General features: G+C 37.5%; 4 protein-coding genes, 1 long non-coding RNA gene and 1 pseudogene across 6 annotated transcripts; 4 read left to right on the top strand and 2 right to left on the bottom strand.

The window, feature by feature from the left end:
- Positions 1–1,173: 1,173 nt before the first annotated feature.
- Positions 1,174–18,383, bottom strand: LOC122638263. Its single transcript, XR_006329392.1, has 3 exons — positions 17,952–18,383; positions 12,336–12,340; positions 1,174–1,184 (listed from the first exon to the last, which is right to left on the bottom strand). It is a non-coding gene; the product is annotated as an uncharacterized LOC122638263 (long non-coding RNA).
- Positions 14,096–20,981, top strand: LOC122638262 (probable prolyl 4-hydroxylase 7). The gene is made up of 8 exons (XM_043831138.1): positions 14,096–14,217; positions 14,307–14,393; positions 14,495–14,552; positions 14,673–14,777; positions 19,233–19,290; positions 19,386–19,561; positions 19,728–19,788; positions 20,499–20,981. Exons 1-8 carry the CDS (start codon positions 14,111–14,113, stop codon positions 20,795–20,797), a joined length of 951 nt encoding a protein of 316 aa, XP_043687073.1. The 5' UTR covers positions 14,096–14,110; the 3' UTR covers positions 20,798–20,981.
- A 1,272-nt stretch (positions 20,982–22,253) lies between these two features.
- Positions 22,254–24,278, top strand: LOC122671393 (leucine-rich repeat receptor-like serine/threonine-protein kinase RGI4). Its single transcript, XM_043868582.1, has one exon. The coding sequence runs from the start codon at positions 22,314–22,316 to the stop codon at positions 24,246–24,248; it is 1,935 nt and encodes a 644-aa protein (XP_043724517.1). The 5' UTR covers positions 22,254–22,313; the 3' UTR covers positions 24,249–24,278.
- Positions 24,279–25,018: 740 nt separating this feature from the next.
- LOC122671395 lies at positions 25,019–27,021 on the top strand (annotated as a pseudogene).
- A 1,062-nt stretch (positions 27,022–28,083) lies between these two features.
- LOC122671396 (transcription factor MYB35-like) lies at positions 28,084–31,031 on the top strand. The gene is made up of 3 exons (XM_043868586.1): positions 28,084–28,577; positions 28,680–28,809; positions 29,781–31,031. The coding sequence occupies exons 1-3, from the start codon at positions 28,445–28,447 to the stop codon at positions 30,691–30,693; spliced, it is 1,176 nt and encodes a 391-aa protein (XP_043724521.1). The 5' UTR covers positions 28,084–28,444; the 3' UTR covers positions 30,694–31,031.
- A 5,840-nt stretch (positions 31,032–36,871) lies between these two features.
- LOC122671394 lies at positions 36,872–58,736 on the bottom strand. Of its 2 annotated transcripts, XM_043868584.1 has the most exons (10): positions 58,525–58,736; positions 41,729–41,812; positions 40,791–41,285; positions 40,244–40,379; positions 39,946–40,111; positions 39,630–39,758; positions 39,126–39,320; positions 37,366–37,488; positions 37,142–37,266; positions 36,872–37,078 (listed from the first exon to the last, which is right to left on the bottom strand). In XM_043868584.1, the coding sequence occupies exons 1-9, from the start codon at positions 58,700–58,702 to the stop codon at positions 37,150–37,152; spliced, it is 1,623 nt and encodes a 540-aa protein (XP_043724519.1). In that variant the 5' UTR covers positions 58,703–58,736; the 3' UTR covers positions 36,872–37,078; positions 37,142–37,149. The 2 variants fall into 2 exon arrangements, with proteins under 2 accessions (XP_043724519.1, XP_043724520.1); XM_043868585.1 differs by lacking the exons at positions 36,872–37,078; positions 58,525–58,736 and adding an exon at positions 44,205–44,391 and having other exon boundaries at positions 37,087–37,266.
- Between the last annotated feature and the right edge of the window lie 261 nt (positions 58,737–58,997).

A 58,997-nucleotide genomic window follows, 5' to 3' on the forward strand; every position in this document is an offset into this window, starting at 1 on the left:
GTACCTGTGCCAAGCATAATCGTGCACAAAATGTCTGGTACATCCCTGCTCTTTTTCATCTTTCCATGGTGTGTCGGTCATTTCGCACACAGCTGTGTCTGACTAAGGTACATGTCGAGACACAACATCGATTAGTGTTTTTTTTCCCTTGTTATTATTATGATTTAAGGATAAAGAAATGCCTCTTGGTCACGCCATACATGCCACCCCTGTTGCGCTCTAACACAGGGACACACAAAATGATCACTGCACCCCTAGTCATTTTTAGGGTTCCAAGAGGTATGGCGATCATTTTATGCATCCTTGTATCAAGGCATAGAGATAATGTGTGTTGTGCAATCGGATGGCGTTCTTTCTTTTGATTAGGGAAATAGAACGCCACCCACCCCTTTGCTAGACGTAGGTTTGCATAAAATGATTGCCACAACTAAAATAACCGCCACACCCCTAGTCATTTTCATCTTTCCAAGGGTATGACAGTCATTATCCGTGCCCTAGACATGCTGGTTGGCGTTCTTTCGTCTTTTTAGTTACTCAAAAAAAATGTTAAAAAAAAATATAAAGAGAAAAATCAAATTTGAGAAGATTTGAAAATTTCAGTTTTACACGGCGACAGGCTGGAATTGACACGTGGAAACTATCAGGTCAGACTGTCAGTAACGTAATAGACTCAAAGTCTACAGCTGTGGCTATAGACCGCCTAATAAAGAAACAGTTGGATCAGAATCTCCTCCCGTCCCGTTCATTATATAACAACCACACGATATGAATGAACCATCATTGCTTTCAACTTTGTTACCACTAGAATGCCAATCCAACGGCTATGGATCAGTTCAATACGAGTAGGTGTATTATTGATGATGTGTGTTTTTGTTTTTTCTTATTATCTGATTTAATTAAGCTAATATATATTATCTTAAGAAAGATAACCTAATTAAGAAAGAAAGATTAGAAGATTAGAGAACCGTTGGAAGTGGCTGTCTTTCAAAAAAAAGACGGGCCCTAGACTGTAATGAGTCATGACTCATGAGCCATGACTTATATTACTCATGAAGAGGTAAGTTGGGACTTAGGAGGTATTATTTATTATTCTTTTTTTCTTTTTTTTTTAAATGAAATTTTATAATTCTCAAGATACGATCTTCCTTTTCAGAGATGGTTTCTTCCTGGAAAGGTTAAAAAAGCTTTAATTGAGGTTAGCTTTATTCCCTAATAAATCTTGATGTAGACTACTTACTATTAATGGAGAATTTTATCATTTTGATTTGATTAAAAAATAGATAACATGGTTGGAAATGGAATTGCTTAAGCCAGTCAAAGACTCTCTTAGTCCTTGTCTTTTTTTTGAGATGATTGGGTCAAGCTTTCTTTAATGGCTCTCATCCTATGGGGATTTTGTTTTTGCGATTGAGGTTTGACCTTCCGAAATCAAAATTGAATAACTAACCTTCTAGAGATATATATATATAATCGGATTTGGATATTTCCTGACGGGATACAGATACCCCTAAATGGATACTGATGTGAATCAATTTCAGATTTTCGACCATTAATTTACATCCTTAACTTGTGTAGTGCCCGAGTGAATATGATTCACTCTCAATTCATGTCTCTTAGATGTCTCAACTCTTTTTCTTATTTTTTAAAACTTGTTAAAGAACCCTCAAGATCATTAGTTACTTAATTTTTTATTATTAATCGGATATCTGTTTGAATCAACTAGATTATGTTTCGGCTTATTCGAATTCGGATCCAAATACCTCCTGACCGGATATGGATACCCCCAAACGAAGACGAATATGAATTGAATTCGGATTTTCAACTATCGGTTTACATTCCTACCCACTTTAACAATTTGATTGCTCTTAATATAAGTCTAAATGGATCACATCCGGAAATATAAAGGAGGTTGAGTTCAACTGGACTAATGTAGGTCCATCCTAGACAGTAAGGATTTGGACCTTGGCCAAGCACATGCCCATCTGGAAAATTATCTCCTCCAATTCCTTATCCGACCCAGTTCCTCAATTCCTTTAATAAGGGGTGGTGGATCCCACTAGGGCAGAGTGTTCGGATAGGGGTAAGGTGGTCATTTCAATCCCCCTTGTTAGAAGAACTGGGGAACTGGGCCAGGCAGGAAACTGGAGGAGATAAAGATCCATGCCCATCCTTCATTTTCTGTTAGGACAATGAGAGATAGTGCAACTCTTCTTCTTTACCATAATTTTTCGTAAGACTGGTTGGTTGCAAGGGTAATTGAAAAAAAGGAAGTGAAAAAAAAAAAACTTTTATAATAATTATCCAACGTGGTTGTATAAACTACTTAAATTTCTTATCTTATTTAGTAATGGTACTTTTTAGATGTATTTTTTATTTTATTTTTTCATTTTCAAGGAATTTAGATGCAAACTAAAGTGAAATTTTAATAACCAATATGAAATTATTTGGACTTGGTGAATATAACCTTGTGGGGTAGATTACAAAAGTTCCTTTATTAGATTTTAAAATTTTGCCTCCCCCTTCAATTTCCCTTGCAACCAAACAGAGCATAATAATAATTAGTCTAACCTGATATAAGTTAAGAATGGGCTGGACTGATTTAAGTACCGTTAATACTATTTTCATAAATGATTTCATAAAGGCTGGTCTGGTCACAAAATAAAAGGAAATGAAGCCAAGGAAAGTAAAAATGAGGAGAAACAATGCCACCTAGTCGCGCCAAACATTCCGCCTTTGCACCTTAGCACAAGGGCGTGTGAAATGACCGCCACATCCCTGATCATTTTTGGATTTCAGGGGGTATGGCAGTCATTTTGCCTGACTCTTGTGTTGTGCGATCGGGTGGCGTTCTCTTTTCCAAAAAAAAAAAATACTTTTATAATCATTCTTTTACATGATCTTTGAAATTTGTATAATCATTTCCAAACATGATTGTGTACACTACTTAAAATGTTTACCATATATAGTAATTACACTCTATAATGTAATTTTTATTTCACTTTTCACATCCAAGGAATTTGATTCTTAAGAAATCAAAGAAGATAAAAAGTTTCTCACGCAACCAATGTACTGGATGCCTTTTTACAATTGATTTATTTTTATTTTCTGTCTCTTCTCCCAACATTGTGGTGCCTCATGTAGATGATATGGTTTTTCTTTTATATATACAAAGCGCGTGTGTGTATATATATATATACACCATGTTTCAAGCATATGACCTGATAAATATAATTGACTTTCTAATGATAACTAATTATTCGCTATCCATGTTATTATACATTATTCTTTTTTATTCTACAATAATACAAACACTCAATGGAAGAAAATCTCCCAACTTGAAGAAAAATCCCTAGATCTTTCAGAGTGCAAGAGAAAACTTTAGAGAGTTAGATTTTTAGTTTTTATTTAAACTACATTTCCCATTTCTTTGGTTCTTAAGACACAATCAACAAGAAAATTCGATAAAAATGAAATATATGTTTCTATAAAATCAAATATTAAAACACCAATGTATATAAATTATGGGTAAAACTTAATGAGCTAGAAAATTCTTCATATAATGAGTTATATATGTTTAGTAAATTTTTTATTAAAGAATTGAAAGAATATGCTTACAAAAATAATTCAAAAGTATGTTTTGAAAGATTTGTTTGAAACTATTTGCACTCTTAAGGAATCAAATGATTCTTTAGAATTCACCCAAAAAAATTTTTGATTCTTTAGAGCATGAAGTAAGTACTGTAAGGATTTCTTTTAATAGTTTTTTTTTTTTTTTATTTTTTTAAATTCTATGGTGTCATATTAATGTTACAAATTAACATTTAAAGCGCACACCATAAAAAAATTATGCTATTTCATGATGTATTTTTAAAATTAATTCGATCAATTGCATATGGATATCTTTCTCAATGCATAGAAGGATCCATTTTTTTGATTTTTCAAAATACGTACACAATGATTATTATAATGAAGGAAATTACTATGTCAAAATATTCAAAATTGAAATATACCAACACTCCTCATTGAATGTTCATTGACATCTTCAACCAAACCTCAAGAGTGTTTTGTGAAGTAGCATTAGCAAAAAGCTAGATCAATTCTTTGATGTTATCATTTGTGTATAGACGTGATGAGGTTCAAACACTCAAACTCATCAACATCTAATGTGGTCCCTTTAATTATCTACTATGTTCAAAAAATACAAGAGTTTACCAAAAATATATATATATATATATATATACAAGAAAGAAAAGAACCAGATTTGATCATTTCTACTATTTGATCTAATTACTATAAATTATGTAATAATAAATATTTATTGAAATAATTTATTAAGTGCAAGTGTTTTTTGTTGATAAGAAAATTAACTTTATTAAATTAAAGAACGGGTCTAGCTTCCTAGACAACCCACACTTTGTGTACAGGTAACCCCAAATATTCCAACTCACATGTCAAGTTTCAGACCAAATGGGTTTGCACATGTGAAAAATAAAAATCTTGAATACTATCATGATAATGGAAAATTTTTTATTTTGAAAGTACATAAAATAATACAAGGGGATATATTATTAATTTTTGCCCTCGAATTTGACACTTGGACCGCATGAGCTTATGCCCTATCCATCCAACAATCAAAATTGCCATATTATTTTTTTCATGTAGTCACAAATAGTAGTTGGACCATATATGATGGCCTTCTTCGAATGTGAACTGTGTGAGGAACCTTTTACATTAAAAATTTCCTCCCATCTACAACCCATTAAAAAAAATATTAACCCTCGTTGGATTGAAGAAGTGAGAGAAGAAGTCATCCCTCTACAAAAAGGAGAGAAGTCTTGAATGTGGTTTTTGCTTTTGTATGATTGTTCGTTTTCATTCTCTATTTCAACCAGCAAAATGAAATAAGAAATATAGTTTTATGGCACAATTAATTGCCAAATTTAACATCTCTTGCACAATTAAAAAAAAATAAAAATTGGGGCATGAGATCGTTGTCTGGTCATATAGCGTTTGTACCAACGTGAGGGTCAATCAGAGCGTGCGTAGAAGGAACTGCCTGAATGGGATTTTTTATCTCACTGAGAGTTGAACAGTAAATTCAAGTGATCATGTGTTTGGGTGCAGAAACCTAACGACTAGATAGCATTCTTTTTCCCAAAATTCTTATAAGAGAGTTTTTCTTCATCCACAGTGAAGGAAACGACACACATGGACTTGGGGTCATTCTTACTCCCCTTATTATCCATCGGTGAAAGAATTCCTCCCTCACCATGACTTGAGAAAAACTGGATATCCAATTTATTTATTGGTGCCAAAAATCCACCAAGATAGAATAAAAATAAAGCGAATTATTATTGTCACAACAATCTATTATTTTTCAAATGTCATAGCTCACAAGATATTTATTCTACCACATAGACAAAAGATATATTCATTTCGACCGTCAGATAGAGAGGGCATGATCTAAATTAGCCACATCTCAAATTTCAAAGTCTAATCAATCAAATATCCCCTTTTGTATTAGCACACATTTTGTGTATATCTAAACATGTGTATCGCTACTCTAGGCATTATTGTGTTCTCCCTCAACTCTGAATGAGAACAGATGATTTAGATTTAAAAAACGATAACAATTAGATTACTTTAGGTTTAACTTGTGATTTACAGAAATATCATATTCTCATATTACATGGATAAATGTCTAATAAATAAATAACATATATGTTTCTAAAAATCGGTTAACCTTTTGGGATTGGTGTGTGCTTTGTGTGATTACACTTTCATAAAAAAAATTTAACATACATGTTAGCATATAGTTAGATGTTGTGACCACTAGATTCCAGGCCACAAATATCAATGCTGATACAAGTACTACCAAGTCATTTCAGACCGCGCAAAGCTGAAAAGAAATTTCAACAAGGACAAGAATAATGAATAGGGTCAAGTGGGGTGATGATTGATAGCTCCCTCAATCCAAAACTAACAACTCAGGCATGATAGGCCAGCAAGGGTTTAGGGTTACATATGGACCGTATGGTTTTAATGGGACCTTTATCCGCTGTTGTAACTGGAGCGCTGCTGTGTGCATCGTGCGATGTAGTAGCGGCTATTTGTGCACAGTGGGGCCCATTGTGCACACATGGCCGCTGCTGCGCCTCATGATGTGCACAGTAGTGCTCCAGTTACAGCAGCAGATAAAAATTCGGTTTTAATGTTGCAGATTCCCAATGTGTCTGGGATTTAATGGGTAGATGTGAATATCAAATATTACCATCTTATGATCATCCAATTCTTATTTATGATACTTGTTTAGAAATTGGGATTCGAATTCTTACACTAGTGGATGGGCTTCTTTTACATATAAATAAAATTATAGGGCAAGAGAACGCGACTTGGCCATGTGGCATAAGGACCAATGGGAGCATGCACACAAGCATCACAGGGGGTGGGATTTTGCCTTTTCATGGGGGCATAACAATCATCTCATGGCCCCTATGCCACACGACCAAGTAATGTTCTTTTCCCCAAATTTCTATTAGGGAAAAAGAACATTATCTGGGAGTGTGGTCTACGGTCTACCCCAGCACTCCTATGAGTCTATCTCTCCTCTCCATATGAAAAGACACATCTACCCCCTTTTTTGGAGAGGAGAGAGATAGACACATGGGAATGTTGGCATAGGCCATACTACCAGACAGAAAACTTTTTCCATTTTTATTTTTTCTCTTTGAACTATAGCTTTTCAGGAACTTTGTTGGCATTAAAGGTTAGCGGCATCGGGCAAGGTTTACACCAGCACTCCTATGTATGTATGTGATTGATGTAGGGATCAAACGGATGACCTTGGGACTTGTTTGGTATTCTCCTAACAATTTATGCTCTAAGTGGCTGTAAATATAACTTGCGAGGATAGATATGTAATTTCGGTGACCAGTAATATAGCTTATATGACCAAGTGGGTATGTTATCTAACTTTGTGGAAGATGAGTAGATGATTTTCTGTTTGATTAATTTTTCCTTTTTATTTTTCACAAAAAAAAGTATAGGAAAAAGAACGCTTCCTTGTCATGTGGTACCTGCGCCTAGACAATAAGGGATACAAAATGACCACCCTGCCCCTATAAAAAAAGACAGAAATCCGGCCTCCCGTGATGCTTCCACCCATGCTCCCATTGATCCTGCACTTGCACAGGGGCTATGCGATCAGGTAGCGTTCTCTTACCCAATGAATAAATTATACGTAATTTATGCATTAGGGTTTAGAACAGTAAGTAATTCCATGTTGAGGAATTATAGACTAAACCAGAGATGATGACATCCCTGTGTGAAACAAGGAAAATAATTTTTAGGGTCTTCAATGCTTACACGCATCTGTCTAGTTGCGGAAACCTTTTAATGTTTAGAAGTCCTTTTCACCAATATCGTTGTTCTGACAAAAAAAACAAAAAAAAAGTGATTTGTCTCCATGGATGCTTAGAGATGGCAAAGTTGTTTTTTTAATTCCCCTTTTCTTCCTTGTAAGTTTCAATGGTGGAGGAGAGGAAAGTTGTCTTAGTCTCATGGAATTGTTTGTAACATTCAATGAAAGAGACTCCTTCGTAAGGTCTTCCTCGAACTTTCCCTCTTCATAATTGATTGATACATTCAAATGGGCACAATCAAAAACATTTATTTTCTTTTCTGTGTTTTTCTTAAAAGAATATTTCTTTTGGAGTAGGAGAGGAGGAAAAATTTGTATGCTGCCATGGAGAAGAGGTAGTAAAAAATAATTTACATCCCAATGGCGCTACCATTGTGCTTGGATGGGTGTTAAGGAACAGAGAAGGGCATTCTGGATCTTTTACATTTAGGGGTAAAGTAATGATGACCTTAGATTTTTGTGGATCAACTTTTCATCGTAGTTGAGGAAAATTTCTATTTTTTTGTTATTTTTATTTTAAATGCATAGAAAAATTAGATATTTTTGACCATTTATCGATCGTTGTATATGGCATATATCGTCGAACAACACTTTTCACTATTAATTAAGGATTTTAAATTTTTTTATGAAATTAAGACTCCATTTGTTTGAGAGAAAAAAAAAAAAAAAAAGGAACTATAGTTGCTTATGGCATCTACCTACACATGTTGGGGGTGGTTTATAGAGACTTAAAGCTTGAAAATGTCTTGGTCAGAGAAGATGACCATATTATACTTTTAGATTTTGATTTATGGATTTAGTGTTAGGATTTAAAATAACTAATAAAATAAAAATCCCTATGAAACAAATCCTAAATTACATGAAAATCTTAGTATATTGTTGCTGCCAAATTGAGTTAAAAAAAGGGAGGTAATATTGAATATAAAGAAGAAAAAATATATTATGGGGGTCTTGAGGGCATGAACAACTTAGGCTACAGGTAGGGCATCCTTACACTCTATCTTTAATCCCTTACGATGTGCTATGAGGTCTTATTTATATCTACAGGTTAGGGCATCCTTAAACTCATACAAACCCTTTCAAAGAACCAAAACATTGTTCTATAGGGATCAAAGAGTCCAAGTTGAGCTCAATTTGAACTCTAGAAGCTCCAAACAACATCAACAACAACAACAACAAAAAACCCGAAAAATTTCACTCTTGATTTGAGTCAATGTCAACGTTTTGAAGGGCTTCATTGATGTTTAAATGGAATCTATTGATGTCGCGACGGTGTCGATGAACCTCCTACCGATGTTGACATGGACATTCAAAACATCGATGGACCCTCTCCAAATTTTGATGGGTCGGATTAGGTCTGGTTTGATTGGGTCAAACAAAATTAATTTACTTTAAATATTAAAAATATCATAGCTTTCAAAATTCAAACCATAAGTTCAAATTGAGTGATTAAATTGCATTGGAAAGGTTATTTCGATTATAACTAATGGTGTAAAAATCAGGGGAAAAAGAACTCTGTCTGGGAGTGTGGCCTACGCCAACACTCCCATGAATTTATCTCTCTCCTCCCCATATGAAAAAATAGCTCTTCCCGTTGTTTTAAGGAGAGAGATAGACACTTGGGAATGCTGACATAGGCCACACTCTCAGACAGAAAACTGCTTCCCAAAAATCAAATACCACTTTAGTTAAAAAGTACTACATGGAAAATTTACTTAAAAGTGGATCCCATATGACTGAAAAATAGATTCTAGCATAAAATAATAGACAAATGAGCTCGTTTTTAAACCATTTTATAATACAAAGGCTTTAGTGATGAAATAAATATAATCATGAAGTTTGGACCAATGCTAAAGGAATTTGACTCATTTTGACCCGATCAATTTTTAAGGGTATTTTGATCATTTTATAGACTACCTCTCATAGCTGCTTTGAGAGAACATAAAACATTAGTTGGGAGTTATATAAGATCACTAAGACTACAAAATAGATCCCACACACTATTCCAAGGCATTTGATCAACATTGCTATGAGCGTATCCAAGGTGACAAAATGAGGTGTCTACACTCATATTAAACGGGACTAGGTCCTAGTTTTAGAACTTTTTAATAAAGAAGATGATTTTGGGATTGACCCCATGGGACCAGAACCGATTAGAAACTGTCCTGATTGACACCCTTACTTATGCATATGTCCTAGATGAATGACCCAGGATGTCAATTCTAGGCCCGCCCAAGCTTGACCGGGAAAACCCGAGAGTTGCTCGGCCTGTTTTGTCGGATTTGAGCCTGGGCTGAATAACAATTGATCGTTCTCAGTGCAAGGGTCCAGCTCAACCGAGACCGATCGACTAATAGCCCGACTCAGCCCAACATGTTTAAAGCCCATTTATAACCCGTTTGTGTGGGCTTTAAAAGAATTGCTTAAGCTTGTAAATCAGACTCTGGCCATTGAAAATCCTGATAATGTATAATGCATAGAGATAGCTCTGACCTTCATTAGCTAACCTTAACCAACTCACATCGTACCCAAAACATTATAAACAACATCACTAACGACCAACATAAATTGACATGATCAATAAATGAGATAAAAATGTCATTAGCCCGTGTAAGGCCCATTTAACCCGATTAAAGATTGAGACCCGACTGACCGTTTATAAATGGACCATGCCTAATCTATGAGGCCCAATTACTTAAACAGGCCAGTAATGGTGCAAGGTCCAAAAGTGGGAAAGCCCGATTAGGCCCGACTAAAATCGACTTAGTCCAATCGGTTGACACCCCTAGAATGACCTTCTTACACAACCACAAAAAATGACCTTCCTATATATATAATCATAGGGAAAAGTTTGGGCATGCCACCGGGCTGCCTAGACTGCATGCCTAGACTTGTGTCAATCTCTCTCCCCCACCCCATGGAAAGGATGCTCATGCTCATGTGTCTCTTGCGTTGTCATTGGTTTGGAGCTGCTAGCTCCAGGAAAGCTAGTGGCATGCCCAACCTCTACCCATAGTCATAATATCTACCACGTGAAAGGATGGAATAGGATAAAATTTTGTAGAAAGTAGGTCACAACTCTAAAATGTCTTTTGCTCAAATGTCAAGTTTCTACTCAAGTGGAAATGAAGATGCAAAAAATTTAGGATTTGAAATTCTATTAGGAAACTAAAACCTTAGAAAATTGTTGAAAAACAAATAAGGAGAGTGTGGTTCCTATATGTCATGGTTACAAACTTTTTCTACATGCCAACATTAAATGCTAACAATCAAGGTTTAAAGTATCGGAATTGGGTATCGTAATAGAAGGATGATTTTAAGATACATGATATCGAATCGATGAGACACACGATACACTAAAGATATACATGGAAATTGTCAAGAAACGTATGGAAATGTTTAGGATACATGTAAACTATAATTTTGAAGCATAATCACTATAAATAAGTAATATGTAAAATATATCCCGCATACAAAGGAGAACAAAGTACGCTAAGACAAGCACATTCAATTGATTATGTATAATTAAAGGATGAGGTTGCTTACATGTTTTAATACCAAAAAAGATGTCATTTTCAATTTAGGGGAAATTTAGGGTTTAGATACATACATTATTGCCCAAAAAAAAAAGAAGAAGAAGAAGAAGAAGCTAGTTTTGATGCAATCATTCAGGTTGTTTCTCACAATATAATGATCCATTGCAAATGCGATACTAAAAATCAACATTTTAGCAAAAAAAAAGTCAAAATTTGATAGATAGCAAATTTGGTTTCATTCCTTGATTGCATGTATTTAATTCCTACATGATGATGAAATCAACACTACTGGAGTCTCTTTTGCTTGTAGAAGCAAGGAATTAAGTTGATATTTCAAGAAAACAGAAATGATAGAATGATTTATATAGGAGTTTTCGGTTAGTGTTTTGCAGTTATGGATTGTGTTCAGTAATTTATAAGAAACGTATCGAGTGTTAGGTACTAGTAATATCGGGTCACATATCGACTGCTGCAGTCGATACATTTTTAGGTATCTCTATCGATACCTTAAAGATATGATACGTATTGACGGATACGATAAGATACTTAAAACCTTATTAACAATTGCCACATGATAGAACAAATGAATCCCAAAATTTAAGGATAAATAGGCCTCTAGCTCCCTTGTTCAAATGTCAATTTTCAGTGCTATCGGAATCGCCATGTAGCAAAACAAAGTTTTGAAAATTCATAGTTCTGAGAGAGTGTACAATAATATTTAAAGGGTCGTAGAGAAGACATATGGTTGAATTAGGTGACTAATCTAGACCATGATTCTCTCTCCGATTGTCAAAATAACCAAATCAGTTGGCCATATTGCAAAAGTACCTTGTTTTTGACAAACGAGACTTGATATTCAAAGATGTTTAACTCTTGTCCCATCAAAACGAAGACATAGCGGTTTCACCCTCGCATGTGGCATGATTTGTTGGACTAATTCATGTGGGCTATGGAAGGGCCAAACCCTACTGATAAAAATGATGGCAAAATAGTCCCAAGATGGCTATTTTTTATAGAATCTATGGGTACAACCAATTTGGTCATGTGGGGGCAGTGATGTGGCAAATCTAGCCGTGGATATCTAAGGAATGGTTTGGATAAGATTAAGTTTAATCTTATAGTCTTCCATCAAGGTTCCTAATCTCGGGACCGATACCGATCCAATACCATTTCGGATCGGTCAAAATCGTCTTAGATCAGTAAAAATGGACTAAAATTCAGGTTTTATCGTATCGGTTGTTGTATCGGTCATAAAATATTAAAAAATTTAAAAAATTAAAAAAATAAAAATAAAAACAAGATTGAAAAACTGTTATGGCTTCCCTAATCCTATTTTTTTAGGTTGAGTTTATCTTTTCCATCTTCTCAACCTCACCCACTACAACTATTATCTAAAAAAATCTCCAGGTTTTGTGGGATCAAATCAATGTTTTCATGGAATGAAATCTTTCCATAAAAAATTACTAATCGAAAACGGTAAGATCCACCCCCCTTTTCAGTTGTGGATTTGAGGCTAAATCTCTAAATACCGGCGTGAAAGACTCGGACGAAAAAGAATATGAAAATCTATGTTTTAAAACCCTAACCACCTATACGGCTATACCAGATTAATGTTTAAATGGAATGACATATTCCATTAATTGATTCTTTGGTAAAAAATGGTAAGATCTCCATTTCTTCTCTCGAATTTGAAATCCCAAATATATGAATCATTGTTTGAAAGGCTCAGGACGAAGAAACAATATGGCTTTTAAAAAAACAATTAAAAAAATGGCAAGTATCAGATTTGGTCAACCGATCCAGTATAACCTTGTCAAATCGCTGTAATCTCGGAATCGACCTCGATTGATACTAATCCGATCCGACCGATATCGGCCAATCCGAGATTACGAACCATGCTCCCATATAGATGCATATGGTAGACTTTCATACTTTTTTTCAAAGCAGCTATGGAATCGTCAAGTGAGAAATAGGATAAAGAACTCAGTCAGAATTAGAGATTTTTTCACTTGGCATTGATTTTTTCTCTTTTGGTTTGGATCGGATTCGGCCCCAACCTTGTTACGCTGAGGTTAAGCTTTTCTCGGATTTCCTCTTGAAGCGGCACAACTCCCAATCTTGGCTTCTAGGCTCCAAGCCTTTTTATGTCCGCACACGCACACCCCCTTTAGTCATATGAAAACTCTTGGTAGACTTATGTTTTTTCCTTGATCATGTAGGTCCCTTGATAAAATCATTATGGTCTTGTGATTGGTGTGGTATGGAAGATTCTTCTCACGCTATCCATATAGAGAACTCTCTTCCATTTTTTAGAATCGTTTTGCATTTAGTCTAGTTTTAATGATTTCTATTCGATTCTCGTTATCCAGGTTGCATGCGGTTTGTAGTGTTGGTTTTAGAAAGCAGCTTGCAATCCGGATTTGTAACGTGTTAAATTTCAATTCACATTCGGTTTACATGTGGTTTTTAATATTGGTTCACATTTGGTTTCACCTTTGTACTCTTTATTTCTATTCCTTTTACACCTAATTTGAGAGCAAAGCAAGTTTAGAAGAACTAAAGATTGCCATCTCAATATATATTGCGGATTCTCTTACTATACATTCTGACATAAGAAAAAGCCACCTTATAAATACCTACAATCCCTAAGAAACACAAAACCAACCAACCAACCATTGTTTGAACATAAAACAATATTGAAAATTGAGTTTATTTGGTCTGATTTTGTATGTTCCTATTTGGTTTAGAACGGTTGGTTTTCCGTTGTAAGTCAATTCCAAACCGCGAAAAGAACCTAGGAAATCAGAATCGAGTCATTTCTCTATAAACCGGTTCGGTTCGATTGTAAAAAATCTGGTCGGACCTTCCAGTATTCTAAGGTGAGGGAAGAAGAAGAAGAATGTTCGAGAAGGTAGCGAAGTGTGCATGCACAGATCTCAAATCCAATGGGCGCCCTCAAGCCTCAGTTGTCAATAGTCAAAGACTTTGAAACTGGAAAAAAACCGTAAACGTAAAACTTTTCTTCCGCGTCGACTCTGACTCCTCAAAGAACCGTTCTGCATTTTCTTCTCTCCATATCTACTACCTTCCCTCCTAATCCTCCCTCTTCTCCAAGGCAAGCATCACCAGCAAATCTCTCCAGCGACCAATTTTAATGGCTTTTCGGGTTTTCCTATCTCTGTTGCTCATCTTTCTCTTCTCATTCCCTAGCTTCTCTCACGCATTCCTGCGACAACCAAAATGGTTGAACGAAAAGAAAATGTAGCCCTTCCTCTCTCTCTCTCTCTTCCTGAATTTTTCTCTCTTTGTGGGTATGGAGGAATCACATTTGGTTTTCTTGTTATTTTCAGAGATGGATCTGTTCTTCAATTGAAGACAAGTGCTCCTTTTGCCGGTTTTGATCCCACACGGGTCACACAATTATCTTGGCATCCCAGGTCTTCTTTTTCCTCTTCTTAAACCTCTCTTTTATTTTGTTTAATTCGGATTGTAGTTGGTTACTGAGCTTGTTAAATTGTCAATGTTTGGAGCTCTGTAGGGCTTTTTTATATGAGGGATTTCTGTTAGAAGAGGAGTGTGATCACCTCATTAATCTGGTATGTGATGATTTCCTCTTCTTTTAACCCTCCATGTCTACCTTGGATCTTGGTTAGAAAATATCATTTGATTCATGACACCTCTGACATGAATTTGTTGTTTGATCGTTTGGGGAATAGGCGAGAGATAAGCTGGAGAAATCTATGGTCGCGGATAATGAATCAGGGAAGAGTATCGCGAGCGAAGTTCGGACTAGCTCTGGCATGTTTCTCAATAAGGCACAGGTCAGTGGTTTTACCCTCTTATCTTCGAGGTGTCGTTTTTGCCATGTTCTTTGATTTTGGAATTGAAATCATGCCTTCTTTTAATTTTACTTCGAATCACATCGTCATGGTGGAATAATCCTTATGCTATAGCCAAATGTTAGGGGAAGCTCCTTACCCTAGCCGAGAGATATGTTGCAGAAACGATGACTCATATATCTTTGGCATGTTCGGGTGGATTGTAGGGTTAGGGGTGGAGCCATATTGTTATTATCACCTTTGATAGGTTCAGCTGAATCATTTAAGCAATGAAATTTTCAATTATTCAACCAATGTACCTTACTACAAGAGGTAATAATTGTTGAAAGTTATCCTGCCATAGAAGTGGGTGGTAGGGGTTTCTGAACTTTGTGGTCCATGTTACTCATTCATGCAGGGAGAGAAGTATTGATGTTGATATCATAAGCTTTTTTTTTTGCATGTTCTATAGCCACTGACTAGGACTAGACTCAGCTCACAATGTAAGACCATCAGTACATTGAATGATACAGAACATCTCACAGCTTTGTGATTTCAGATTTCCCACTTTCCCATTAATCTTCTTGAACATAATCATTTCTGACTTTGAACAGCTGTTGTAGTTTTCAGCATCTCCCTAGAATGAGGGACTTGGAAGGAATTCACTTAATAGGGATTCTTATCTCACAGATGATAGAAATCAAGGGGAATCATCACTGGATCTTATTGACTAATGATGAAAGAATGAATCACTTGTTGCATAATATCTTGCCTTGTGGTTCCCTCTGCTCATTAAAAAACATAAGTGAAAAGCCATGAGGCCTGGGGACGTTATCCCACTTAGAGGCCAAAGTCAACATGAAATTGCTCTTTCACTAAGGCCTTATTCCATTCATTCCCAGTGAGTTTTTGTCCAAGCACTGATGAGGTCTCCATTAAGTGTTGTTGTTGACAAGTTTTTACCTATAATGATGCACCAATAATTGTTATTATGAACCTGATATAAGATTTATTACTAAGGATAAGAGAGAGGACTCTTCTTTGTGATAAATTGTAACAGCAAGCTGCCGGATTTGATTCATGCCATGAGGTTGTGAAGAGATTTATTCTTCAATTTCAATTCTTATAGAAAGAACTTGAGACTATACTCTATACAACAATTACATAGCCTTATCCCAACTAAATGGGGTCAGCTACATAGATCCTTGCTCTCCAATCAACTCTATTTGAAGTCATGCAAGATACGAGGCCTAAGCTATGCATGTCTTTCCTCACCACTTCGCTTAGGGTTATTTTAGACCTGCCCCTGGCTCTTTTAGTTCCTTCAATCTGAATCAAATCACTCCTCCGAACTGGAGCATCCCAAGGCCTTCGTTGAACATATTAGATTTGATTCATGCCATGAGGTTGTGAAGAGCTGTATTCTCCATTTTCAATTCTTATAAAGGAACTTGAGACTATAGTGAGAAAAAATGTTCAGGTTTGAACCCAACCAACGATGGAACTTTGATTATTTCTTTTTTCAAGAATCAGCGAATCGAATGATATTTCTGTTCCAAATTCTGCCTCATCTCTTAGTAGATTTTGATCTCTGTCTCTACTGTGAGCCTCGGTGTTCAGTTTCAACTTACTTAAGCATTAAAAGAGGAAACTGTTTTGGCATTGATATGATTGCATTATTTATCCATGTCTTTGATTGTCTATGGACAGAACTTATTTGTAATATTAAATAAGTGATGTTACGTTAGTGCATTATATCCTGCTCTGTTAGATAGTTGGAGAACTGAGCAGGGAACCTTCCATTGTGAAGAGTTATGGTGATGTCAAAACTCCTGAGGCTTTAAGAAATGTGAAATTATTTGAGATGAGAGGCTGTATTTAACAACCAAGAGGTGTTGAACATGCTATAGACAATAAGTCAGTTGCTTATAGTTCGAATTTGCACCAGATGCCGCCTCCCTTTCCTACTCCTATTCCTTTTCTTCCTATTTGTCTGTGTTTTTTTTTTTTTGGGGGGGGGGGGATAATAACCTTCTTGAGAATATTTGCTACTCCGTTGTGCACAAGAGTATATGTTCGTTGTTATCAATGATGACCATTTAATCAAGAAAATCTGTTTGCTTATCAGCCAGCAGTTGGATTATGAGTCAGCAAACAAGACATAACTACAATGAACCATACATTTTGCCAGTCGCAAGAGTTGAAATCAGGATCAGTGAAAAAAATTTTTGTTGACTGTTGAGTGATGTGTAGGGAAAAGCATCCTATTAAGTATTTAATTTTATTTGAGGAAATTAAATTAGAGGAGAGAAGTCGAGATGGAAACTTGAATTTTTAAATATATCAGTTATAACTATGTGGTTGACATCAATAAGTAAAGATGGATTCAAGAATCCATGATAAACAGTAATCTAGACCTCAGGTTGAATTGAATTTCAATGGTTTACGCTCTTCAGGTATAGAGGCAGAATATCAAAAGTTGAACTTGGTCCAAAGGTCTGAGGTCTGATCTCAAGTTTCAGAAGAATCCTACTTAGGTTAGGACTTCTAAAATCTAAATTAATATCAGTAATTGGATGGTTTCTGTTCAGCAAATAAGCTCACTCAATTTAAGTAACAGCAGTTAATAGAATTTAGGATAGGAACTGTCTGATGATCTGAGATATAATGCAAAACTGAATCTACTAATTGAAACTGGAAATCAGGAAATAAACCTAAGAAATCCAGCAATTATAGTAACATTAGGAATCTGAGACCAGATTCAAGATTTGAAACCATAGATAGATTCAGGGTAGAATCCGATTGTACAATACGAAAGCAGAATTGAATTTGAAACCATAGATGGATTTAGGTTAGAATCTGACTGTACAATTTGAAACCATAGATTCAGGGTAGAATCCGATTGTACAATATGAAAGCAAAATCCGATTGTACAATAGCAATAAGAAAGAAACTGAAGGTTTTTAGATTTATAGCATAAACATGAACTAAGGTTAAGAACTGACCCATTGCAGGAATTAAAGAGTGAAGAAGAAGAGGATATAAGAAAGATATGACTTGAGAATCACACCAAAGCCTTGGCCATACCCTATTGACCCACCTAGCATCCCTCTAGCCAGCAACTGCATCCCACAACCATTGATCTGAGTCTCACAAAGTATTGAGCAGCAAAACCACACTTTATTCATAATAAAATCCATATGCCTTAATGGCTGGTTACAAACGTATATATAAACTCTCCAAATATGACTCATAACATGACTAAAGTGGCCTAAACCAACTAGTAATTAAATTGGTTACTTAATTGACCAATAAAACACTTGAAACAACTCCTAAACTGACTCAAGAACCTCCAGATGTTTTTGGAGTCCTAAACCAACTAGGGTCTTACATAATAAAAGAAAATCAACTCATAACAGGACTGGATTTATAGATTCCTAATCCAGCCTGAACTAGGACACATAAACACAATCAAAATAGGAAAAGAAACTGAAAACAGAACTCTACTTAAAATAGAACTCCCTATTAAAGTAGGAATAGGATTCCCAGTGAGACTAGGATTCCTAGAGAAACTAGAAATTCTGAAACTCCTGAAATCAGAAGTTCTTCTTCTTCTTTTGCCTCTGCTGCTAGTGCCCAAATAATTCATCAATAAGATTATTTCGTTTATCACTCCCAGAAAAGAGAGAGGAATGAGATTTTCTCAAAGCAATTAGATAGCCACTAGTGTCTGTCAGGGACAATGGGGAATTGTAAAGAAATTTTACCTTCACCATATCATAAGTCTAGAGTCTTGTGCATCTAACAAGCACTTCAATCTTGATAACCCTGTTTCAGATTGATCTTGATAACCCTGTATTGGTTACCTGCGAGGGCCAGTACTTTTCAGCACAATATCTTCGTGCCGTGGACATCTTTCTTAGAAGTTACATGAGAAGCTAATTTTATGGTAGCTGCATTCCTCTTAAATACATGATATTTTTTTAGGGGCTGGGGAATTTATCAAGTGGGTGTATTAGGAAATGTGGCCATGTTTTCGTAGTTGTTGAGTATTTTGTGATTCTCAGACTGGTTTCTCGTCTTATCAGTGTCAATTTCAAGCTTATTCAACCTCCCAGTCTGCCCCTTCTCAAGCAAAGGGAACTCCTGAAGCACCATGTGATGGAGAGTCAATGATTGGATTTTAGGAATGCTTTTCTTTGATCTTTGTCAGAATGGTGCTGCACATCCATGATGAAGATGATGTATAGCAGTAACCTTCTATGTTCTCCCCTCCCCCCCTTTTCCTATTTTAATCTAATGAAATACTGGCTGGAATGACGTCGTTGCCTTTATGCTTTCTGTTTTAGTTGGTATCATCAAGCCATCTATTTTTGTTCTAATTTTTTTTGTTGATAGTTGCCGTGGCTTTAAAATTTTGAAAGCTGAAAGTTTATTTGTCCAATGTTTTTTTTGTAGGATGAAATTGTGAAGAGAGTCGAGGCAAGGATAGCTGCTTGGACCTTCCTTCCTGAAGGTGATTCTATACCACATTTCTTTTTCTTCTTCTTCTCAACCCCCTTGGGCGGGAGGAAATATTATCTTATCTTACCCTGAAGTTGTGATCCACAGAGAATGGGGAGTCGATGCAAATTTTGCACTATGAAAATGGCCAAAAGTATGAACCACATTTCGATTATTTTCATGACAAGGCCAATCAACAACTTGGAGGCCACCGAGTTGCAACAGTACTCATGTACTTATCTAATGTTGAGAAGGGTGGGGAGACTGTATTCCCCAACTCAGAGGTAGGCATGTCCTAGTGGCATTCTGGTCCCCACCCCCTAACCTCTCCCCCCCGCCCCCCTTTTCTTTGTGGTTGGTGATATGGTTTTGGGGGGGGGGGGTTGTGGGAGGTATTACTATTCTTCCTCTGTTTTGTTTTATTTAAGTTACAACAATTTCTATCTGCAGGGTAAAACGGTTCAACCAAAGGATGACTCCTGGTCTGACTGTGCGAAAACTGGCTATGCAGGTATAGTTATGCAGCCTTGAGGTCCAAACAATTTCTTGTGGGTGTGCTTATTACCTGTCTAATCTTGTGGAACTCTTTTCTGAAAATGAGAATCTCTTTCAATTTGCCTACAGTCGAGAAATTAAAAAAAGATCAAAAATTTAGGGTACTCCAATGGCATACAAGCTTGAAATACATCCAAAAAAGAGAATGCCGAAGAGGCTTGAAATAAACCAGCTGTGGCTAAAATTTATTGACATTCATTCTGGGGATTTGTTTTATGGAAGATATTAATCATAATGCATAATGGCACAATGTGCAGCAACGCCAAGCATGAATAACTAGGGACATGCCTGAAAATATCAGGCTTGGAAGTGACAAGATGCCAGAATTCTTATTTTTCTTGAGATCTACGCCTGTAATTTTATGCATTAGTTTCGTTGTCCATCAATATTAAAGATGCTCTGTTGCTAGTTGAAAGACAGCCTTTGCAAGGATATAAAGGACGTACCCAGTGCATGAGGCACTGGGAATATTATTGCAAGGATATCTGAACCAATATAAGTACTGAAGATATTATTGCGCAGGAGCAAGGATATCTGAACCAATTATTGTGTTTTTTGATCATTTCATAGTACTATCTGAGAGTGTCATGTCACTAAAAATTGAAAATTGGTGAGGTTAGAATCATATTATTAAATCTGCTAACTCCTGAATGGGTCCATTTGCAGTGAAACCGAAGAAGGGTGACGCATTGCTATTTTTCAGCCTTCATCCTGATGCAAAACCTGATCCAAGCAGCTTGCATGGGAGCTGTCCTGTCATTGAAGGAGAGAAGTGGTCTGCAACTAAGTGGATTCATGTGAGGTCCTTTGATAGGCCAAAGCATTCAGGAAGCGGAGAATGTGTTGATGAGAACGAGAATTGCTCCCGATGGGCTGCAACTGGGGAGTGTGATAAGAACCCACGATATATGGTGGGCACTGGAGACTCCTATGGATTTTGTAGGAAAAGTTGCAATGTTTGCTAGTCATAGCACGATTATTCACCCAAGAGTTTGTATACTGAGTAAGGGGATTAATTCCTTAGTTGTTGTATATAACTTTCATTGTAATTAGCTGGCAGATTCAACTTTTGAATCATGAGAGCTCTTTGTGCCTGTGAGAACATAGTCCATGTAAGAATTGCTTCCTGGAATGAAATAAAAAGTGCCTTATCTCCTTTCACCTTGTTACATGCCGAAACCTTGATGGTTCTTCAGAAAAGTCTCTTGAACTAACACAAACCTGATCCAGCCCTACTGAAACTAGTTCTGGACCTCTGGTAGTCTTCATCACCAGAGAGGTCTGCCCGTTTGGGACTGGGAAGTGGGCAAGGATCCCATGTCCCATGCATATGCTGCCATGTAGTCAGAAGTTTAGGTCTCCCTGTATCCCCCTATTCTTTCTTTATTTACCTTCATGATGGAAGTTACAAGGTTCCCCGTCCCCATCTTTCTCCCCCACCCTGTCGTGCTGCTTGATTCCCTTCTGCATCATTGGCCAGATCCAAGAGGTATGGATAGAGATAGATCTATGGATAGGGTTGAATCCCTAGATCGAAGGTTGTTGCCTGAAATTCAGTTCGAATACTCATAGCCAGTAAAGAAGGTAGTTCAAGCGGTCAAAAAATAACCTAACCTTGGGGTTTGCGCCAAAAGTGGAAAAAAATTTGAAAAATAATGCCTCTAAGTGCATGAGCAAAGAAGCTTGTTTAATGGTATCTGATACATTGAAAATGTATTAAAGTATCTTCCATTGGTTCGTTATGGAAGTGTTTCCTTTTTTTTTGGCTAAACTAGTTCTGGAAGTGTTTCGAAAGCATCTTCCTTTGGCTCCCTGAAATGGGGCACTAGAAGCCAGAAAAGGTACGTAACTGAGGCTCCAATGATCAGCCCAGATGCATAGCTTGCACCGTTCGATTAAAGCTATCCTCCAGGGAATGCCTTTTTTCTTACTGTTAAAGATCAGATTGCTGAGCTAAGGTTCTTCTGCAAAGTGAATGGTAGAATGGCCTTGAAACTCTCCCACCCACACTGGGTATCTTAAGAGTACTCTGTTGTTCACTGACTGCAGCTTCAATTGAAGAAATACTTTATTCATTTACTATTGTCCTTTTGGTCCACTAACCAAGAACAAGGATTTTAGGTTCAATTTATCTAATCATTTTGAAACTGTTGGGGAGATTCTTGAACATCTATGGGATCTTAGGACAAGTCTATAAAAACATCTCTTGGTACTTCACCACCAGGAGAAACACTATCAAGTATCATCATTAGGACAAAATTGTTCTTTCCAGCACTACATACTGTAAAGGGAAAGGAGAAAAGGAAAAGAGAAAGCACACCATGATCTTTGACCATCTCCTTTTCTTTCTTTATCATTTTGTCTGGTTTATTGCCAACCCATTTTATTCCTTAAATCTGTTTCTTTAACATCTATAGAAAGAGAGAGAGAGAGAGAGAGTAATCACCTGAGGAAGAACTTCTTTCCACTTTGCAGACAAAGATGGGCACCAAGCTCTCATGGATTCTTGTCATCTTAATCTTCATTCCCACAGGAGATTGCAAGAGGATAGTAGGTAAGGAGTGCAACTCACAAGATCTAATGGGCCTGACTAGTTTCAAGGCTGCAATTCATGTTGACACTTCCGGTCGACTAGAGACATGGATTGGCCGAAACTGCTGCAAATGGAATGGGGTGTATTGCAACAACAGGACTGGAAGGGTGGCAGAAATCCGACTCCCTGGTTTCATATCCACCAATGATTTCATTGCTCAAACCCAGATGGAAGGTTGGTTATCTCCTTCAATAACACTTCTCAACTCTCTTGAAGTCCTCGACCTCGGTGGACTCATCAGTCTTACTGGAACCATCCCATCATCCATCGGTTTTCATCTTCCAAGGCTCAGAAAACTCTATCTCTACACCAACAATCTAACTGGGCCAGTCCCAGAAAGCATAGGTAACCTGTCTAGACTTGAAGAGATCCACTTGCATGAGAATCTCTTATCTGGATCAATTCCTGCAAGCATTGGTTTGCTCCAGAATCTCCAGAGATTTCTATTATATTCAAATAAGCTTTCAGGTCCCATTCCAGAGTCTCTTACAAACTTGACAAATTTAGTGAGTCTGGATTTTCAGGGTAATTCCTTAACAGGGCATTTACCAGAGAAGATAGGTGCATTACAAGTCTTGGAAGAGCTTGATCTTTCAGATAATCTTCTTAGTGGGAAATTGCCGCTGTCCATAACTAACTTAACTGCCATCTCAGTTTTGTACTTGGATACGAACTTGCTCGAGGGGGAGATTCAATTCCCATCAAGTTCTGGTGAAATGCCATTACTAGGCTTTCTGAGGCTCCATGACAATCATCTCACTGGAAGCATACCATTCAACATTGGGAATCTTGTTTCCTTGCAAAGGGTGTCACTAGCTAACAACAGGCTTGAAGGATCCATTCCTTCAACTTTGGGGAATCTATTGGAAGCAACAGAGATCTATCTGTATGGAAACAGGCTATCTGGTCAGATCCCGAGCTCAATTGGTCGACTTTCTCAGCTAATGCTTCTAAGTATTTCTAATAATTTGATTGAAGGACCATTGCCCAGTGAGATGTCTTCCCTGCATAACCTTCAAACGCTTGATCTGTCCTTCAATAGATTAAATCTCTCTTCTATTCCCAAGTGGTTTGGGGGAATGCCATCGCTTTGCCGGATCTTTCTGGCTGGTGCCGGCATTCAGGGTGATTTTCCAGAATTCTTAAGAACAACTCTGAGCCCATTACTGGAACTGGACTTCTCGTTCAACCATCTGACTGGAATTATACCAGAGTGGCTGGGGAGTCTCACTAGGCTCTACTCATTGAACCTCTCAAGGAATTCACTAGTTTCAAAGATTCCCAACACAGTCACTAGCTTGCGGGACTTGGCTGTAGTCGATGTACACTCAAACAAGTTATCGGGACCAATTGATGGTATCTTCGAGATTGGAAGCAGGTTCTCTGAAGGATCACTGACCTACATTGATCTATCTGATAACAGTTTCTCTGGTGAAACTGAGCAAATTGGAACAGGGCAGCAGTGTCAGATAAAGTTTCTTAATTTGTCGCATAATTATTTAACAGGCCGATTGCCGGGTTCTATAGGGAGATTGGTCTCAATGAGGAGCTTGGATTTGAGCAATAATAAGTTGGGTTTTGAATTACCAGAGTCTCTGGCCAATGTAAGCTCGTTAGAAAAACTGAAGCTGCAGAGGAACAGGTTCACAGGTCAGATACCGAATGGGTTTCTGAAGCTGACGGCGCTTAGAGAATTGGATTTGTCAGATAACCTTCTGGTGGGAAGAATACCAGAAGGCAGACCATTGAGTGATTTTCCGAAGAGTTCTTTCTCTGGGAACAGAGGGTTGTGTGGAAAGCCTCTTTCTCCATGTAAGTTCTGATTCATGATGAATAACAATTCTATCTCTTCTGCTTAATATTTTCAAGGTCCCCCCCCCCCCCAACTTCAAATAGAGTCTATCGTTGACTCTTTCAGTGTTGTACCTCTGCAATGCTTATCAGTGAAAAAGCTAGAAATTTTTGTCCTTCTGGATTGTTAGGATTCTGGTGTTAGAACCAATAGGACATCAGGGTCCAGATTGAATCAGTATAAGTAAACTGGTTTCAGACCAGGTTTAACTGATCACATGGAGGATAGGGTGGTCGTAGGGCCAATCCTTCTGGTGCCTCTCTCTCTCTCTCTCTTTCTGTTTTATGAAAGCACACTATAACCATGATCTACATGTAAGACGATCTCTCTGTTCTATGAAAGCACATTATACCCATGATCCACATGTAAGAGGAGAGAGAGAGAAGGGGGGCTCCAATCTGAAATATCTCCAAACACAAGATCAACCAAACTAATCAGATAAACTCATAAATTCCGATCTGATGAATCGATCCCAAGAAATGAACACTTCCTCCACACTGATGCCTCACCAAGAAATAAATGCTGAAGGATGGTAAGGTGGTGTCCCAAGTCTCAACAGCATCTTCATACAAATAGGGTGTTAAATAACTGCAACAGAATTCACCACTCTGTTTTGAAGTTGATAAGACTTTTTTCTCCCTTGTGATTATTCCCTAGTTTGTGTGAGAACCTCCTCATTCACAAGGGATACTGATTAATGTAAACAACCTGAATAATTCACCCAAAAAATTTTAAAAATTTAGTCAAGGCTCATTGAGCCATGCATATGAAGCATCACTATTTGATATTCCATCTCAAACCGTTTCCTTGAGAAGATGACATAATCATGCAATTAGTTGTTAAATTGGAGTGAGCCTCTTGCATTTCTCACCTCCAAACTTGTAACGATTAAACCCGTCATCCTCTTCTCATCTGCAGCAGTACTTTAAACAGGTCTGAAGTTGCATCAGCATCATTTCTATCTCCTTCCTTCTCCTTCATTCTTTTTCCTTGGTTTATTGATGAAATTTATATCATTGGAGTGAGATGGGGAGAACACCCTGTTGTGATAAATTGAATGTGAAGAAGGGTCTTTGGACTGCAGAGGAAGACGCAAAGATACTTGCATATGTGTCGGAACATGGTACAAGTAACTGGACATTAGCACCAAAGAAAGCAGGTTAGAAGTTTTCAGCCAAAGTTGTTCAATGTAATACCAGATATCTTTTAAATGCGGATTAATGTATGTGTCATTTGATTTCTACAGGACTTAAAAGATGTGGAAAGAGTTGTAGGCTTCGGTTACCTGAGGCCAGATCTCAAGCATGATAGATTTACTCCTGAAGAAGAGATGTTGATTATTAACCTTCATGCAGCCATAGGGAGCAGGTGGATTGCTTAAATCTTAATATGGGCTCTTGGAATAATTTACTTAATTTTTTCTTGTACAAAGAAAAGATATATCTTGCTGTTGCCTTCTAAGTCACCTGTGCTACTATATTTTTTCCCAAGTTCATAACAGAAACTTCCCAGTGAACTATTTTGAAGTATGCTGGATTGCGTTAATGGTTGGTACTTGGCACCCCCAACCGTCATGTTGCCTAGCACCAACATATATTTCCTCTGGGAAGCAGGAGAAAGTTGTGTCACCCATAACCTAGCTGATCATAACAAACTCAACTTTCTATGATATATAGAGGAATACAGGACTGAATAACCTCTTTCTGTTACTAATGCTAGGATGTAACTCCCCCTCTGTGTCTAACAGAATTTCCATGACTTATTTGGTGCAGGTGGTCTCAGATAGCAGCCCATTTGCCAGGAAGAACTGACAATGATCTCAAGAACTACTGGAATACTAAGCTGAAGAAGAAACTCTTGGAAATGGGAATCGATCCTGTGACCCACAAGCCCTTCAATCAGATCCTCGCTGAATATGAAAATATTGCTCATCTCCCAAAAGCTATAACCCAAATTGGCTCCTTCAATAGAGACTTAAGAAACACATTCATGTCGAAATCAGAAGTATCTTCAGTCCTGGAAGGAAGTGTTTCGAGTCTTATGACCCATTCAACGGTGGCTATAAGGACTCCAAAGATGGAATCAGTTCAAGATGGCCTCCTAATCAGCGAAAGAAGTAACAATAACTGCTCATGGGACCTTCAAGATCAGCTTCAGACCATGAGACTAGTTAAAGAAGCCACAAGCTACACTAACGAAGAAACCATCCATCCACATTTCTTCAGTGAAGGTTCTTCTTCATCATCATCTTCCAGCGCTACTGCCATGCAGGTGAATTGGCCACTACCCTTTGCTTGCGAAGAACCATCTCTGCTTCAGACTGCACCAGACCTTCCCTGCAGTTGGAATGAATTCCTAATAAAAGACCCCTTTCTTCCTCCTGCACCACAACAGAGGCATGAACAAGAAGACTTTCAAGGAATATTGTCAACCGGCTCATCAAGTGAAATACAAGTACAATATGAGATACGAGAAAGCAACTTAATGGATGAAGGTAGCAAAAAATTTAGTGTAGAACAAGTGGGTTATGACTCATTCAACAATATAGGTGAAAGTTATCCAGGAACAGTTGGAGGTGAACCCAGAAATATTTTCAAGGGATCTTTGTCATCCAATAATTCCTTTATGGAGGCGATAATCGACCAAGACAGTCAGATCTCATGGGAGTTTCCTTACATTTTTGGTGAACCATTTTACTGAATTTTGTAGTTAAGTAAATTGTAAAACTGAGCCTTTGTAGTGTGTTTCTGGATGAGGGTTTACATATTTGTCACCATGTCTTGGCATTGGATCCTGCCTTCACCTTAAGGAGGGGGGGTTTATGAGGTGGAGGGTAATATTGTGGCACCCAAAAAAGAAAAAGTTTCTAGTGATGGACTTGTATAAATAACAAATGATTCATTTATAGGACACAGCTTTCTGTCGTGTGAACCCCAGCAAGTCCTTATTCACGACTTGAGATCTGGGAAAGTTGGAGCTTGCAAAGGACTCAGGTAACCCAGTTCTTGAAATTATCCACTGGTATGTACTACCACCAAGGAGATCACCTTATATCTAGAACAACCTTTGACCACTCTGCCTTCAGAATCAGGGCAACAGTTTTAAGAGGCATGATCCAGTGTACACAGGCAGGTCAAGGGGTTCAACCGAAATTAGGACAATCCTCTCAGCCATCTCACCTTAGTCTGTGACCAACCAAAGCAACCTGAATGATGAAGCCTAATTATCCTACTTGGCCAAGCTCATAGTTGCATCAGCTAACAAATCAGTGGAGATAGAATTCGGATCCCTGCGGGTTGTGGCTTGCAAAGTAGATGTCACCTTCTACCTATCGTCTGATTTGTAATACATCAAGATTCTAAATGGATAGCTTGGTTTTAATGAAAAAGAACCAGAAATGATGGAGGACTCATCCTTTACACATTGAGATGATAGCAATATTCAACATTTTCTTTCAGAAATAATAATACTGGTATAAATGCCATTATAATACTTCTTGAAGTCTGAACTAAGTTGATACTGGAGCTTATACTAACCGTCAATTATCCTCCATTGTAACATTTTTTGGCCTTCTTATCACTATAATGACAGCACCAACAGTTTGGCCAATGTAAACTACATGCTCTACTGTTCATGCAAACTGGGTGTTAATAGCTGCAACAGAATTTACTACCTTATTTGTTTTCATAGCATACTCAATAGTTAAAATTAATGGGTGCTTTCAGTGTTCTGATTACTCACTAATTAGGAAGACCTCCCTTTAATAACACACAACATATACACACCAATAATAAAATTAACAGCCCCCTATAAAGAAATAAACTTGGTTAGATCAATGTTTAACCAAATAATTCACCCATCTTGAACCTGACTCAATGCTCTTGCGAGCAAAGCATATGAAGTGTGAGGGTTGGAAGGAGAAGCATTACTATTTGATATTTCGTCTCAAACCGTTCTTGAGAGGATGACACTATTTGTGCAGTTATAGTTAAATTGCAGTGATCCCCCATGCTTTTCATGCCTCAAAACTTGTAAACTTTTAAACCCATCTTCCTCCTATCCTCATCAGTACTTGTAAAGAGTTCTGAAATTGCATCATCACCACATCTGTTTCCCTATCAAACCTTATATTTAGGTTTCTAGACAAAGTTTAGATCATCAGAAAAGATGGGGAGACCGCCATGCTGTGATAAGTCAAATGTGAAAAGGGGTCTTTGGACCGCAGAGGAGGATGCAAAGATACTTGCATATGTATCAATGTATGGTACGGGTAACTGGACATCAGTGCCAAAGAAAGCAGGTTAGGAGGTCTTCACTCTTTAGACGAATTGCATAAAAAAATGTGTAATTTTGTTTTATCTAACTAAAGTGGATTCATGGTTGTGTGAGCTGAGTTCTACAGGACTTAAACGATGCGGGAAGAGTTGCAGGCTTAGGTGGACTAATTACCTAAGACCTGATCTCAAGCATGATAGCTTCACACCCCAAGAAGAAAAGTTGATTGTCAAACTTCATAAAGCCATTGGAAGCAGGTGGATTACTTCTACCACTCATTATTTTCTGGAATTATTTATTTTCTTGTTTCTTTTCCCCCTTTCTACCATGGTACTGCATTTTATCTTCCTTTGTCCTTTCCTGCTCTATTGCTAATGTTGTAATTTCCTTTTAAGTGTAGAATTTGGTTGAGATTTTGTAGTTGTCATCTGAGGGAAGCAAAGGAGAATGTCAAGCAACTCCTGTTAGTTTGTGGGTGAAGGGTAGAATTTTCTGGTTTCTGACGTGTTTCCTCTCTCTCTTTTCCAAGGTTTCAAAATTTTTTTTTCTTGGTAAACCCTTAGAAGCATGGTTTCTTTGTTATTCAGCTAATCTCCCCAAAAGACAATAGCTTCTGGTCAGGAGCATGGTGAAAGGGAGTGCAGCCATTTAGAAGCACCATTCAAAATTATATCCAAGCTACACTAATTGCTAACTACCTCACAAGACACCACTTGAATTAGCCAGAACACAAAAGATAAAACATCTAATGCAAGATCATTTAATGGGGTGATTCATTCCCCCCAGATCCCCCTAATGTTCTAACAAGTAGCGATTTATTTTTTTGACTGTTTACTATATCTCCTTTCATCCAGATCACCTCTTTGTCTTAGGTAGTTATGTGATTTTATTAGAACAGACTCACAGCTATAGTTAAAGAACCACCCCCAAGAGCTGCACCAAATAAAAATGTTTTGATGGATAAGTAGTTGGGCCACATGAATGGTCTTGACCTATAGCATCAGCAACCATTATGTTGGTGGGCAGTGGCACTAAGATATATTTCCTCCTTAAGCATGGCATTTGCGAAGCAGCAAAAACATGTCAGCCATGTCTGAGATGATCATAACAAACTTAACTTCACATGACATGTAGAGTAACAACCGTACCACATAGCCTGTTTGTTACTGAAGGAAGGATAATGATTCTCTCTCTCACACACAAAAATTGGATGGCTACTTTGGTGCAGGTGGTCTCTAATAGCAGCCCAGTTGCCAGGAAGAACTGACAATGATGTTAAAAACTTCTGGAACACTAAGCTAAGGAAGAAGCTCTATGACATGGGAATTGATCCCATGACCCACAAACCCTTCTCTGAGATCCTGACTGACTATGGGAACATTGGTGGTCTCCCGAAAGCAGTTGGTTCCCTTAATAGAGACTTAAGGAATGCATTCACATCCAAACCAGAAGCATCTTCAGCTAGTGGCATCTCTAATATCACAAGCCATTCAATGGAAGTGATAAGGACTCCAATGATGGAACCAATTGAAGATGGACGGTCAGACAGCATTAGCAATAATAACTACTACTCGTGGGACCTTCTGGGTCAGCTTCAGGCCATAAAACTAGTTAAAGAAGCCACAAACTGCAGCAATCAAGAAATCATCCAACCCAATTTCTTTAGTGAAGGATCATCTTCATCATCTTCCTCTTCTACTGCCATACAAGTGAGTTCACCACCACCACCCTTTCCTTGCACACAATCACCTCCACCTCAGACTATACCATCCCCTCCATTCAGTTGGAATGAATTCCTTCTAGAAGATGTGTCTCTTCCTCCTGATCAACAACAGCGACAACAATACATTCATGGGTTGCCATCAACTGGTTCTTCAAGCCTAACACAAGTACATGATAAGATGCAGCAAAGCCAATTAACCGGTGGTGAAACTAACAATAATTTCAGTGTCGTTGGAGACATGGATTATGGTGCATTCAATGACATAGGCCAGAGTTATCCAGGAACGGTCGGAGGGGAACCCATCGATGTCTTTGGCGACTCTTTGTCATCTAATAATTCGTTCGTGAAGGCTATATTGGAACAAGACAGCCAGATGTCGTGGGAATTCCCTGATATTTTGGGGGAACCATTTTACTAAGTATGAATAGATCAACAAGTTGCTGAACCAAACCTTAGTAGAGTTCATCAATGAGGGTTTTCATACTAATAGTGATATATATGATCTTTTAGATAAAATAGAATGTTTCTACAGTTTCAGTTAGTGGTAAGAAGAACTCCAATTTATTGTTATTAGTATTATTATTATTTTTACTTAGTTATGTGTTCTAATGCACAGAAACTCAATGGGAATGGAAAGGGTTGGAGGTCCTGAAGGCACAAGGAATCCAAGATTGTCCTTTTTATTATTACTAACAAGAAACCCATGAAACGCAGGGGAGGTAGAAAATAACCATAAAAAATGATTTACGGATGATAAGTAACCTGGTAAAATCTGCCAAAACATTCAACTATTTGGATAGTGTTACCTTCCATGCGCCTCGGCCATCTTTTCATCTTTGCAAAGACCATTCAGGACAATGTTGAAGGTTCTTCGTTTCTGGAAAATTTCCATGGCCCACCTTGTCATCGGAAGGAAGAAAAAAATTGTAGCTTCTTTCCTGAGCAATCAATTCAACAAACACTTGAATAGCCCCATCTATATGGCGTTTTTGCACAGAGAAAGCACCGTAGGTGCAGGTAACCTTTTTGGAAATACTGTAGTGAGAGATTAAACCCGGAATAGGGAGCAAAACTCAACGCAGAATCAAGCAAAGTGGTCCAAATTTGCATCGATCTCTTGAGAAATTCTCCAACTGAGTCAAAATTACTAGACCAGAGACTCCCTGGAATGTAGGACAAGCAAAGAAAGAAAAACCAGGATTAGCCTTTAGATGGGAAGAACCACATGAGTGGTCGTCCCTGAAGAACGCAACGTGGGAAGCGACCTTCTGATCATCTGTGACTTTAATTAGCAGTAGTTTCAACTTTCACGCTTGCAGCGAACTACTAGTAATTTGTAACACTTTCTAGCTTCTCAGTAGTGGAATTTGCAAGTTTGCAGGAAAAGGAAGTGAAATTCGGATTTGGGTATCCTCACGAGATGTTCAACACAATTTCTTAGGTTTTCATACTTCACATCACTACCTCTTTATATGGCATTTAATCGTAATCCAAGCTTAACAAATAGAAAAAATTAACTGTGATTATGGTTTGAGGTTTCCGTCGAATCAATCAAAATAGGTTGAGATCTATCCCATTTCTTGCAATCCTCTTTTGAATCGCCTATGATTCATGTATGATCTTTATTTTTCTGTCATTTTTAATAGTACAAAACACTCAGAATTTTAACTTTTGTAGCAAGTTCCCCAAGTCTATTCAATCAAAAACTGTAAAAAAAAATCACATGGGAAAATCTTAGTTTTTTTATTCTCGATTCCAATTTCAAGGGTTCCGACAGATTCCGGCCAATTCAGATCCATTTGACCAGTACAATCCAATGTTTGATTCTGGGTTCTTGAACCTTAATTGTGAATCCAACTAGCCATGAATTAGTTTTTTTTTTTTGGGTGAGTCTGTTTGTAACCAAGCAGGTTACAAACAGACTTTGTAACCGGACATTATATGCCCTTAAATGTAGTTGATTCCAATTTCAATAGATGGGTAAATAAAGTAATTTCACACTTTTTAAGTATCAGGTTGTTTAAATATGTTAAATCCATTTAGTTAAAGGGTAGAATAGGAACTCCGTATACCTAGCCCCTAACTCAATATTGTTTGATCGAATAAACTTGCCGGAGCGATCCTTCCCCTTGGCCACCATGGATTCAGGTTAGAAGAATGGATTCTACCAAAAAAAAAAAAAAAGGGTAAGAAGAATTAGAAGAAACATTACCCAAATTATCATTTGTATCGATCACCGACTGCCATTTCTTTTCATTCTCTATTCCACTTTTTCAGAGCTTGTGATCAAGTTTCTACCTTTGAAGGTCTTCAATCTCATTTTTTTTAAAAAAAAAAAAATTTATGTACGCCATTGAGGAGACTGAGTAGTAGCCAATTTTGCTAAAGTGAACAAACGTACAATTGAGTTGCTAATGCAATGGAACCACCAATGGACGTCTAAAATCCGAATCAACAACAACATTGGCCCTCAAGACAGAAAGAAAATGATGATGCCCAGTTTGAGGGTCTCGAAGAAATCGGCGGAGAGGGCCGAGAATGGGAGAGACCATTGATCTACCGTAGTGGTTGCGCTGTTACTACCGATGAACCACAACTACCACTGCTAATTATATTGAAAGCATGAGCAGAAGAAACATTTAAAATACTAAAATCTTGAGGTTGCTCGCTGTTAATTATGTAGGCTAGGTGAAATTGAGTGCTTGCATACTCAGGAATCTGAATCTTTCTAAATGCGAAACCTATTGGAATTTATTTTATTTTATTTTTTTCTGCTTCTCTGGAGGTGCAAAAATTTTAAGCATGAAGAGATAAGCAGATACATAAATGGGAAAGGGGGATTTCAGTCTATTGATTTCTCCATCTTCTTTTTATGACATATCTTCTCAGCAAGTTTCTGCAAACTTATAGGAAAAATCCACGAATTCATCGGTTGTGGAAGCTGTCTAAGTTTGAAATGGAGAGTAACAGGAAAAATTCTCACCGATATCATTCCTTGGGTGTTCTCAACGGTTCCTTCTACAATAGACACCATCACGCGATCTCTCTTCAACGCCACGGTTGTCAGGGAAGGGGGTAGTTGCAGATGGGGTTGGGGCGGGCAGCAAACAGAGGAGGGGGTGGGACCATGGAGGCAGGGGTTGGTGAAGTCAAGGAAAGGGTGGGAGACAGAGGGGGTGCTGCGTGGAGTTGTACATGGATGGGATGGGAAGAGGGAGCCAACGCCGGAGAGGGAGAGGAAGTTAAGAAACTAGTACGAATGACGAACCTGCATATTCCGGCTATTACCGACGAGTCCAGCAAGTTACTTCCATTCCATGCCATGTATATGACAATAGAAACTTTTAACATTTTTTTCCTACCATCTACCAAAAGAGAAATGACAATTTAATCCCTAATGTGGCAAGATCAATACATGTCTGATGGGCATAAATGAGAGGTTACAAACAGCTTTTCCCTTCTTTTTTTTTTTGCATTTAATACTTTCTGAAATATTTAATTTGTTAATGATTAGTAATCCAGCTAGTAAAACAAAATATCATTAAAGCAAGGGTGTGTGTACGTTTATGCTAATTTGGAATACTTTTGTACAAAAAAGTGTTAGTGTGGTAAAACTGGAAAAAATATTTCTACCACTAAAACAAAAAGAAACATGTATGAAATGCATATTAACATAAGTATATCTTCTGGAGGTAGAGGTAGAGGTGGAGGGGGAGGTGGTGGTGGAGGCGGAGGCGGAGGCAGAGGCGGTGGCGGTGGAGGTTGAAGTTGCATTGGCGATGGTGGTGCGGTATTGAGGTGGTGGTGGTGGCGATAGTCAAGTCATTATTAGTTATATTATGTTTTAGTCTTCTTCTTTTTTTTTTGTGTTTCTGTTAAAAAAAAATCATCTTTAATTTGTTTCTCAAAGCTATTCCAATTGTGTTTTTTTTACCTGGTTCATTAAGAATAAAAAAACACAAAAACAGATCAAATGTGACATACATGTTCTGTTCCAAATGTATTCCAAAAAAACACCAAAAGTATTTTTTTTACGATGCCATATAGACCCCAAGTGACTTCTGCAGCTCCACAAAAATGAAACCCCACTACTATACGTGGAAATCTTGATCACTTATGACAAGTTGACATGTGGCAAGCCTAGAATGAGTAACTCAAATTATTACTATATAGACTCACCAAGTCATCTCTGCATTATGCCAAAGGTGTTAGGGTGCACGACCCTCTCGTAGAAAAGTCTGGGCACACCCCCTTCTTGCAGAAAGGTCTGAGTGTTTCGGCATCAGGCAGACAAGCCTAGACCCTCCACCACCATGCTAAGAAGTCAAATCCATGCACCATTTCTCCTATAAATAAGAAGGTGAAGCTCAAGGTAAACTTTTATCATGTTGTCTGGATTCTAACTTAAGCTCAAAGAGTCCCCTACAGAGTCCAACTCCGTCCCTCTTATACACATTCTCTATTTTAAGGTGTGCAATTCTCCCAGTGACAAGTCATCCATTCAGATTTGAGCGGCAACACTATTAGACGTAGGAATTGAATCACTAGATTAAGTTTAGATCAGAGAATGCAATTCCCATGATGGTCTGGCAATTGCCCTTTATAAATTGCTAAAATAGCAATGTATAATCCTCAATTATCCTACATTATAACAATTTATGGCCTTCTTATCACAGTAATGACAGCACCAACAGTTAGGCCAATGTAGACTACATGCTCTACTGTTCATGCAAACTGGGTGTCAACTGTCAATAGCTGCAACAGAATTAATTCCTTGCTAGCTATAATTATTTGTTTCCATAGACTTCTTATCTATAGTTATTAACAGAAAATCCCTATAAAGTAATAGCTTGGTTAGATCAAAGCTTAACCAAATAATTCACCCATCTTGAACCCGACTCAATGCTCTTCGAAGCCTAGCTCAAATGCTTTTGATATGATATTTCATACATTTCATGCCTCCAAACTTGTAAAGAGTTGTGAAATTGCATCATCATCCTCACCATCACCCCTTCTATTTCCCTATCAAACCTTTTATATATCTTTAGGTTTCTTGACAAAATTTACATCATAGAAGATGGTTGCATATGTATTGAATTATGGTACAGGTAACTAGAGATTAGTGCTACAGAAGCAGGTTAGGTGGTTGTTTTCAATTCACTCTTGATATATAGTTTGATCGAAACAAAAGTAGATCATAGTTGTGTGTGATCTGAATTCTATAGGGGACTAAAGCGATGCGGGAAGAGTTGTAGGCTTATGTGGACTAATTACCTAAGACCTTATCTCAAGCATGATAGCTTCACACCTCAGGAAGAAAACTTGATTGTCTACTTGATTTTGTAGTAGACATTGAGGGAAGCAAACAAGAATGTCAAGCAAGGTGGTCTCTAATAGCATCCCAATTGCCAGGAAGAAGTGAAGAACTAACAATAATGTAAGAAACTTTTGGAATACTAAGCTGAGAAATAAGCTCTATGAGATGAGAATCGATCTTTGCCCTTCTCTGAAATTAATACAATCCCTGATCGCATTGGAGAAATCGTGGAATCCCAGAGAGCACACCTGAAGGAACTTTGCCGTTCAGCCCGAGTCAAGGAGCAGCTTTAGAAGCAGCAGCTGTCGAACCCGGATGACCGGATAGAATGGAGAAACTGACTCGGTCGACCAGAATGAGTTAGTCCAGAATCTTCATACCCTACCTAAGCAATTCTTTCTTCTTTGGAACGGATCTTCTTAGTGCATGGTTGGCAGCCATGGCAGAGGAGAAGATGAGTACGTTCTATGCGCTGATTACGGAGAACTGCTTAGGGAGAACTGCTGATGGTGCAACAGGTTATAAGTTAAGTTGGCTCATTTAATTCAAATAGTTAAATTATGTGCTTTGTCAAGAGGAGAATGAATCTGATTCTTTTTATCGTGTAGATTTTCTAAACTCATGTGGTTTGCAGACATGGTTCTAAGTATCGGTATCGGTATCGGTATTATACATGCGATAGGTACCAATTTTGTTAGCCACTGATATCGATACTGTGCCGATACCGTATTGATAGCACGGTATGGACAAGGAATAAAATGGTCAGAAAACTCATTTTTTAATAAAATTTGGAGGTAATTTTGTCCGATGCAATCGATCCAGGCCGATACCGTATCGTTTTCACATCGTTTTTAGGATTTACCGATACCCATTCGGATACCGTGCACCAAAACCATGTTTGCAGAGCCCTTGAGTATAAAAAAACTAAAGATTTTTTGTGTTGCCTCTCTTCTTCATCTTTTTCAGTCTTTTCTCTTGATAGATCTGCTCAACATAGAATTTTTGCTCTTGCTGCTATTACCTTTTACTTTATAAGGAATACTCGAAATCAAGGTTTCCTGTTTTTGTTTGTCATAAAAAAAATAAATAAATAAACCGAATGGTTCCTGGAAAATGAGAATAAATATTTCCTTGGAAATAATCATAACAATGTCAATTACTACCTCAACAATCATGCAAGTAAAGTTGAAGAAGGCCTGGGAGATTGAAACCTGTCCTCGTCAACAACTGTACATTCAAAAATATATATAACTTGAATTCTTTCGGTTTCCCTCTCCTCTTTTTTCCATTTTCTGATTTTTTTTTAATTGCTTCAACAATGTCTATATGGACGAGAAGAAAGCAAAGATGTCACGACTAGATCACCGTAGTCACCATGAGTAACTCTCAAGCTCAACTATTCTCTCTCTGCAACTTCCCCAATGTTTGATGCTGGTTCCATTGGTTGAACTTCAACCCATCGCTTCTATAGTAATAAATACAAATTGAGACATGCAGAAAAGCAAACAAGCTTGATCAGCATTTTACAAAGTGAAAAAGGTTACATTATCTTGGCTGTTATTGTGGCGAAAGGGGTTCTTGACCCAACCCCAATTGATGATAATTTGGGTAGTCAATCCCATTCAACCTAACACAACACAAGATCTGCTCTGGCAAGTCTTCAGCCTTGTTGCCCTGTGCCACCAAAAAAATGTAACACAGCATTGATGAACAACAGATTATAAACTCAGAAGCAATTTAAACTTGTTATGAATCTCAAATGGAAAATTTTACCTGAATTGTCAGGCCAAAATCCAATACGCAGAGCTTCAGTCTGTCTTGGAATGCTTCAAAACCTTTCCTAGAGATATAACTGAATCTGTGCATATCCAAATCAATCTCGAAGTAGTTTTCACCCTGTACAAGATTTCAGGGTAGTCATGCTAGTGAGGAATATACAGAGATAACAGCAACTATTTTCTAGTGTTCTTTTAAGTTCAGTATTTCTTGACTTGCTTGTATTGACTGAATTATGGTCATGATATTCCCAAAAGCAGCATGTAAACATTAGAAGGGAAATTTTTTTTTTTTTTTTGGGGTGGGGGCGCTGGGGTGGGGTGAGATGAGAGGTAAAGGAGGATGTGATGCTACTATTTTTAATTTTATCCAAAAATGACTCCATGACCTACAAGCAAATCCCTAGAGAGTTGACAAATAAATAAAAAGCAAGTGCAAGATAAGGTAGCAATCAGACAATTGAATTCTGCAGAAAAAATGGAGGGATCCCAAACTGTTAGTTGGCTACATTAGCCAGACTGCCTTTAATAATTGGTGACCAATTTAATGCAAAATAGTAGAAAAGATAGCTACACATGAATGCAATATTATTGACAACACAATTTCTATTACAACATTCCTGACCAGGACAAGAACAGATTTATATATATATAAAACTCCAATAACACACTCCGAGGACTAGGGGTGTAAATGAATAGCCGAAATCCGTGTCCATATCCGTTTAGCACTATCCGAATCCATCCAAAAGCTAAACGGATGCGGATGCGGATAGGCTATAGCTATCCAAAAAGCTATATTTACATGTAAACGGATAAAATATCTGATCCGTATCCGTGTCCGTATCCATTTAGCACTATCCGAATCCGTCCAAAAGCTAATCGGATGCGGATGCGAATGCGGATATAACACTATCCAAGTCGAATCCAATCCGTTTACATCCCTACCGAGGACCACAGGTTTCAAATCAGATTTACAATTTTACATGCGAATACCCAAAGTTTTAATCGCAACTTGACTCACTTCAGTTTTTCTCAACTGTCCCAAGCAATTAGATTTGAAGATATTTTCTTTTTAGTCTCACAGAATAGGTCTGGCCCAACCTGAGTTGCTTTGAATTTTATGCTTCTATTTTTTTTTTTTAAAGATGCTTTGAATTTATGCATGTCACTAAATTGGCCGCCGCTTTGAGCAGAATTTGGAAGAAGCCTCAACAATGATAAGATGCCCAAGAGAGAATGGGGATCTCGGGAGGCAAGAGGCAGGTCAAATGATCTTATTGTGATATGAATGCAAGAAGGAACTGTTCATGCCATTCTGGATGTAATAAATGAATAATTTGTTGGAATCCCCTACATCCTTGAGCTGCCTCTTCAAGACAAAACAAAGCTTTAGAGGATATATTCATCTTGGGGCAAAGAATATACAAAATGATCTAAATTCTCACTGTTAACAATCGGAACTGAATTGTAGTCCTCAAGGAATTAAAATATAGAAGAGAGCATTTCAGCCCATGTTTAGACCAATGATACTTTGTCACCCTATCTCTCACAAGGAAGGCAACTAAATGTTACTTCCTATGAGGTAAAGGACAAGGAAGATTCAAACTCAACGCAATTAAACCATATACAACAAAGAGTTGGGGGGGGGGGGGGGAAGAGGGGGAGGGAACACCATTAGGATCTGAATTGTCATGAAAAGCAAAACTGTAGCTTTACAAATCACAGTATAGCAATCTGACTGAGAAAACATAAGCTTACCAAGTAAAATTCATGCTGAGGACGTGAAAGAACAGGTTTTTCATTGTAAGCATGCATAAGCTTCCTCTCAGCTGCACTTAAATGAAGATCATCCACATTTACTACACGACCCAAGATCTTTAACCTTTCCCGGAAGGGAACTATGGTATCTACAGGGAAACCTTTGACTTTTTCTACTTCATCATCAATTATCCTCTGTTCAAAAACAAATATTGACATAAACCAATAAATGCACTGAGAATCAGGAATAGATAAATAAACCAAAAATAATCTTTCCTTTTCCAATATGAGAAACAAATAAATGTCATGTGTCTTGCACCAACAACAACAGGTAATACTTACAATAACATTCCAAACATACATGCTTCAGAAACTAGCCACATGAATAAATTAATATTGCTCCATTAGAACCAACAGGATAGATTGAGAAGTACCTTGCTAAATAGCAATAGGTATTAAAGATATGAAGCAGAGAAACTCAAAATTACAGAGGTTCTGCCTTACTCTGATATTTTCTTGGAAGTGAGGAGGAAGTTCTTTAGCATAACTATTAGAAAGCCGAAAGTACAATACAAAACTCATCCCTTCGCCATCTGTCTCACTTTGAAAAATTGTGGTAGGATATAATGGAATCTGCAGAAACCAAAATAGCACAACAGCATTAGTAATAGTGGTAGTCTCTTTGTGGGTAATGTACTCTTTATTTGACAATTTGAGATATGACAATATTTCCCACATATAAGAAGTAATAAATTCAAGTGAGACAAATAGAGAAAACCGAGAAGAGTGAAAAAGCACTGGAAGTTGATGATATGAATACCTGAATATTTACAACAAGAATTGGTGGTAATTTGCCAGATGAATAATTTATAGGAGGGAGCTCCACAAACCGAGCGATATGATCAATTTTCCTCGGTGACAAGAATACATCAACACCCAACGGAGAATAAGCCGCATAATTTGGAGCGAATTCCTTCTTTTTGTCCCTGACAGAGGTATTACATGGATGAGAAAATAAGAAAAGAATTGATAAGAGTTCAGATACTAAATGGAAGTATGGTTTATATGTTTGATATAACTGATAGAAAACATAACCAAAAGAAAACTGTTCCTCTTACCTTAAATAATTCTCTCCCCGGACTTTGAAGGTACCAGGGTCAACATATGACCAACAATCAAACATTTGCTTCTCTACTGGGCAGAATGGAACTTGGGAACCTGCTATAGGTCTTTGCAGAAGCATCTTTGAGGATACTGAAACAGAAACATAGAAGGAAAAATATGAGTTACCTTCATTTAAGGCTTGTCTGCTAATCCAGCCTGCTACAAGGCCTACCAACATATCACAGCTTATAAAAATCGAGGCCCACAAATTATCTGTATGATTCATGTGAAACCATATATATTTAACAACCTAAAAGATGGATACTAAATTACTAACACATGGTTGACGAAAACTATCAGAGCAATTAAGAGAATAATAGTTTAGGCCTTTCCACATGTATACATGACAAATGATAATTTCGCAGTCAGCACAAGGTGAACGCTCGCATCTTGAATTTCAGTAGCAACCAGTGTAAACAACCACATAAAATAGTTAGAGCGCAACAGGTTAGATTTATGTTTGACTAACAACCAAATATCAAAATAAATGGAAGCACTCACATATTTCAGGATTGGGATGTCCTTCCTTCAATTTGAAGGAAAGTTTTGAAGCAGACTTTTTCCTTGCACTTGGGGGACCAGGGCTCAAGGACCTTCTCTTTTCAATAGAGGGGACAGTGGAAGCGAGACAAGGCAAGCAGGTGTTTGGAAGAATTCCACAATTGTCCATTATTCCTCCCTCTCTGCCAGAACTTTCATCCACAGAGAGGCTAGAGACTTCGTCAAGGGAGATAGAAGACTTTCCTCCACTTAAAGGGCCATGAGGTTTGGCTTGGGAGTCAGCATCATCAGAATGCATGACCCGAGTACTTGCATTTTTAGCAACTTCACTCACAGAATGGCATGCTGAATTTCCATTTAACGGTTCCCCTGGCTTATGTTTCCGATCAGTTGACAGAATGCTTGGATGATTGCCATTACAGTCATGAGCAGTATCTCTCAGAGATGAAATTCTTGAGACAGATGCACTCTCAGAGCCATTTAATGACAAAGCATCTGCAGAAGGTAGACAAATCATGCACATCAACAAGTGGTTTCCCAAAAGTTAAGGCTAAGTTGGTCAGAGTAGGAAAGGGAAAGTAAGGTGTGGTGAAGGCATGAAGGGAAAGGATAAAAGAAAAATAAGCATTTTCCACCACTTCCCAACTACCATCAGGAGGATGATGTGAATTTTGAAAAAAAACAAATAGTGGAGTTTTTTGCTTTTCATTTTCCATGTTGCAGTCGGGTTGGATTTTCAACAGATAAGTTTTAGAAAGTTTGATGGACAAATGGAAAAGGCATGATTAAGATCTTCTTTCACAACCAAACATATCAAAAGTTACTATTCAAAAGAAAACAGTACAACATCCCCCCATTTCTTGTTATTTCCTCATTCCACTTCCAACTAAACACACTATAAAAGAGACTTTTATGCATGGTGAGCTTCACAGTCATACCATCAGCAACACTTTGGAAATCGTCATCACAGTCGGACTCAAATATTGCAACAGAGTCAAACCACGCCTCCTCAGTGCTTCCGGCTGATGTCATCACATTTTTACAGAAACCATGTCAGCATGATAAGTAAGCAAAAAAAAATAACATATTGGGTACTAGAAATAAGTTGCACAAGAATCACATGCATCTTGGTATTGATATTAACTGATGATAATATGCAGAGAAACGTTAACTAAAAACAGCGATGCTGACAAAAGGATTTAAAGAACAACCTTTTACCCTCAATGACTATCACATTGTGAAACTAAAAGTGGGAGTGTACAAATCTGCTTGAGATGATAGTAAAATTATTTAAACAAATAAGGTGAAAATGATTAATACATTGGTAAAATTAAACTCCAACATCCCTTGAGTCCTGCAGTAAATTGGCAGCAAGGATTACTTGTTTTAACTTATTTACATAAGGCAGAAAATTCATCTCTGAGATGTTAAGTGGTGCACTTTCAACTCCCTGGTTACTTATTAACAAATCCATTAGTGATGATCTTCACTGGTAAAACCTTTTAGGCTCCACACACCAGATTTTGGAGCTTAATTGCATCTATGGCGGCTAACGTACAATATGCGCTAACCACTAACCAAGCAATTAGAAGAATAAATTTCCATGCCTTCTTCCTTAAAAACTTCAAACCTACAGATAGTGATGCCAAAAATGATCACATAGAGTACCGCATCCCCCCTCCCAACCAAAACAAAAAAAAAAAAAACAAACAGAAGGTAAACTGATGCATTGCACAGATAGGGATATCAAAAGGCAAATTGACACCTACTGAGCAAAGGAATCAACATCTAAAGTCTAGGAATGACAATATCAAGCTTCCTGGTATCCAAGGCCTCTCCAACGAAACCATATGTCTCAAAGCTCTCAGCCTTGGTGGAAGAGAGTAAAGGGAACACATTCTCCTACAGATGTTACTTGAGGAAGATCAAAGAGACGCCTTCTGCTCTCTGAAGAGTTGTTCCCCCTCTTCATCATCAGTTTTCCCTCAAAAATCATTTGTATCTTGAAAAAGTTCCCCAGCAAATCAATTACCCAACAAAGATACTCCAAGATGCCTCCATCAACTCTCCCATCCTTGAAAAAATAGAAAGGTCAATGGTTTCAGGTGTTGGAGAGGTCTGAATACAACAACAACAACAAACTCAACCTTATCCCAACTTAATGGGGTCGGCTACATGGATCCAAACAAAACAAAGTAGGGAAAACTGAGTTCTAACTAAAAAGAGAAAGAAGAGGGGGGAAAAGAGGAATGGGGAAAGAGATGAGAGATGAAAAATGGGGAGGTCTGAATGCTATAAGTAATTATCTGGGCAGGACTGAGGTGCTGAACTTGTTGCTTTTGGTTGTTGTAGCTGAAAACACCATACCAAAAAAAAAACCCAAGGGAAGAACTAGTGAGACAAGAAACTGCAGTTTCTACAAGCTATTCAATATAACTATTTTATTATGTACTATGAAGTCTCCTTTAAAAGATGATAACTTAAATGAATGTTTTCCTTCCCCTAGTCCCATATAACCTAAAAAGGAAAACCCTGGCTCCCAGAGTAGGATTTCATCAACTACCCCATCTAACTCTTCATTTGACCATGGATCAGCTTATCAGCCAAGAATCACAGAAGTTTTTTTTAAACAAAAAGGACGGATTAAACTTTCTCACAAATATCCATAAAAAACATTAGATCTATATAATAGATAGTCTGAATTTAATAGTAAAAATTTTGTTAGGTTTTACAAATATACTACATTAGAGCATCTTTGCAAGAGGTAACAATTAAATCAAAACAATTAAGTTAAAAACACATCAGCTTGATGAGATCAAACAACGTTGCACTGAACACAGCTCAACTTGCAAGTTTCAGAAGAGAAATAATATACTTATAATGTATTTTCAAGTTTTCTGAGTAACCGGATGAGCCAGTCGAGGTAATTCTACAAGCTGATGTTATCAATCATAGTGAAAAGTTCTTGAACATAACTAATTTTCTTGATTCTAAGGTTCAGTAAAAGCAATGTTTTTAGAATTTAATATACACCAATAATTATTTGTGAACAGCAACATTATTATGTTTCCACTGAAACACAAAAGATCAAAAAAATTAGCATCATATTAAAATTCATAACAGGACTCCCACATATAATATTCAGGAAAGGAAGGTGGACAAGAAAAGGTATGATGATCATTTCTCCGCAAAATTTCTACTCATCAAAGAAAATGTTTAACAAAGCCATCATTGTGCTAAAACAGACTATCCTGCCGACACATGTAATTAACACAAGCAACAATGCTGTTCTCTTCTCCATTCATCAAAACCAGAAGAACAAAGCCAACTACGCAGGAACTAAATCTTATTCTATCGAAAAGAAGGTTATCCAATCCACATTAAATTAAAATTCAAGAAATCAAAAGATCTTACCTTGAAAAGTAGGATTACTGAAAGCACGATCGGGAGGAGCGGATTTAGAGACTTTATCAAAAGAAGTGTTGGACATCCGAGACGAGACTCGCCTCGCCTTCGTCCTTCTTCTTCGCTTGAAAGGCTTCTTTGCTATTCTCGCACATCCTTCCTGTTTAGAAACACAAGTTCCCATCTCTCCCGATCAAACCAAAGCAGAAGTGTGAAAGAAAGAGGAGTCGTTCACTCTGCAAATCTCCACGATCTCCAAATGAAGAGAAGAAATGAAACACGACAAGCAAAAGTGTGGATTGCAAGATTCGATGAAGGAAAAAGGAAAGAAATTGTTTTGTTAATCAAAAAATTCACGAAGATCACAACAAACAACTCAAATCGTCAAAAGAAAATTTCTTCGATCTTGCAGCTCTGTGTCTTGCTTTCCACCCCCCCCACCCGACCCCCCCTACCTCTCTCCCTCTTTTGAGGGAATAAGATTTTTTCAGACCTGGAGGAGCGAAGGTAGCAATTCCCAAGAGAAAGTCAATAAATACGCTAACCGATGGCAGTTCAGTTGGCTGTGTACGCCATCTTTCCCCTCTTCCCACCCTCCCCAGTAGTAGTACAGTATTACAACAACTACTCTTGTGGGTCCCGCACCCCAACAATGTCTCTTTTCTTACTCTCTCTCTTCCCACGTCATTCCTTTATTTCGTAATTTGCCACACGTGTGCAACTGCTCTCAATAAAATCAGAACCAATAATCAGAAAAGACCACCAGAGAGATTTCCTATAAGCTAACCTATCTCCGCCTCTGCGCCTCTGCGCCTCTGCCGGCTTTCGTCCTCTACGAAGTTGATTCTCTTGCATCACCTGCTCTCTTTCTTTTGTGACTCTTTCACGGAAAGCTTTTAACAATGGTGACAGCTTTACCTGTACCTCTTGTCTAATAACCTTAAAGTCTGCCTTCGACTCCTTCGTACGATAATTTGGCGATGCTAGTAGGTCGGGTCGGGTCGGGTCGGGTCGGGTCAGGTGAGGTTAGTTGCTAGTAGGGATGTAAACGGATTGAATTCAGTTCGAATAGTACTATATTTGTATTCCTATTCGCATCCGATTGGTTTTCGGACGGATTCGGATATTGCTAAACGGATACGGATATGGACACGGATACGGATTAGCTATTTTATCCGTTTACATGTAAATATAGCTTTTCGGATAGTTATAGTCTGTTCGTATTCGTATCCGTTTAGCTTTTAGACGGATTCGAATTGTGCTAAACGGATACGGACACGAATACGGAAACGGATTTTGGCTATTCATTTACATCCTTAGTTGTTAGATACACCCCATCGGCCTATTTGGAGAAAGAACGCCACCCAATCGTGTGTTGGTTTCAGGTATGTGTAAAATGATCGACAAACCCCTGCCTTTCCATGGGGGTAAGGCAGTCATTTTGCATTTGGCTATGTTTGAGTACAGGTAGACACCCAGATGCATGATCGGGTGGCATTCATTTTCCCTTATTTATTTTATTGGGGTGATGTTCATTGCGAGGAGAGCACGAGGAACAAGCTGTGCGACACATAGGGTGGGGACGGACGTGTCATTTTGGTTATTAAAGGTGCAGACCAATCATTTCACCCACCCCATGTCTGAGTGCATTCTACTACGCCCTAGTGCCGAGAACATTTTTCCTTATTTTTATTGAAGGAGGGAGGAGAGGGTTTAAGCCTTTTGAGGATTTTAAGGTGTGTCAACGTTTAGCTTTTAGGCATGAAAATCTATGGCCTATTTAGGTCGGAAACTCTTCTTTGTTTTTTTTTTGGGTAATAGTTTAAGTTGGAAGTTGGTTATGTAAAATCTAACCTCATTGACCAAAAGCAAAAAAAGTTGTTATAAAAAAAAAAAACCAAAAACGAAAAAAGGGGCAAGAGATAGCTACTTAGCCTTGTGGCCCTTGCACCAGTGTGGAAAGCAATGAGTGCACGCAAGGGCATCAATATAGATGAGATTTTTTATGTCATGGGAACAGATGGTAATTTCAGATTCTCTTTTCTATAAAAATTAATTGGATTGAGTTTCTTATTTGACTGTGTAGTGTACGCTTGTGCTTTCTCTCTCCTCCCACAATAAGGGGTCAATATGTCATTTCATAAGTAGATGAGAGAGATAGACACAAGGAAGCGTGTTACGCATCGTGGCAGCTTTTTTCTCTCAAAAATTAAAAATCAAAACTTATTCAATCAAAAAACGACTGTTTTAGCGTTTAAAGTTGAGATTTTCTTATTGACACCCTTCAAGTTGTCAAATATGTGGATGATAATGACACATTTTGAGAATAACATAATGATATGTCATTATTAACTTATTTTTGAAAACCCTTTTATACCTTTTATTTATAGAACTTTTGAATAAGGGTATCAATTAGTCTGATTCTAGTTAGTTAGTCCGATTTTGGTGCAATTGACATTTTACAAGGTGAAATCAAAATCGAACCGATTTTGTAAATAAATCATCACCTGTTAGGGTAGTACTTGAACGGAGATGGGAACGTAGCGAAAGAGGATCTCGTACAGGTTTGATTACAAGCTTTATGAACTCCAACGATCTCCTTCACGATCTTCGAATATCTCGAAAAGTTTCTCCATAGAGAACTCAACATCACAAATCCCTGGAAAGAGATGAAATCCCAAAGAGAACATAAAACACTAGAGAGAGGGAAAATTTGGTTTCTCAGATGATTTGGTCTTAGGGTTACAGGCTTTCTATTTAAAGCCAAAACCCTAAGACCCGTGCCCCTATTTTGATTCTCACTGGGAATCAACCAAAGAGGGCGGAAGAGACCCAGCTACTTAAGTGGCTGGTTCTCTCCAAGCAAAGCGGGTCAGATCGGGTTCGGCCTACCCCTTGTGGGTGGCTTGGACTGGGCCTGGCCCATGTTCGATTTACACCTTCAATAATGTTAGTGAAATAGACTAAACCCCCTTTCATATATAGAAGAAGAAGAAGAAACACCAACACGGGGTATCTCTAAATGACATCCACATAACACCAAGTCTTTTACTACAAGACATGTTTATATATTAATCATTCAAACATGTCTTCCAATATTTTAATTCGTATAAAATTCCAATAATTGACTCTCTCATCTAATGCCATACCCACTCATATATATTCATACATCCGCACTATAGTCCCATACACCCTCTTAATAGTCCTAGATTTTTCAATTCCTTATTCTTCCACTTGACAAATTCCAATTGATTTGAAATGTGATATTTGAACACATTGTAGATCTTGCATTTTTTTTTGGGGAAAGGTTTCATACATGTTCGTGTAAACCTTGTATATGAGAGGGTGGGAGTTTCAAGGTATTAATTTATGGGTGGGGATTTATGATTTTTCCAACTTTTTGTGAGAGATCTTTTCACATACACAGTTTACACGTCCGTGTATGAAACCTTTCCCCCTTTTTTTTTTTTTCGAGAGGGGTTCCAGACCATAACAAGTTGTGCCGGGTATGGATTATGGGGCTAGAATAAATTATGCAAAATCCAACCCAAATTACTTAATGCAGCCAAACTAATAATAAATCTTTTCCTCAAAAAAAAAAAGTCCAAGAGTATGACTTACACTAGCATTTCCATGAGTTTATCTCTCTCCTTCCCATATGAAAAGATACTTATGCCCCCTTGTTTTGAGGAAGAGAAAGATAAACACATGGAAATGCTGACCTAGGCCACACTCCTGGACATAAAATTACTTCTCATACCAAACCATAGTGGAAGCTTGGAAGGCATCATATGTGACAATGTGGGTTTGACAGGAAATAGATTAGCATTTATGGCAATATTAAATGAAACATTTTTCCTTTCTCCTAGTTGGCTGGTAGTTTAGTAGTAATGGGGCTACCTTTCCTTTCATAGTTCAGATCAATATGTACATTTAATTCGCATTAAAGAAGCTGTCTCTTTCTCTTTCTCTTTCTCTTTCTTTGGATTTTCAATTTGGCATAGTTTCAATTTGGCATAGTGGAAACCAATTGTTGGAGGTTTAGAGATTGGAGCTGATTTTGGAACGACAAAGACCAATGGTGAAGAGTCACAGTCTTGTGATAAGATATGAGAGTTAATGGCGAGCCGGACAGTTCAGTGAGACCAAACATATACAAGAAATTGTCTTTTTCTAATAAACAATTCCAAAAACAAATAAAAGCTGCTTTCGTGAAAGTATTTTTTTGAAAATTTCTACACCTCTCACAGCTCTTCTTCCCTTTGAACATAACTACGACCTACGACCACTCAGCTACTTCCGTATTCATAAATAGTTCATTTCTGATTTCATAAATTTGTAAAAGTAGTGGAAGTTTCCACAAACACCAAAACTGACATGTAACCTTTTATGTGAGTCTCACCTACCAGGTGTGTGCCTTTGAACAATGATTTTAGGCAACCAAACAAAACCTCAGGATAGGTACCAAACAGATCCCCCATACTTGAAACTGAAAGGGACTCTTGCTCTCACACTCATTGCCAGGGTTTTAGTGTCGGTAACGGGATTGGTATCGATATCGGCCGATACCGATATGATTTCAATCTGGATCCAATGGTTTTATCCCTAATTTTAATAAAAATTATTTTATTTACAGTTTTAACTTTGTCATGACCCTTGATTTCTTAAACCATTCTCACTAGAGATGGCGCGCTTGTCTGAACGACGAATTCAACCATCTTTAACAAGGGTGTTAAACGATTTGGTTTCAGTGTAAACCGTTCGGTGCAAGAATTTTTTAAGGGAAATACAAACATAACCGTTTATTAAACATTTCAATTATTGAAACCAAAACCATTTACTTTCGGTTTCTCAGTTTCTAAATTGTTGTCTTATCGGCCCTAAATGGTTTCGATCATGGTGTAGATACTGAGTTCCTAAACAATTTTCCTATTTTAAGTTTTTTACACTGAATTTAATGCTTGTTGGATGTGTTCATCAAGTCACATTGAAAAGAACATGATTTTAATTCATAAAGAAGCTAAAATATTCATAGAAACATTGAATACTATTATACTAATGTATTTGAATGAATCCAACCTTATTATTTTATTACAAATGCCACATATACACTTCTAGCAATCCATATTTAATTTTCATTGTTTTCAAATTAAGCAACAACCTATTGTAAGAAGGCACTAATGGCAATTACATTTTATTAATATTTATTTTGATTTAAACGGTTCGATTCGATTTAAATCGTTTAAGTAAACAGTCCCAATTTTGAAACCAAAACCGAATCATTTATTAGACGGTTTCACAATTTCATGGTTTTGATGTAATCGAGTCAATTCGATTTCAATAAATGGTTTCAGTTGAATTTTGATACAAAAAAAAATAATTAGGAAATTCAATTATCATTCAAGCTACAGCAATTAGGATTGGTGGAATCAGGATCTATGTTAATCGATTTCGATCTAAATTAGTCAATTCATGAATATTTCATGCTTAGAGAACATTTTCCAAAAAATGAAGACTGAATTTCCCTTCACCCTACGCCATGACATCAATACTGTCAAATGCCCAAGGGGTATGGTACTATCGAAACCCTCCCTCACCCCCCCCCCCCCAAAAAAAAGGAGGTATGGGGAATTTGTGATAAGTCGCTTAATACATGGTCACATCACCACTAGCGAAGCTCGATTCTAGAATTTCTATTAAAAAATGTTAGAACAAACATCAATTAAAACATCAACAAAAACAAAAACAGAGCAAGATGACACGGAGATTTAACGTGGTTCACACTTCACACACCAATATGATGTGCTACGTCCACGGGCAAATTTGAAGATGTTTCACTTTGTATGAAAGAAAGTTACAATGTAGACATCTCTCAAGAACACTCAAAACAGTGTTGCTTCTCTTTTCTCAAAACCCTAACACGAAAACCCCCAAATCAACTACTTTACAATAAGATAGGTAAAGAATATAAATACTCTTCCATCGAATCGAGTCTTAGGTCTATCAACCAAAGCCCTCCACTACCATCATAGATCTCAGAAAAAATCTCAGTTCGATCGCCACCAGAAAATGTCAAAATGGATCAACCAGGCACAAGAATTAGAGACACACGTAACAAGAAATGATATTATTGTAACCTAAAGAAAAGAAGAGCCGAAGTAAATTGTGATTAAAGCATTGGATCCTTTCAACGAGAACCAACACATTCCATCGGCCATGATCATCAAGGAGGGAGAGAGTTTGACTTTCCTGACCCTCACATCAATTGTGTGGTTCTTACCGAAAAAAAAAAAAAAAATCAATTGTGTGGTTTACAGAATTTGATCGGAATCAGATTCCATCGACTAAATTCAGATTAATGCCGATTCCCACAATTTATTTTCGAATCAACCATAAATGCTCTTTATTTTTCGTGGTTGACTGTATTTAACTTTCTTTGACTCAATAAAATAAAGGAAATCGTTGAAATTTATATAGTAAAAAAACTAGATCTATAATATCTTTAGATAATAAAAAAAACTCCAAAATATCAAATAGATTTACGCCAGATTTAGTATGATTTCAATTTCATATTGATTTTATGAAATAGTTAACAAATAGATTTTAATTTTATATTGTTTTGATTGCTGCAATCTGAAATATTTCAAGAATAAAAAATCCACATGGTAATTCAATTTTTGAAATTAGATTCTCTATATTTTTTGGGCAAGGATGAGGGGGGTGGTGGCAGTGATGATGGTGAGGTGTAGTGGTGATGGCAGGGGCGGGGTCGAGTAGGGAAGGGATCGAGTAGGGAAGGGAAGGGGGTTGTGGTTGTTGTCTAATGGTGATGGCAGTGGCAGTTGTGGTGGTGAGGTGTGGCAATGGTATTGGTAGTGGCGACAATGTTGGCAATAGTGGTGGCAGGGGCATGGTGGTGGGAGACTATCAAGAGAAGAAAAAGGGGTGGTGTTTTATTTTTAATATGAAATTGCTATTTTGCCCATCAAATTAATCATGTGCGCAGCACTGGTGTACCTTCATCATGCACCTTCTCTCCTCCACAACCTTTTCTGTTAAACTTGAAGGCACCCCTTTTGGTTTTTTCAAAAGCTCGAGAGACATGAGGCAAGGATGTCCTTTGAGCCCATTTCTGTTTATTATTGGGATGGAGGCTCTTCCCCGACTGATTGCTGCTTATAGGGAGCTCAATCTCTTCAGGGGTATTTAGGTAGCTAGAGGAGCTCCTGAGATAACTCATCTTCTTTTTGCTGACGACATTTTTATATTTTGCAGAGCCACTTCTGAGGATTTACTTACTATTAAGGCGATTCTTGATCTTTTTTCTGACCTTTCAGGGCAGGAGATTAATTTGGTCAAGAGTGGTATGCATTTTAGTAGTAATGTCTCTTCGGCCGAAAAAACCCACTTATGTAAGATCTTGGGAATCCCAGAAATGAAGATTGATTCCTCTTACTTAGGGACTAAACTTTTTTCCCAGAAATCTAAGGTTAAACACCTGAGTCCTCTGGTTCAAAGAATTAAGTCTAGGCTGTCTTCTTGGAAATCTAATCATCTTTCTTTTGCAGGTCGTACTATACTAATTAAATCTGTTTTAAGTTCTCTTCCTGCTTATCTTATGAGTTGTTTCTACTTTCCTAACACTATCTGCAAGCAAATTGATTCTCTTAGTTATAATTTTTGGTGTGGTGGAAATGATATTTGTAGGAAGAATGGCCTGGTCTCTTGGAAAGCTATGTGCTCCCCTCTCCATATGGGGGGCCTGGGTTTTTGGCCTGCTCGAACCCAAAACTTGGCCCTACTACTCAAACTTAGGTGGAGACTTCTATCTGAGCCACAATCGGTTTGGGCTAAGCTCTTGAAGGCAAAGTATTACCCTCAAACCTCCCTCTTTGACCTCACAACCATGAGGAAGAGAGGATCTTGGTGCTGGAACAGTATCACTAGGATCCTTAAGCCCCTCCAGTCTATTTGCTTCAAGAGGATTGGTAATGGATCTAACACTTATTTTTGGACTGACCCTTGGGTACCCTCTATCCCTTCCTTCACCATTAAACCAGGTTTCTCTCAGAGGGTGTACCCTGAGAAAGTTGACTTGTTTCTCTCGAACCTTAGGTGGAAGGAGAATCTTCTCAAGGATGGTGTCCCTTCCCTTTTGCATCACATCTTAAATATCCCCCGTTCTGACTCTACTGGCTGTTGGTGGTGCACCTTAACCAAGGATGGCCGCTTTAAAACAAAAGCAGCATATCTTCCCCTCTTGTGACTGGGTTAAGCACATCTGAGTAGCTGGTTCTTTGGGTTTGAGGACTGAACTCATTTCATTCCCCTCTATCAAACATTTTTGCACTTCTGTGTTGCTTGGCCGGCAGCTTGATAAAGCCTCTCTAATTTGTTTTTTTTCTGTTTTTATTATTACTTGCTATTTTATTTGGCAGGTTAGAAACGATTCTGTGTTTAATTCTGTTGGTCCAAACCCTGGTCAGGTTCTGAGAAGAATAAACCAGTGGTTATTGGACATGAACATTTTCCCACCCCCTCTTTATAAAGTGGATGTTTTATCTTCTCCTTATTCGGATATTACTAACATTGCTCATAATCCTATGTTTGATTTACCTACATTAGATTTTCCTGTTTTGTTATGCGCAGGGTACGATTCTAGAGAAATAGGTAAACCTGGATGGGCTTTTGGTTTTTTGATAGATGGAAAACTTCGTTTTCTGACAGATGGGCGATGTAAAAACAATCATTTTTTGGAACCTGAGTTGACTGTCATACTCAACGGACTAGATTCTGCTGCCTTGAGAGGTTTGAAGCTGAAAAGAGTTTGGTGCTCTGATAAGGTGCTACCTGGACTTCTTGCAACTCCATCCCTTTCTCCTTGGCCTTTTGAAGTACTTCCTTATTTTTTGAAGATTTTGGATCGAACAAGTGGTGTCATTTTTAAACACCTTGCTAACCTTCTCTAATTTCTTGGTTCGAATGTTTTGTTAATTCTGCTCCCCATACCCCTTTTTGTCTAGACGATTGTACAAACGTGATCTTTTAGTTATAAATACTTTTCTTTTTTCCATCAAAAAAAAAAAAAATGAAATCAACTTCAATTCAAAATTGAAACAACTCCTCAGTTATTTCAAATTTTCTATTTCATTGAAATAAGTGCAAAAATCAAACAAAACAATTTTCGGAATAGAAATCACCCCATGAATTGAATTTGAAATAGAAATCATACCAAATCAAGATTTAACAATCTTTGCTTCTTCTTGAATCCATTTGCTAGGGTTTTGGATGATTCTAACTAATTCCAATCAGATTCAAATCGGTTTTGATAGAGGCCAATTATGTATCCCATTTTGGGTTTTGATCAATTGGGTGTTTTCGTTTAGGAAAAAAATTCTCAGAGGGAGAGTGTACAACCCACGCTCAGACAGAGTGAGGGGCAAAATGACTGCTCCGCCCCCTATGAAAGGTGGATATCCCACCCTCATGATGCTTCTTCGCACGCTCTCATTGGTCCTTATGCATGCAGGGACCATGCTCCCCTACAGAGAATGCTCCCCCATTCGTTTATATAGGCTATGTTTGGTATGCATTCCAGGTCAATTTCGCATTCTTGAGTGATAAAAAATAATTGTTTTATCATTTGAGAATGCGAAATCAACCTGGAATACATTCCAAGAATGGATACCAAATGTAGTCATAATGTCCAGAGTGATTTTGTTGTATTCAAATTTATATTGGCATGTAGTCTCCAGTTATAATTGAACATCTCTCATGTATTTTTAGCAACATATTCATGTTTCAGTAGAACTTTTCTGAGATGGTTGGACATTTGTAGCATAATAATCTGTTTGGAAAAATACCTCTGAATTCAAGGCGTTTAGGTCTTTTACATATAATATTTTGGGGAACAAAAAATGCTATTTGGTCATGTGGCTCTTCCGCCCAAAACACAGGAGCGCGAAAGTATCACCTTACCCCTCATGAAATGATAAATTACATCAATGTTGATGTCTTTGCATGCGCTCTCATTGGTCCCCGTGCTAGTACAAGTGCTAGATGTCTAGACAACAATCTCTTGCCCTAATATTTTTTTTCCCAACAAAAAGAAAACATATAAATTTTTTAGGGTAATAAAACACTACCCAGTCAGGCGCAAGGCATAGCGACCACACCTAGATACAAAAAGCACCTTGGGTGCTTGGAAATTCTGATTTTACATCGGGATAAGGTGGTAACTTTAGGCGCCCAAGGCGATTGTTGTGTCTAGGCGTGATCACGCTTTGCGCACGACCAGATTGCGTTCTTTTCCCCTTTTTTTTAAATTACTTTTTCTCTCTTCAAAAAAATAAATAATAAAAAGAGAAAGAAATGACATGGTCATGTGAAACTAGCACCAAACATAAGAAAGCATGAAATTACAGTCTTTCATAAAAATAAAAATGAAATTACAGTCTTGGTCGGTAAAATAAAACATTTTATCCGTATTGATATCCCTTCACACTCTCATTAGGCCCCACAGTGATGTAGGGCAGGGCCTCAGGCAAGCTCTTAAATGAAGATTACTATTTTTTAAGTAATTACTGGAATGTTTGGCCAAAATATCAAAGCACGAAGTTGGCCATAAATATAATTACGTATGTGGTGGTACCCTTTTGTTGTGGTGAGACTCACCTTTCAGTCTTTCACAAAAAGGAAAATATTAAATTGAATAAATAAAGAAAAATTCGATTATTTCATAACGAGGTGAAAAAGAAAAATTGGAATCAGATTCGGATCAAAATCGTTCCAAAATTGTCTTAATTCTATTTTTTGGAATGGGACTTTGGTCGATCCAAATCAACCTGAATGCCAGAATTGGGATCAGGCCGATCAGCACAATCCTCGTCTTTTTATTTCTTCAAATTATTATTTTAATAGTGTTATTAGAAGAAAAAAAATTGTATGACAATGACATCTTTTTATTACTTGTACCTTTCCCTTCCCGATTCAATTTGCAATAATTGTTCAGAGTCCAACATATTTAGTAATCCATTGAATCGATCTCGGGCTTCAATCAATTCGATCAAATCAATTCTATGCCAGTGCCCGCCAACTTTTTGGCACCGTTAAATGTGATACAGACACATCCAGATTGCAACATTGTTAGCCAAAAGGGAAAATCTCTCTCTCTCTCTCTCTCTCTCTCTCTCTCTCTCTATGTATGTGTGTGGCTAAGTGACCATGTGAGTTCCCAAGTATAAGAATCATTAGGCACCTCTCTCTGTTTCTCTATGGATAGGTGACTATGTGGGTTGTTATGCCACAGAATTTAGTCCTACATCAGTTATGTTTTGGTTAATCTTCATATGATACGACACGTTCTGGGTTTGAAAATGAATCTCAGAAAAAAAATTGGATGGATTGAAATGTAGTTGCACTGAACAATATTGTGGTTGCATACTCTGATATACTTATGACGCATATTAAAATCATACAACGAACCTTAGCCTTAACCAAATCAAACAGTATTATGGCATGTGAGACTGCCGTGGACTATGGTTCTTCATGAATTTAGAATCACAGTATTATGGCATGTGAGACTGCCGTGGACTATGGTTCTTCATGAATTTAGAATCATAGGCACTTCCTTTCGTATGTTTTGACTTGACGTGGGAGATGTTGGCACACTTGAGTAATATGTAGCTCCCTACCAAAAAATTTTAAAACCCAAATATAGAAACATCAATCGGTCAATTTGGTCCGATTTCAATCGGGTTGATAATGAACCAAACTAGAACCAAACTGTTAAGGTGTAGCCCAGATTTGATTTGGTTCAATTCAGTCTTTAATCGGATTGGCTTAACAGGCTCTTCTTAGGCCGTTATCAATTGTTATTGGTTCAATTTTGATTTTTCCATATATACACATTAAAAAAATACTAAAAACAATCAATGATTTTTATCTTTTTTTATTGGTTTTCTGAATTTCGGTCAGTCCATTCAATCAATCCGGTTCAGTTTCATTTTACCGATTTTATAAACCCCAAACCAAAACCAAATCAATAAAAATTCAATTTGATTCAATTTTTATCGATCTAATCGATTCCGTCTGAAAATTAACAGATCCCGATCCTCTACTGTCGAGCTGCCTGACATTAACTTACTACCAAGACACGGTGAAGTACGCAATGACTGCCTTACCCCTCTCAAAGCGACTTACTTGAGTGGAGGTAAGGCGGTCATTGCATATTCTCATATTCATTCCACATGGATCATTAACCCTTAGCACTAAAAATAACTAAACGGAGAATCTGTACATGTGGCTAAATCAGAGTGCCACCTAATATGGTAAGGTTTAGTTCTGCCACATCAGCCACCCAATAGCAGGAAAATAATAAAATATCCATCACTGCAAGCTTCATGGCCTACGGCTACCACCCGTAACATTAAAAAGATAAATAAAAATTAAAAAAAAAAATAGCTGAGAGAGAGAGATGTGTGGCATGGAAAACGTGATTGTTGATCTTATTAATCTTCAAAAGTAATCGGTGCGACCTGGGCCCACACAATTTGGGTGGTTTTTTACCTCTCCATCCCTAGAGGGTGAACTGATCCCATCTCATGAACTCTCAACCGATATCGATCCGTATCACACCACATCGATTTGGATCAGACAGATTTATTCTTGGTTTTATTTGAAAAAACAGTTTTTATTTAATCTTTTTTACCCTTAGTATGTATCGATCCACCAATATAGGATTGCCCTTGAAGTGAACGGGGATCGTTGGATCGGGCTATTCTATCGATTTGCAATTGATTCCTAAAACCAGGTCGTCAAGGTATCAAATAATTTGTAATTTTTTTTTTTAACCTTTTTGAAATGTCACACAATACTTTTTCAACGAGGGTAATAATATCATTTCATATGCACACCCGAAAAATGTGCTTGACAATGACGAAAAACAAAACTCTCCAATTCTCTAAAAGTGTTTTCAGTGTGGGAGCTTGAGATGGAGATGTGGCAGCTCAGACATTCAATGTTGTTGAGCTCGGAACCAAACTGCCATGTGTCAACATCTCCACCTTGAACTGCCACACTGTACATTTTAGAGAATTGGAGAGGATTAAAATCCAACAATGACACCTTTGATGATTACATAATGTCATGTCCCTTTCAATTTATTTTTGTAAACACTCTTATAACTTTATGTTACAAACCTTTTGAGAACGAGAGCAGGGGTAATTAAAAGGTGTCAAGTTTTAAATGCACCTACATAGGTGTCATCTGACAGTCCTTTTTCTGTTTTTAGTTGACAAAGATGAGAGCAATCGTATTGACTAAAAATGAGATTTTTTATTGACACCCCTCAAGGTCTCAAATATTTTGTAATCTTACTTTTTATTTTATTTTATGATATAAAATTTTTTTCTCAATGAAAATAATAGTGTCATTTCATATGCATACTTGAAAAAATGTATATAACAATGATACATTTTGATAATGATATGCCACTTTCAACTTATTTTAAAAAAAAATTTTATACCCTTATCTTAAAAACCCTTTGAAAAGACAAGGGACAATTAAAAGAATATGTCAAATTCTAAATACACTTATAGAGGTGTAATTCAGACATTCCTATTAAAAATTAATCTTTCTAAGCATAGAGATGTAAATAGTTGGTTTTGCCATCTTTAAGAAGGGGAAATTTTCGGCCAAAATTGGAGTACATTAATTTGATCAATGCTACATCTAAGGGTGTCAATTGGTCCGATTTCAGTTATTCAGTTTAATTCAAGGTACAAAATATAGAAACCAAAAGGGAACAAAACCGAGAATATGAACACATTTTCAAAACCAAAATTGGCTCGAATCGATTCAATTTCAGTTTTGCATTCAATTTCTTAGTGGTTTTAATTTGATTTCATATTCTATTAAGATTCTATTTTAAATGTTTGAACCAATTTTTTTTCATATTCATGAATAAAAAAACCCTTATTTATTAAGATCATAGTCCACCAAACTTTTTCTAAGCACTTAAAAGGAATAGAATTCTTTGATTGAAAAATTAAAAATCACTCTAAATTTCTTTTTTTAATACTTACTCCATCTTTATCACATTTGGTTTAACACATTGTTGTTTGTTGGGAGCTGTCATACCAACTCCATTGGAGCCGGAAGGGCATCAGTTCTCTTTGAAAATAGGTCTCTGATTGCGGCTTATATGGATTTTGGTTTCAAAATGTTAGACAAGGACTTTGTGGTGCAAATAAGTTCATTGGGAGAGGACAAAATAGAGGTCCGGTCCAACTCAGCCTCCATTAAAATTCAAGAAATCAAAAGATCTTACATTGAAAAGTAGGATTACTGAAAGCACGATCGGGAGGAGCGGCGGATTTAGAGACTTTATCAAAAGAACTGTTGGACATCCGAGACGAGACTCGCCTCGCCTTCGTTCTTCTTCTTCGCTTGAAAGGCTTCTTTGGTATTCTCGCACATCCTTCCTGTTTAGAAACACAAGTTCCCATCTCTCCCGACCAAACCAAAGCAGAAGTGTGAAAGAAAGAGGAGTCGTTCACTCTGCAAATCTCCACGATCTCCAAATGAAGAGAAGAAATGAAACACGACAAGCAAAAGTGTGGATTGCAAGATTCGATTAAGGGAAAAGGAAAGAAATTGTTTTGTTAATCAAAAAATTCACGAAGATCACAATAACTACTCAAATCGTCAAAAGAAAGTTTCTTCGATTTTACAGCTCTGTGTCCTGCTTTCCACCCCCCCCCCTACCTCTCTCCCTCTTTTGAGGGAATAAGATTTTTTCAG

Source organism: Telopea speciosissima, chromosome 8 (assembly GCF_018873765.1).
Source record: "Telopea speciosissima isolate NSW1024214 ecotype Mountain lineage chromosome 8, Tspe_v1, whole genome shotgun sequence".
NCBI classification, from domain to species: domain Eukaryota; kingdom Viridiplantae; phylum Streptophyta; class Magnoliopsida; order Proteales; family Proteaceae; genus Telopea; species Telopea speciosissima.

Bases quoted from the DNA above. Each gene is read 5' to 3' on its own strand.
- LOC122671393 (XM_043868582.1), top strand. From the start codon at position 22,314: ATGGGCACCAAGCTCTCATGGATTCTTGTCATCTTAATCTTCATTCCC.
- LOC122671394 (XM_043868584.1), bottom strand. From the start codon at position 58,702: ATGGGAACTTGTGTTTCTAAACAGGAAGGATGTGCGAGAATACCAAAG. The intron at 39,759-39,945 runs GTATTCATATCA...TGGTTTCTGCAG, and splicing joins TTCTTGTTGTAAATATTCAG to ATTCCATTATATCCTACCAC. The intron at 37,267-37,365 runs GTAAAATTTTCC...TTGGTGGCACAG, and splicing joins ATTTTGGCCTGACAATTCAG to GGCAACAAGGCTGAAGACTT.
- LOC122671396 (XM_043868586.1), top strand. From the start codon at position 28,445: ATGGGGAGACCGCCATGCTGTGATAAGTCAAATGTGAAAAGGGGTCTT. The intron at 28,578-28,679 runs GTTAGGAGGTCT...TGAGTTCTACAG, and splicing joins ATCAGTGCCAAAGAAAGCAG to GACTTAAACGATGCGGGAAG. The intron at 28,810-29,780 runs GTGGATTACTTC...ACTTTGGTGCAG, and splicing joins CATAAAGCCATTGGAAGCAG to GTGGTCTCTAATAGCAGCCC.
- LOC122638262 (XM_043831138.1), top strand. From the start codon at position 14,111: ATGGCTTTTCGGGTTTTCCTATCTCTGTTGCTCATCTTTCTCTTCTCA. The intron at 19,291-19,385 runs GTGATTCTATAC...TGTGATCCACAG, and splicing joins TTGGACCTTCCTTCCTGAAG to AGAATGGGGAGTCGATGCAA. The intron at 19,562-19,727 runs GTAGGCATGTCC...TTCTATCTGCAG, and splicing joins CTGTATTCCCCAACTCAGAG to GGTAAAACGGTTCAACCAAA.